This window comes from Leptonychotes weddellii, chromosome 1 (assembly GCF_054177405.1).
Source record: "Leptonychotes weddellii isolate Sample4059 chromosome 1, ASM5417740v2, whole genome shotgun sequence".
Classification (NCBI taxonomy): Eukaryota; Metazoa; Chordata; class Mammalia; order Carnivora; family Phocidae; genus Leptonychotes; species Leptonychotes weddellii.
Genome location: NC_138369.1, coordinates 128,434,165 through 128,506,253, shown reverse-complemented (window position 1 = coordinate 128,506,253; position 72,089 = coordinate 128,434,165). Strand labels below are relative to the sequence as shown.

Below are 72,089 nucleotides of genomic sequence, written 5' to 3'. Positions count from 1 at the left end.
TGAAATAATTTTATGCACCTATATGTATGTACCAGGGTCTTGCTGGGTCCTAGGGATGTACAGATGAGAAAAAAATATGGGCTGGTTTTTGTTTTTTTAAGATTTTATTTATTTTGAGAGAGAAAGAGTGAGCATGAAGAAGGGGGAGGGGCAGAGAGGGAGAAGCATGACCTGAGCCGAGCGCAGCTGCTTAACTGACTGAGCCACCGAGCCACCTTAAACATGGACTGTCTTAAAGTTGTTCACAATCGGGGCGCCTGGGTAGCTCAGTTGGTTAGGCATCTGACTCTTGCTTTCAGCTCAGGTCATGATCTCAGGGTCGTGAGATCAGGCCCCATGTCGTGCTCTGCACTCAGTGGGGAACCTGCTTGTGATTCTCTCCCTTTGCCTCTGCCCCTCTACCCCAACCCCCTGCTCGTGCTCTCCCTCTCCCTCTCGCTCTCTCTCTCTCAAAAGATAAAATAAACTTTACAGAAAAATAAAAATAAAGTTGTTCACCATCAAGTGAGAAAGCATGTAGAAATAGACTACCATGAAAGAGCGGAATAATTGTTTTCATGGACCAGTGAGGCATGGGAGAGAGGGAGTATTTGACTTAATCTGGAGTGATATTTAAACTGAGTCTTAGAAGACGAATACGAGTTAGTGAGGGTAGATCCACTGTTGCAGGCCCGTGGGATAGCATGTACATGAGACAGAGGCACAAGGGGAGACAGTACGTACCGGAAGAGTGGTGGGAGAGGATATGAAACGGGAGGACTGGGGCCAGATATAATTGCCATGCTAAGGAGTTTGGGTTTCATCCTATTTGTCATGGGGGAGCCCTTCAAAGGTTTTCAAATGGGGTCATGGCATGATCTGTGGTCTTGGACGATTACTCTAGCTGCAAAAGGCAGTGATAGAAAAATGAGAGATGAGTCAGGAGGCCTAGGCAGGAAATGACGAGGGCCTAAAAGTGACTGTAAAGATGTGAAGGAAGGATGTATTTAAGAGACCTTCGGGAAGAGAAATGGACACCATTTGTGTGTAGAGGATGAGGCACTCTTTTCGGTGTGGATATCTGGGAGAATTGTGGCATTCTATTAAGGAATTGAAAAGGAGGAATAGATTGGAGGAGAAGGTGATGAGTTCCATTTTGAACACACTGAATCTGAGATGGAAATACTGAAAAAGCGATGGGAGTTACGAAGTCTGGAGTTAGAGAGGCAGCCAACGGGGAGCGGGAGCTGCTGACACGTTGCTTTCCTCACTGGTTCTGCTATAGCCCCACAGAACCCCACAACCCCGTGGGCAGAGGGAGAAGACCCTGAAGAGACAGCGCACTTCCCCTCCAAATGGCGACTCTACCAGGTAAAGACTGGTGGGTTGTTTTCTGTCTTAGCTCTCGTGTGCCCTGCATCCCCGAGAAACGCTCCTAGCCCTTCAAAAATTTTGATGCATCTGACTCTTGCTTTCAGCTCAGGTCATGATCTCAGGGTCGTGAGATCAGGCCCCATGTCGTGCTCTGCACTCAGTGGGGAACCTGCAAAAGGCAGTGTTTTGAATCTGTAAATGTCCTATCATTTTGGTTTTCAGGCGAGAACACCGCTGCAGTAGTGCGGAGTCCTAGGTTCTAAGCGCTGGCAGGGCGGCCACGCCATGATGCCCAAGCCGACTTCTTCCCGTCTAGGGCCATCTCCTTATCTGCTCAACTGAGGAGGTTGTCCCAGCTCAATGGTGTTCATTTCAGGATGCCCACTAGAATCACCTGAGTGGCTTTTAATTTTTTAAACAGCTTTGTTGAGATGTAATTGACATACAATAAGCTATACATATTAAAGTGCACAGTCTGGTAAGTTCTTGTGTGTTTTTCAAGACTTTATTGATTTGGGACACCTAGGTGGCTCAGTCAGTTAAGCGTCTGCCTTCGACTCAGGTCATGATCCCAGGGTCCTGGGATCGAGTCCCGCGTCAGGCTCCCTGCTCAGTGGGAAGCCTGCTTCTCCTTCTCCCTCTCCCTCTGCCCCTCCCCTGCTTGTGCTCTCTCTCTCTCTGACAAATAAATAAAATCTGTAAAAAGATTAAAAATATTTAGAAATCTAAAAAAGATTTTATTTGTTTGTCAGAGAGAGAGAGAGCACAAGCAGGGGGCGTGGCAGGCAGAGGGAGAAACAGGCTCCCCGCTGAGCAAAGTGCCCAATTCGGGACTCGATCCCAGGACCCCGGGATCATGACCTGAGCCGAAGGCAGACCCTTAACCAACTGAGCCACCCAGGTGTCCCACTTTGATAATTTTGACATCTGTATGCATCCATCACAATCAAAAGACTATATACCTGGGCAGCTTTTAAAAAGTAGGATACCCAGGCAAATGAGATTTGATGGCATGGGGGATGCACTCAGGCATCAGTATCAGTTTGTTTTGTTTTGTTTTAAGTTCCCAGGTAATTCTCCCTTGAACTAGGAGATCACCAGTCGGGACTGATTTTTGAGGAGCCTGAGAGTAGAGGCAAAATCTCCGTTTTATGACCAGGAAAATACATACCGAAAAACAAAAACAAAAACAAAAACCAACTAACCATATGCTGAGAGCAAATCTCTGGCAGAGCCAGAACTAGTACTGAAGGCATCTAATATCTCTTCCTTTGTTCCTTCTATGACCCTTGGTGAGCTACATTTATGAGGTCAGTGTCCTTGGGGTGTCTGGGTGGTGCAGTCACTTGGGCATCCAACTCTTGGTTTTGGCTTGGGTCATGGTCTAGGGGTCGTGGGATGGAGACTGGTGATGGGCTCCATGCTTGGTGTGGAATCTGCTTGAGATTCTCTCTCTCTCTCCCTCTGCTCCTCCTGCCTGTGCTCGTGCGTGTGCACACACACACACACACACACTCTCTCTCTCTCTCTTTAAAATAAATAAATAAATCTAAAAAAAAGAGAGAGAGATCAGTGTCTTTTTTTTAAAATATTTATTTATTTATTTATTTATTTATTTATTTATTTATTTATTTATTAGAGAGAGAGAGAGAGAGAGCATGAGAGGGGGGAAGGTCAGAGGGAGAAGCAGACTCCCCACCGAGCAGGGAGCCCGATGTGGGACTCGATCCCAGGTCCCTGGGATCATGATCTGAGCCGAAGGCAGACGCTTAATGACTGAGCCACCCAGGTACCCCTCTACCCCCTACTTGTAACCAGCTTGTTACATAACATTACTTTCCTGTGTCATTAAATAATTACATCAACTAAAAAAAATTGCAACAGGAAAGAAATAATAAAACCTTGTTTTATGGGTTGAGTTGTGGCTCCCCCAAATTCATATGTTGAAGTCCTAACCCCCAGTACTTCCAAATATGACCTTATTTGGAAATAGAGTCATTGCAGGTGTAATGAGTTGAGGTCATACTGGAGTAGGGTGGGCCTCTAATCCAATGTGACTGGTGTCCTTATAAAAAGAGGATATTTGCACATAGACATGCACACGGGGAGAACACCATGTGAAGAGGAAGGCAGAGACTGGTATGATGCAGTAGGAGCCAAAGAATGCCAATGATTGTCAGCCAAGCCCCAGATGCTAGGAAAGAGGCATGGAACAGACTCCTCCCTCACGGCTCTCAGAAGGAACCAGTTCTGCCACACTTCGGTCTCGGACTTCTAGCCTCCAGAACAGTGAGATGGTACATTATCGTTGTCAAAGCCACCTTTTTGCCGTAGCAACCCTAGAAAACTAGTACACCTGGTAAGTTTTCTCTTTACTGATCCTGATATTTCTCTGTGGAGACAACTTTGATGGTGTGTCTGGTGGTTTGTTGGAACAAGGGCCAGGAACAATTTTAGGGGTGTGATAGATTTGTTGGGAGGTCTTTTGTCAGGTTGCATTGGTAATGTTTGGAAAGTGCGTAGTATAGTGACTAAGTCAACACTGCTTGGATTCAAACCCAATACTACCACTTACTAGTTGTGTTACTTTGAGGAGGACATTTGATTTCTCTGTGCCTCAGTTTCCTTATCTGTAAAATGTGTAGAATAGTACTACTTCCTTTAAAGGATGTTGTGAGGATGAAAGGAAAGGCACATTGAGTGGCTTAGAATAGTGCCAGGAACATAGTACACATTCAGTACATTTCTCAATATTGTTACTGAGCTGGTCTACAGTAGGTAAATATCGTTAGGAACCAACTATGAGAAAAAAAAGCAATTTTTTTTGTAGGTTTTGTGTGTGTGTGTGTGTGTGTGTGTAAAACAACTTCTAACTCATTTGGTCCTAAAATTGGGAATAGGAAACACTTAAAAAATATTTAAAGCAACAGAAACTTGAAGTAGTTTAAGCAAAAGGAGTTAATTATAGAGATACATGGCTATCTCACAGAGGTCAGTGGCAAGAATATAGTTGGACTTCACGAGAGACTTGGACAAGACAATGGAAAGTCATCAAGAGTCTGGGAGTATCACCTCTTCCTTGTCCCTGAGACAGCACTCTGCCTAAACTTTCTCTTCTACACAGTCCACATTGTGGAAAAATAGTTGCCAATACATCTCCTCCTTTTAAGAGATCAACCCAGGACAAGATTGGACTCTTCGTCCTACTATCAAATTCTGAAGACAGGGACGCCCCTTCCCACTGCTAGTCCCATCGGCTGTGGTCAAGGGGTGGAAGCGGGTTCACACAGCACCTGGGAAGCTGCTGGGATCCCCGTCTGAGCTCCTTTGGCTGGCGGAGGTGGTCGGTGGGAGGCAGTCACAGAGAAGAGAGGCTGGGTACTCCACAGACACTGACAAGCATGCTTTTATTTCAAAGTTTGGCCATGTAAAGAGTAGCATTCTTAAGGAATCCAAGAATACAAAAAGACAAAGGAGGCTGAAAGGGAGGGAGAGGACCCACTTCTTGGGGCCAGACTCAGCTCTGAGGAGGAACAGACACTGCTTGGGCAGCAGGGGCTGCATTTCGGCAGGAGCTGGTCTGCTACGCCAAAGGCAGGAATAAAAAGCTCAGGTCTGGGCGCCTGGGTGGCTCAGTCATTAAGCGTCTGCCTTCGGCTCAGGTCATGATCCTGGAGTCCCTGGATCGAGTCCCGCATCAGGCTCCCTGCTCCGCAGGAAGCCTGCTTCTCCCTCTCCCACTCCCCCTGCTCGTGTTCCCTCTCTCGCTGTGTCTCTCTCTGTCAAATAAATAAATAAAATCTTTAAAAAAAAAAAAAAAAACTCAGGTCTTTTGGACCTAGAAAAAAGAAACTGTGCTTCTTGCCTCAAGCTTCTGTTCCCTGTGTAAGAGAGAGAGTAAAGGAGGGTGAGGTTGGAAATTCAAAGGAAAGCCAGTTAGGTGATCTGCTCTTTGTTTGGCTCATCTTGGGTCATTACCATCCTGCTGCTCACAAGCTGCTCATTTTGAGCATTAAAAATGGGGGTGATGGCATTGTTAATAAGTTGCGCCCTCTCTTGCGGGCATGATGCTTAAATACTTCATTGGATTCTTTTCCGAAGACCCCAGAGTTTAATTTTAGTTGCTTTGGGGGCACTGCACTGAAGTGAGGGTCACAGTCTGGAGGGGAGTTTGGTGATGTGGTAAACTGAAGAAATATTTTAGGGAAAGGACAGGGTCTTAGTCAGAGGGGGCTATGATAACAAAATACCATGAACAGGGTAGCTTATGAATGACAGAAATGTATTTCTCACAGTTCTGGAGACTGGAAGTCTGAGATCAGGGCACCAGCCCGGTTGGCTTCTACTGAGGGCCCCTCTTCTGACGGCAGACTTCAGACCTATATCCCTCTGTCTGCCGCTCCCCCTGCTTGTGCTCTCTCTCTGACAAATAAATAAAAACTTAAAAAAAATTTTTTTAAATTTTATTTATTTGAGAGAGAGTACATGTGTGCACGTGAGAGAGATTGAGAGAGAGAACAAATGGGGTGAGGGGCAGGGAAGAAGCAGACTCCCCGCTGAGCAGGGAGCCCGATGCGGCTCGATCCCAGAATTCAGGGATCATGACCTGAGCCGAAGGCACACGCTTAACCAACTGAGCCAGCCAGGCGCCCCAGGCTACAGGTTTTGACATAGAAAAGGAGCTCTTATAGAAAGATGGAGCCAGACATCTGCCCAGAGGGGGCTCAAGAGGACCTGCTACATCCTCAGGACTCTCCTCCCTGCCCAAACCTGGATGTGTCCCCTGATTGCACAACCTGCTGTGGCCTGCCCTCCTTCCGGACCCCATGAGGAGTGCAGGGCTCTTCCCTGCAGGGGCCCCTCCTGAGAGGAAGCACAAGATCTGCTAGGTGACAAGAGGGCCCTGCCCACTGTGCCTCTCTCGTTCAGGGCCTTATCAGCAGCCACTGGTGGAAAATGATGACTGAGGCTTTCTTATCTCTTTCCATCAGATCATGACTAACAGTAAGAAAAAAATTTAAGAGCCTCTGGTGTAGATAATTAATCAAGAGCTCACCCTCCATTTGTGTCTCCAAATCTGTTATAGGAGAGAAAAACGGATGTTTTCAGCAGATAAGTGACCAGCTCAAGTCACACAGCTTTATGTTTCAGAATCCGGATTTGAACCCAGATCTCTGCCTCAAAAGCTTGGTCACTATCCATTCAAGGAGGAAGCAGACAAGCAGTCAACGGATCACCAGGGGGGTGCTCTTCAAGAGGCAGACGTGAGCAGGGGTGGTGGCTGGCTTGCCTGGAGGGACTGGACACACTGACAGATGTTTTATTCTTCAGGCTTGGGAGACATAGTCCCTATCCCGAAGGCCCGTTCAGGGTCTGGACTAGCTCCTCTCTGCTTCCCTCCTCACCTCTGCAAACTAATCCCTCTTAGTCTGCCTATTAATTATAATCAGCAATAACTACACAATCCCTGGCCTATGTCTGGCTTTCCAGAGAAAACACAAGATGCCCAGTGAAATTTGAATTTCAGATAAATCATTTTTTAGGTTTAAGCATGCCCCCCACCAAAGTTGCATGAGATAACAATTATGCTAAAGAATTATTTGGTGCTTATCTGAAATTCAAATTTCACCGGGTGTCCTGTATTTTTATTTGCTAAATCTGGTGACTCTAGAAGCCAGCCAGAGGCCTCTTGTCTGGTCCTGACTGTCAGCAGCCTTGGTGACCCGTGGCTTTTCTGTGTAGCATCCTGATAGCAGGCTGGCTGCGCTCCTGGTCCCCCCCGCCCAAGCACTCCTCATCTGCTGCTGTCCGTGCCCCGGCATGAAAAGTTCTCATCATATTTTCTGGCTTTGCTTCCTCTGAGAACACCTCACTGGCACCACAGGCTGAGCCTGAAGGTAGAAATTGGCAGAAGTTCATCTCAAAGGAAACGGCCCAAGAGGACAAAATGTTGAAACAGCAGAAATTTGTAGCCTAAACTCAAGGCATGGACTGTTATAAACATCCTTCACTTTGCGCACTGGAAAAAAGCAGACATTTTTGGTTACTTGATTCTTTCATCAGTTAGAGTTCTTGGTCTCTCTCCTCTCCTCTGTTCAGATACTTACTAAGGACCTACCATGGGCACCACATTATCAGGCAGGCAGAGACAATAAAACTTTGCCCTCAGGGATCTCATGGCCCTGCAAGGAAGCCAAGACCTGTCCAAATACCTGTAACAAACATGTGGTAGAAAATGATACTGGCCCGAGGGAAGTGCAGAGAGAATGCTGTGGAACTTCAAAGGAAGAAGAAGGCATTTTGGGGGAAGCAAGGGGTTCAATCCAGGCAGCCTCATGGAAGAAGTGTCATCTGAGCGAAGGATATTTATCAAAGGATGAATACTGTTTAAACATCTTTCAATTTGCTAAACATCAAATCATTGAACACTAAGTGATTAAGAGCATTTCATCAATTTGTCAAATGATCAGCTCACTAAAACCTTGTTTCTTTTAACTATTTGTAGAATCTATAGTAATTTGGGTGTTGTTTTTTTTTTTTTTACCAAGGCTTCCAAATAATTTTTTTTTTTTTAAATCTCTGGTGATATTCATGTCCCAAATGTCAGAAATATTATAAGGTTGATTTCTCTCTTCCATCCAATTTTAAGTCCATTTTGCTCGGGCACCTGGGTGGCTCAGTCGGTTAAGCGTCTGCCTTCAGCTCAGGTCATGATCCCGGAGTCCTGGGATCCAGCCCCGCATTGGGCTCCCCACTCAGCGGGAAGCCGCTTCTCCCTCTCCCTCTGCTGCTTCCCCTGCTTGTGTGCTCTCTCTCTCTCTGTCAAATAAATAAATAAAATCTTAAAAAAGAAATCCATTTCACTGCCTCCCTAGGCTTCTGTGACTGCACTGATTCCCCTTGTTATCCCCTGCTCCTGATACGTGCTTGAAGCTTTCTCTACCTTGTGACTATTCCTTTATAATTTTGACGTCTTTGAAATAAACAGAAGAGTAAAGAGAATAACAACAAACACCCTTGTGCCCGCTGTGCAGCTTTAACAAATCTTAACATTTTTTTTTAAAGATTTTATTTATTTATTTGAGAGAGAGAGAGAGCACGAGAGGGGGAGGGTCAGAGGGAGAAACAGACTCCCTGCCGAGCAGGGAGCCCGATGCGGGACTCGATCCAGGGACTCCAGGATCATGACCTGAGCCGAAGGCAGTCGCTTAACCAACCGAGCCACCCAGGCGCCCACAAATCTTAACATTTTTGCCATATTTGCTCCAGATAATTTTTTCCCAGAAACAAAAAGCTGATATAGTTGAAGCTCGTATATGCCTTTGCCTGTGATTTGATCCCTTTCCCTTCCCTTCCCCTCCAGATTCTGACAGTTCTCATTCCCATGTTTGTTTTCTACATATGCATGATTCCATAAAGAATGCTTATAGTTTGCATATTTACAAATTATACATATATAATACTGCTTATGTCCTTTTATAATGTTATATCCTGTGACTTATCCAAACTTGAACGTAGAACTGTTAATTCATTGTAAATTACTGTATAGTATTCCATTTTACAAATATATTCCAATATATTTATTCTTCCGTTGATGACCATGTAGGTTGTTTCCCACTTTTTATTAGTACAAACAAAGCTGGGATATATTCTATACAAATACTATCATCTCTCTAGAATATTTTACTAGAAATGGCACTCTTGGGTTATGGGTGATGTTCAGCTTCACCTTTGCTAGACATTGCCTAATTGTTTATCAAATATTTGGACCAATTACTCTCATGAGCATTATTTCTGTTTATCACAGGAATGAGGGCAAAACCCACAGATAATACCCGATATAAGCCCGTTTCAACCTGCAGGTGTAAGGGGATGTATGTGGTACCCCAGATTCTGACCACTTCATGGGCAAGTGCACTCAGGCCAGGCACAGCTGGACACACCATGCACTGTGTGCAGAAGGACTGCAGACTTCCTGTTGCCACACATGTTTATGAAGGAGTATGGAGGAATCAGGATCGTCTGACCAAGCTGGCTTTGTGATTAAGGGGTCGGCCTTCCTGGCATGAGAAATGTGTTAGAAACAGCCTAATAATTCAGAGAATTTATAGACCAGAGGCTTTGCAGCCCTCCCTGAAGAGTCAATTTATTGCTAGGCTGTCTGAGAGAGGCTCAGCATGGTTATTCAGGTGAAAAGCTGGTTTATCTCTCTGCTATACACCTTGGCCCTGGGAGCTTATTAAATATAGGTTTTCTAACCCAGAGCGTGTATTAGTTAACATTGTGATGAGTTTGCATCATGGGCTCTGAAAGGTATTTTGATAAAAAGTATTTTGAGCCTTTTTGTTCTTTCTGTAGTACAAAGGGAGAGGATTTAAACAATTTTAATGTAGGTCTTTAATCTACCTAGAACATATTTTTATTATGGAGAAAGTAGTTTCGTTATTTAAAATGATGTGATTAATATGTATTGCTGCTTATTGAAGGGTTTATGCTTTCTTCCATTGACTTGCAATGCCCCCTCTGCGCTTACCAATTTTCCATATATGCATGGGGCCCTGTTCTATTTCTTTGGTCTATTTATCTACACATAGGCTAAACCATCCACTCTTAGTTATTCTTACTTTATAATCAGTCTTACGATCATTTTTAAAAGAGCAACTCCATCAAACTTGTAATTTTTAAAAATTGTTTTGATTATTCTTAGCCCTTTTGCTCTTCCATATGAATGTTAGACCTCGCTTGCCAAGTTACCTGAAAGTTCTGTTGTGATTTGTATTAAAAGTAGAAAATAGAGAGATGCCTGGGTGGCTTAGTCAGTTAAGTGTCCAACTCTTGATCTCAGCTCAGGTCTTGATCTCAGGGTCAGTTCAAGTCCTGCATTGGGCTCCACTCTGGGCATGGAGCCTACTTAAAATAAATACATAAATGAATAAACAAATATAGAAAGTATAAATCAATATACATATTGAATTAGTAGCTTTGGGAAGAACTGTTATCTTTATGATAATTTGTATTCTCATCCATGATCATGGTATATCTCACCATCTTTTAGGAGTAGTACCTGGGAGGCCAGAATATTACCCTTACTGCTGATAGAGACCAGGTTGGAGGATGTGCCTTTAGGTTAGATAACCAAGTGCTTAGTAGATCAAGCCAACAAATATTAGTAGGCGCTCAAATGATGTATGCAAATAATCTAATAGATACAGCTATATATAGGACACTGTCAGCAGTTTGCTCCCCAAGAAGAAGAAAAACAGAACTGAGCCTGGCATGCCCAGATTATTCTTCCTAAATGTGCTATTTAATGTCACCCTGTCCTCCAAGGAGCAGAATGAGTAAAGGGGCAGGGTGACAGAGTGCCCCACCAGCAGAGTTCCTTTCAAATGGATAAAAATCTTACAAGTAGGAAAGAGGTATTCTTCCTTAGAGGTACCTAAGGTGTCTGGTTTCTTTAAGAATGAGATTTGTTTCCCATTACATTTTTCATTGGTTATTAACAGTATATAAGAATTCTACTGGTTTATCTATGATGACCTCATTTTCAGCAATGTTAGAACAATCTTATGGGATATACACTGTTATTATTCCTCTTCTAGATGGGGAAACTAAGGCAATGAAGAGTTTAAATAGCTTACTCAAGGTCACAAACCTAGAAAGTAGTAGAGCCTGGCTCTAGGCTAGGCAGTCTGATTCCAGAATCATCACACTAAATCCCCACACAAACTTTCACACTAATGCATGGTATCCATCGTATGGATGACCCATCACTTATTTACCCAGTCCCTATTGATGGTCATTTATCTTATTCCCTGTCTTTCCTTATTACGGATATGCTGTAGTAAATAACCTTGTATATGTGTCATTTTAAACACATATGGGATAAATTTTTGGCATAACAAGGTGTCCTAGGTTCATCTTGCACCTTTCCCGTTCCAGACCTGGAGCCTAATTGTTTTAGCAAGAAGCCCTGGTTTCTTTTAGTAGGGAACGGTATTTAGAAAATAAAATCTGGGCATTTCCCCCACACAGTAAACACTGTGCTTTAGGAAGGTTAATATGTTTCAGATAGGCCAGAGGGAGAAGATGGGTGGTTTAGACCTCATTAAAATCCTTCGGTCTCAGGGGGCGATCTCTCCTTGTTCTGCCTTGACCTCTTTTAACAGGCCTGTATGCTTATTATAAGCCAGACATTTCGACATTTTCCGCATTAGTGTGTTTCTGTATTTAAGATACTGTGTTTTATTGCCTACCCCTTGGAGTATTTTATTTTATTTATTTATTTTTTAAGATTTTATTTATTTTTTGACAGAGAGAGACAGCGAAAGAGGGAACACAAGCAGGGGGAGTGGGAGAGGGAGAAGCAGGCTTCCTGCGGAGCAGGGAGCCTGATGCGGGGCTCGATCCCAGGACCCCGGGACCATGACCTGAGCCGAAGGCAGACGCTTAACGACTGAGCCACCCAGGCGCCCCTTTTTTTTTTTTTAAAGATTTTATTTATTTATTTATTTGACAGAGAGAGAGAGAGACACAGCGAGAGAGGGAACACAAGCAGGGGCAGTGGGAGAGGGAGAAGCAGGCTTCCCGCCAAGCAGGGAGCCTGATGTGGGGCTCCATCCCAGGATCCCGGGATCATGACCTGAGCTGAAGGCAGACGCTTAACAACTGAGCCACCCAGGCGCCCCTACCCCTTGGAGTATTTTAAATGACCCTGGATGTGGAAAGGGGCCACCCTCCAAAGGCATCCCTCTTCCCATGTCCAGCAGGGTTCTCCCAGCAGGGGGCAGCAGTGACACACTTCAGGTGCTAGGGGGAGGGGGAGGTGTGAGGGGCCCTGTGGGGAGGAGCTTGTAGGAGGAAACCCCTAGAGTGGAAAAAGTTAACTAGTTCCTCAGTTCCACTTCAGAGCCAAACACACACCCTGTGGTGGGTTAAGCCACAAACACCATGTTTTCTGTAAAGCTGACGGGTTTTTTTTCTTCTGGAGGGAGGAGGATGCTCTCAATAGTTTTGAGGACCTGACTTTTTGTTATTTTCTTTTCCTAATTCTTTATCTTCTGCTTTTGCCCATGAAAGTTCTAGTTCCTCCAGCTTTCTTTCTCCTGTTCTTTCATTTCCTCCATTTTCCCGCTGCCATGATTATTAAGCAATCTACATAATCACCTTATTGACACCCAGTAACTCTGGGAGTAGAGATGCAGAGAGTGGGAGGGCAAAGCCCCCGGTTCCTCTAGCTCTTTGCCTCCCCCCAGAAGGATCACATTTCTCTTCAAGACTTTAATCACCTCTAATCGTAGGCCTCTGACACTCTCTTACACATCTTCACTCACTTGCTGGATCCTCTGCAGAGACAGGATGAGTGTGGGCACCCACTTGCAGTCTGGCCTGTCGTTCGGTCTGCTCCTACATGTCATGTGGGGAAGGCACCCTGGGGAACAGAACGTGTGGGGCTGGGGACCAAAGCACATTGGTGAGGGACAGTTTTGCAGGGATTCCCAAAGAATGTGACCCTAGAAACTTCTCCCCACTTCCCTCCCCACCCAAACCCACGGTGCTGATGCTTCTACAGTATCTCTACCCTGGCATGTTATAGTAGAGGCGGTGTGGGGAGTAGAAAGCACATGGGAGTTTATCACCTCAGGCCTGGTGGCACTTGGCCACAAACCACATGCTGATTTTCCTGCTGTGTGGTTTTGGCCAATCACTTACCTTCGAGCCTTAGTTCTCTCATCTGCGCATGAAGTTAACAGTGCCGTCCGTAACCGCCTCCCAGAACTGAGATAGTCACGTAAGATAATGATATGATGAGGTTTTATAAACAATAGAAATCTTTCAAAACATCATTTATCATGACTATTTCTTCCTCAAGAGTTCTTTGGCTCCTGTTTCATGGGCACAGAATGAGGTATTGGGACAAATTGGATTCTTGAAGTTTCCAGGGCTATCAAGAGGCAAGACAGGACAGAACAGAGTGGGACTATTTCTAGGGACTTGGTTTCTAGCCTTCTCTGAGAGGACGGGTTTCTTCCTCTCCCCCCCACCCCCCCCCACCCCGTGGCCAAGAGAGACTAATAAGGTTGTCTACCTCTAGAATTCTGGTCTAGACAAGACCACCAGAGAGTCATTAGTCTCGGACCATTTCCCTGCCCCTCACCTAAGCCTAAACTACACCAGATGGATAAGAGAAAATGTGGCAGATAGTCTGTTTGTTAGGTGTTTCCAGGGAAATTCCATATCCTCTCCTGGTAACTCAGAACTAAGTATGTTTTACGGTGAGTCTGCATATTTTATTTTTGCCCTTTGGCTGCAGTTGAAGGTTTTGAATGCTCTGAGGGAAGGAAAGCCTCTATTCATCTTCATATCCCATCTAAGCCCAGCACAAAATGGCCCTGGGGCCCACTTTGTTGACCTGATCTGTATTGTTCTGTCCTCACCAGAGCTAGAAAATATGCTGGTCCCCATTCTTTTTTTTTAAGATTTTATTTTTTTATGTGAGAGAGCCAGCGGGTGTGCACAAGTGGGGGGGGGAGGGGTAGAGGCAGAGGGGGAAGCAGGCTCCCCACTGAGCAGGGAGCCCGATGCACACATGACTCGATTCCAGGACCCTGGGATCATGACCTGAGCCGAAGGCAGAGGTTTAACTGACTGAGCCACCCAGGTGGTCCCCATTCTTGAAATACAGTATTTGCAAAGTTCAAAAGAAACCTTGCGCTAATTTGGCTTGCAACTTCTCCCCTAACTCTTCCTCCTTGGGGGGGCCCAGTGGGATGGGAGTAGGAACTGGAAAGACTGAACTCCCATTTCTGCTCAAGGACAGGGCCCATGATGGCTTAGCTTGGACTCCCCTCCCTTTCCTTATCAAATGAAATCAGCCACTGAGGAAATCGGCTTCTCCAGATTGTGAGAGACAGGAAGCAGCGCTATGAGGCAGGGTCCAGGAGGGAAACCAGAGAAATAGCTCAAGGCCCTGCTCAGGCAGTGCCTGGCCCTGCCCCGGCCCCTCCTTTCCTACAGCTCTGCTTGTTCTGACGCCTCTGGCCTCACACACCCCTTCCCTGGGTCCTGGCATGTGAGGCTGAAAGGGACTGTAGAAGTCAAGGCCAGTCCTCTCAAGTCTTCCAACCTGTGCTTGATCCTTCCAGAGATGGGAGTTTGGCTGCTTCCCCAAGAAATCAGCTTCGTTTGGCCTTTTATCGAGCTGAAATCTGCTTCTTGCCGTCCTTCCTGCCCTCTCTCCATGGGACAGCCCTTCAGATGCCTTGGGTCGTCTCCAGGCTGACCACCCCCACCCCGGGAAGATCCTGATAAGAGTATGAGTTTCTCAGAAACTCGCAAACCTAAAGGGAGTCAGGACAGGAACTTCAGTGGGAAGGAAATGTTGAGAACAATGCCCTTAGTGAGCTCTTTCCTTGCCAAGGAGCCTGGGGTTTACCCTGATGTTTACTACAACCTTGACATATTGCCTTTTCCTCCTCCTGTGTGCCTAGTGTCTTCTGGGAAGATTTTTCTCCCCATTCAGCTCACTTTATTAATTTTTGCTAACATATTTAAAAGTATATTTAAAGACATCATGACATTTTGCTCCTAAATACTTCAGTATATATCTTTAAAACATAAGAATATTTTCCAAGGGCGCCTGGGTGGCTCAGTCAGTTAAGTGTCTGCCTTCGGCTCAGGTCATGATCCCAGAGTCCTGGGATCGAGATCGGGATCCCTGCTCAGTGGGGAGTCTACTTCTCCCTCTCCCTCTCTCTCTGCCCCACCTCTGCATGTGCTCGCTCTCTCAAATAAATAAATAAAATCTTTAGGAAAAAAAAAAGACTGTTTTCCAGCAGAGCTGAAATCGAAATATAATACCTAGCAAAATTAATTATAATTATCCAATACTTAATCTATATTTAAAATCAGACCAATGTTCAGGCCTCTTCATCCTTGCCCTGCTCTTGTGAGGCTACACAGCCCTGAGCCAGCCTACTTGGCCAGTCAATGCTTTTTTCCTCAGCATATTATCCCTTCATGACCCAGACTAATGTCCCTGAGACTTTGGATCCCTCAGCTGGGTGCTCCCAGTCACGTGGCCCAGGGGCCAAAGCCTCTGCCAAGCTGAGCACCATGCCGTGCAGTTGTGCTGGGTTACTGCAGAGGGGACGAGTGAAGGCTAAACCCCCTGTTTTACCGGGGGGTTGTGTCTGGCTGGATGAGCATGCCTTCTAAGTCGCACAAAGACACTGTAGAGCAGAAGCCCTGGACTGGAGCTGCTGGGGTACTGTCAACGTAGTAGTTAATCCTTCCCCTGACAGTTCAGCGTGCAATTTAACCTTCGGAGAAGCATGGTTTCTTGGTTGGGGGGTTCTGAAGTCCCGAATACTTAGTCTATCCCCAACGTCAATAACAGGTCCAAATCCCCTCTGAATACGGCATGGTATTTTGAGTTCCCCAACCTCACCCTCCTTTCATGCATTTAGATTCTTTGTTTAAAAAATGTTTAATTTAAATTTAATTTAGTTAACACATATGCTGTATTATTAGTTTCAGGGGTAGAATTGAGTGATTCACCAATTGCACGTAACACCCAGTGCTCATTATATCAAGTGCCCTTCTTAATGCCCATCACCCAATTACCCCACCATCCCCCGACCCACCTCTCCTCCAGCAACCCTCTGTTCCCTAGAGTTAGGAGTCTTGTCGCTTGCCTCCCTCTCTGTTTTTATCTTCTTTTTCCTTTCCTTCTTCTATGTCCATCTGTTTCATTTCTTAAATTCCACATATGAGTGAAATCATATGGTATTTGTCTTTCTCTGAGTTATTTCACTTAGCATAATACCCTCTAGTTCCATCCACGTTGTTGCAAGTGGCAAGATTTCATTCTTTTTGATGGCTGAGTAATGTTCCATTGTATATTTAAACCACATCTTCTTTATCCATTCATCTGCCGATGGATATCTGGGCTCTTTCCATAGTTTGGCTATTGTGGACATTGCTGCTATAAACACTGGGTGTATGTGCCCCTTCGAATCACTATTTTTGTATCCTTTGGATAAATACCTAGTAGTGCAATTGTTGGGTCAATAGGGTAGTTCTATTTTTAGCTTCTGTTTTCCAGAGTGGCTGCACCAGCTTGCATTCCCAACAGTGTAAGAGGGTTCCCGTTTCTCTGCATCCTCGCCAACATCTATCATTTCCTGAGTTGTTCATTTCAGCCATTCTGACCGGTGCAAGGTGGTATCTCATTGTGGTTTTGATTTGGATTTCCCTGATGCTGAGTGATGTTGAGCACTTTTTCATGTGTCTGTTGGCCATTTGGATGTCTTCTTTGGAGAAATGTCTGTTCATGTCTGCTGCCCATTTCTTGACTGGATTTTTTGTTTTTTGACTGTTGAGTTTGATAAGTTCTTTATAGATTTTGGATACTAGCCCTTTATCTGATATGTCATTTGCGAATATCTTCTCCCATTCCGCAGGTTGCCTTTTAGTTTTGTTGATTGTTTTCTTTGCTGCATGCATTTAGATTCTTACATTATGCCTGCAGCAATCCCCTCCACCCGTTTCTCTCCCTCCTTTTTTCTGACTCACTGCTTGCAATAGCCTCATGAATTCGCCAAAAAATATAAACTACCTTTAATCTTTTATCCAATTCATAATGACTATCACTGACAGACACAATCAATAGAAAATAAAACTGACAATTGCTTATAATGAAACATAAAAATTTTTTTAACTAAACATTGAAAATAAAAATTTTAACAAAATTAAGGCCTGCAAAATTTGAGGCAGAAAATTTGGACTTTGTAGGGGCACCTGGCTGGCTCAGTCGGAAGAGCATGCAACCCTTGATCTTGGGGTTGTGAGTTCAAGCCCCACGCTGGGTGTAGAGGTTGCTAAAAATAAATAAACTTTAAACAAAGAAAAATTATATCCAAAATGTCCATTGAAACAACTCGTAAGAGTTGTTAAGGCAGTTTCAGTTGCAAGGAACAGAAAGCTCAACTAAACTTAGCTCAAAAAGGGGGGAGCAGAGAGGGGATTTAATGGCTCCTACAACTGTAAAGTCCATAATAGCTCCTTCAGATGTAGTTTGGTCAGTTTAGTTTCCATGCAGGCCTCTAGGTCCTGGCCTCCTCTGTGTGCTGGCTTAGCCCTCAGCCGAGGTTTCCTCATGGCAACAAAATGGCTGCAGTGCATCTAGCCTTCACATCTTCATACCACATTAGGCAAGGAAGAGAAGGGAACTGCTTCCCTAGAAGCCCCCACAAAAGGCTTTTTCAAACCTTATTGGCCTGAATTAAGTCATGTCCTACCTCCTGCCATAATAACACCTCACTGCTTCAGCCAGGCGTGGGGTTAGTTTCCCTCAAAGTTCCCATACTGCCTGTTGGAGATATGGTTCCTGGACAAAAGCTGGGGTAGTCACTTGGAATAAGGAAATAGATGTGATGGTGAGGGGCAGGGATGCAATCACAATGTCACCTAAAATGATAGAAACTTTAGTAAAATTTAATACAGATCGGACATAGATAAAGAAACCAAGCAATGAGACAAAATTTAAAAATTTAAATGAAGAAGAATTGATCCTGGTGAAAAAATGTTTCAGTTGACTAAACATAAAAACATAAAATGGAAATGTCTCCCTGTCATAGAAAGATGATCAAAGCATTAAAGTGACCTGGTGTTTGTTCCAGAAAACACATTCCTGATGAAAATTAATGTTGGCATAATTCATTTGAAGTGTTTGCATTGCAAACCTCCTTGGGGACAAGACGCAAAGATCAAAATGTTGTGTAGTTCCCTACACTACTCTTGGGACCACTGCCCCTTTGAGGTGCCCACAAACCATTCATTAATAATCCGTTTTGGTTCTGGAAATCAGAATAAACACAATGACTTGTGGTGTGTGGAATTGAATTCTCTCACTGTTTTGAACACTGTAATGAGTGCCTGCTTCCACAGGTCTGTCCCTTCGACAATGCTTCCAGGGTGATTCATTCACAAATCTTCCCACACTCTGGAAGGTAATTTGTTCTGGTCAGATTCCTGGAATTCGTATAGAGACACTGGGGTTGTCTCTTGCCCCTTTTTCTCCCACCTTGAGTTAACTTTTCCTCTGGGTGTTTCTGTTCTAAGAACATTCCCGCTGACAGAGAAAACAGAAGCAAAACACAAATTGAGGAGTTCTGCTTTCTCTTTGGCACCCACCAACATGACAGCATTGACCACAAATAGCATATCCCTTTTTTGCTTTGAATATGACTTTACGGGGCCCTTAATGGGCCTCTATTCATGTGAGGCTTTCACTTTCTCAGAAGTGTGTTGGGCATCCGTTCCATGTCCTTGTGCTCACCAGTGGTTATGCACCTCTCTGTTCATCTTAGGCTTCCTTTCTCGTACAAACATATATGTAACTATATGGCTTCTTTAAGCTCCTTTCCCTTTTTCACTGACTTGGGATCTTATGGGTAAAGTGACTGTTCTTAAGAAGTTACTAAATTCTTGAGCGTCTTTCTAAAGTCTTAAGCCCTGTATTTTCTTTCAGTTATTAAAATCAAGGGAACACATCTCCCTGTGCGTTGTCACTCACCATCACAAACTTCAAGACACAGTTGCTTTCTCGCAAGGTTCCTGTCACTTCCACTCTGCCAACCAATTCCTCCTTTTGGCCAAATTTAGGCCCAGAGTGGCAGTTCCCCTTCCTACTTCCTCTGCTCTCTGGAAGATGAAATTGTCAGCAAGCAATAATAATAGCTAAGGTCTATTGAGCACTTGCTGTGTGAGAGGCACCTTTCCTATGGGGAAGCCGAGGCCCAAAGAAGATAGGTCTCTGCTCAAGTTCCTCCTCCTGCCACGTGCTGAAGCATGAGTATTAGAGCCAGAGTGTGACTCTGGAGCCCAAGTTCTGCCTCTGGTTAAAAGAGCTTGTCACACAGTCTGGTTTTACCTGGACAGACATCCAGCCCGCCTGAGGATTTGAAGATCTTCCCCCCACCGGCTGCATCTCTCCACTTCAGGGTCGTTTTCGTGACATGGAGAGGCTGATGGTCTGATTTCTGGATCTCTCTTCTCCTTCCACATTCAGCCTTTGATCCCTGTGACCTACAATCTGACACCTTTTCCACTCCTAACTTCCCAGGATGCCTTCATCCCCTTCCAGGACAAGTCGAGTAGGGAGGCTTTTCTTAAACGTCTTTGCTTCCTCCTGCCAATGGATCATCTCGCACTCCTCATAGACACGGCTGGCAGAACGAAAACAGGGGCACACTTCTGGGGGCCACTTGAGGTTAGCAATGGATTCCAAGTAGAATGGTTATTCCTTGTGGCTCCTCCTCGAAACAGTTCTGCTCTTTTTGTTTGTTTTTCTTTTTCTTCTAAAGTTACATGAGTTTGGAGAGGTGCTACACCTTTTGGGTTTCTTTTTTTTTTTTTTTAAGATTTTATTTATTTATTTGACAGAGAGAGACAAAGCAAGAGAAGAAACACAAGCAGGGGGAGTGGGAGAGGGAGAAGCCGGCTTCCCGCAGAGCAGGGAGCCCGATGCGGGGCTCGATCCCAGGACCCTGGGATCATGACCCGAGCTGAAGGCAGACGCTTAACGACTGAGCCACCCAGGCACCCAGTAAACCCTGTTTCAATTAAGCTGCTGCCCAAACCTGCTCCCTTTTCCAGTCATTGGGAGTACATCTGAGTTACCCCAAGTAATAAAAAACCCAGTCATCACAATCTGTGTGATTGAAGGGATTCTAAGATTGAAAGAAGGATCATTTCATTAAAATGATCTTAAATTCAGTATTGCCAAATTTAACCTATAAACCACTACAAACTTAGAAAGTACTATTTTCTTGTCAATAATTCCAATTATAACAACTGTGATTATAATTATATAGAATTATTATTTCAGAATAGTTTAAATAGTAATTATAACCCAAACTGCAAGTATTTCTACCACATAATCATAAGCCAATTCTTTCAATTTTGAGCTGAGATGATTTCACCTATAAAAGTTTATTGTTTATTAATGTTTCCACTAATATTTTTGGTCTGTTTTAAATTATTCAGTTTTCCTGTTTTATTATCAAGTTTTGGCTAACATATAACTCTTGTTCTTTAATGTGTTTCCAGGCCTAACTTATCCTAAAGTATACCCACCAAAAACAATTTCAGAATATCAGATACAACTGTCTCTGAAAAGAATTCTATCACTCATGCAACTCATTTCCTTCTATGGTGGTGGACTCTAATTTTTGACTTGTGCCAATTGAATTGCAGTCCTGGTTTCCTTGAGAGTCCAACAGCTTTGCTCATAGCTGAATGTAATGTACTCTTATTCTTTTTTTTCTCTCTTTCTTTTTTTTAGAGAGGGAGAGAGAGGGGTGGGAGGAGCAGAGGGAGAGGGAGAGAGAGAATTTTTTTTTTTTTAAGATTTATGTATTTATTTGAGAGAATGTATTTATTTGAGAGAGAGAGAGCAGGGGCAGTGGGGGAGAGGCAGAGGGAGAGAGAGTCTTAAGCGGACTCCACATTAAGCATAGAGCCTGATGTGGGGCTCAATCTTACAACCCTGAAATCATGACCCGAGCCAAAGGCAGCGCAGAGCCCGACAAGGGGCTCCATCTCACGACCCTGAGATCATGACCTGAGCTGAAATCAAGAGTCGGTCGCCCAACCTACTAAGCCACCTGGGAGCCCCTAATGTGTTCTTATTCTTTTTTTTTTTTTTTAAGAATTTATTTATTTATTTGACAGAGAGAGAGAGCGAGAGAGGAACACAAGCAGAGGGAGTGGGAGAGGGAGAAGCAGGCTTCCCACCGAGCAGGGAGCCCGATGCGGGGCTCGATCCCAGGACCCTGGGATCATGACCTGAGCCGAAGGCAGATGGTCAATGACTGAGCCACCCAGGTGCCCGACTGCAAGGATCCTTGACTGCACCCAACAGAAACTGATTCTGGCTCCTTTGAGCAGGAGAGGGATTCCTGAAAGGATAGTGGGTAGGTGTCAGTGTGAAGGCTGAAGATCCTGATGAGCAAATGAGCAGCACCAAGGGGAAGTGGGCAGCTGCAACCACAGCCGCGGTCATGGCAGGGGACGGCCTGGTTGGAGAGCTGTGTCACTGTGCCTGCTGTCCCTGGCGTTGCTGCCACCAGGGCCTCAGACCGCAGAGCCTGCTGCCATGGCCTCTGGAGTGGTCAGCTTCTTTGCATTGCTTACTCCAGACGCATGGTTCTTAGCACAGATTCAGCTGGTTGAGGCTGGATCATGCAATCCTACCCTAATTTCCAAGGGATGGGGCTCGGTTTCCTGCCAAGACCAGGCAAAGAAAGACTCCCCTACATAGTTGAGGGGTTTGGATGCCGACCACTCCTCAGAAACAACCCAGCAAATACTAGTATAGATCCAAGTCTTGGGTGCATGGTCTTCTTTTCCCCAAACAGAAGGGAGTCATTTCTGCGCTCAGAGGAACGAGTGTCCCTTTCTCTTTAACAAGGAATACCAGCTGCCTGGAGTTTTTTGATAGATATATAATGATATATAATTAATTTTTACATTAAATTGTATAAATTTATAAATATTTGTGTATTTATTGTCTTTATAGTATACTTAAAATAAATGGATAATATATTAATATAGTTTAATTAATACACGTATTAATTAATTAATATAAATAAAATACACATATTTTTTGGTTTAACAAAATTCTTTAATAAAATTTATAAAAATGAATATTTAAGAATTTTCTCAGCTTACATTGTTTTCCTTTTCCACCCCCAAAGAAAATACGAAATTATCCGCACCCACACACATATACACTCAAAACTATAGTAACATTCTCTAAACAGGACTACATTAGAGTTTAAATTGCTGAAAAAATCAAGAGAATTCCAAGAAGTGATTGCAGGGATGATTTTTTTCCTTTGAAAAACAACTGACAGTAAAGTAATTTAGATAAAATTATTTTGCGCGGTTGTCAAAAGTTTCTTGAAGCTCTCATTTCAATTAATAATAATTATGCATGTATAATTTAATATACAACCATCTCCAACACAGGATTAATGATAATTGTATTTTATTTTATTTTTTTTAAAGCTTTTCTTAGTCAAGGCCAAAGGGCTCTTTATTTCACATGTAGAAAGAAATGTTTCTTTTTATATAATTTTTTAAGATTTTATTTATTTATTTAACAGAGAGCACAAGCAAGGGGAATGGCAGGCAGAGGGGGAGAGAGAGAGAGAAGCAGGCTTCCCGCTGAGCAGGGAGCCTGATGTGGGGCTCGATCCCAGGACCCTGGGATTATGACCTGAGCCGAAGGCAGATGCTTAATGACTGAGCCACCCAGGCACCCCCCGGATAATTGTATTTTAAATAAGAAATCTGTAGCACTCCCTGCAGCAGCACATATACTAAAATAGGAATGATAAATTTAAAAAATCTGTAACTTCAAACTCTCCAAAACATAACATTTAAAAACATTTAAATAGGTGTTAAAGGGAGAGGTCAATAGCAAGGAAATATTTTTACTTTGGAAAGCTGAATATATATACTCAAAATACTGCAGAGCTACAAAGAGAAACTCGGCGCACTTTCAAGGTCATGTGGTCAAATACTATGTCACTCTGTCACTTAGTATAATGTTTCGAGCATTAAGATGTTGACAGTTGGAAGAATTAGGTGGTATTTTACATAAGTAGAGATAATAAAGTGAATAGGATTAATTGCGGCAGGTTTTTGGGGAGGTGAGTAGTGAAATCACTAAGAGGGTAGTGACAATAACCTGGGAGAGGAGATTCCTGAAGGAGGGAATTTGCAAGATGTGTGTGGGACACGCATCGTGGCTGCAACAGATCTTGGTAACTATGGTGAGAAGCAGTGAAGAGGAAGAATGTCCTTCAGAGTGGCAAAAGGCCTAAATTCAGCCTTTGCGCTCAGGGTAGGCTAATAATAATTGGTTCTGATAGGTCAATCATCCTCTGGTGTGCTGATGTGAGGGGAAAAAAAAGATCTCTCCTCCCTGTTTCCGGCTCACCAGCTTCCCCTCCTCTGCGGACCCCACCCCGCCCCCAGCCTGTGGCTAAACTGCCCAACTGCCAATTACAACCCACACTTCCCAGCATGCCTTGCACACCCCAGAAGCCCCAGTCCCCACCATTCATTCTGTTCCCTAGCTGCAAGCAGCTGTAGCAAATCACCCTCCAGATTCAGGGTGCCCACCACCGGGCCTCTCGCTCTCTGGGCGCCTCTCCCCACTACCTCTCTTGGCTGTGGCTGAACCTGCTACCACTTGACAGCAAACCACACTTGACACAGGAACGGGGAGGAGAATGGGGCCCAGGGCTCTACTCCTCTATGAAATCAACAAGGTTGTGCTCCTTCTCCTTCCACAACAGGCTGCTTCTGAGCCTTCTGCCCTTCTTTCCTCTCTCCCAGGGTCTCAGGAGGCCTGGCAAGGGGACCCCTGGGGTAATCTTTTTAACATGTAGAGCTTCTAGGTGTGTGTGTGTGTGTATGTGTAGTGAATTTGGGAGCTTTTGACGTGTGTGTGTGTGTGTTTCTGTGTGTGTGTGTAGTGAATTTGGGAGCTTTTGACCAGTGCTCTGTGGCACTTTGCACTTTGTCTCCATAACCAGCACTTCCTTCTCTCCCAAGCACTCCCTCGCTTCTAAGGAACCTGCTCCTTGTCCTACAGCTGGCCTTCAGGCCTGCACCCCTCCCTGTTTGAAGAATCCTCCCACCATGTTTTTTTTTTTTATTCTTCTGTGTCCCTGAGCAGCCAGGACCTTGTTTCATGGTTATGCCTTTCCTTCTGCTGTCATTCTAGAATATGCCATAGCTATTGGGAAACCCCATCAGGCTGTGGGACAAGCCAGGCTTCGAATACTGATGGGAGTCCACCATTCTGAAATCCAAAAAACTCGGAAAACCATGATTGTTTTGGTGAGTTTGGCACAAACTTACTTGGTTGCAAAACCTGACCTGAGCTGACAAAAGCCTATTTTGTTCACTTTATCTTTTGCCCACTGAATGTGGATATGTGCGTTTGTTGGAAAATATTAATGTGGTGATTTGGGGGTGTGGTTCTAGACCCTGTTGAAAGAATTAGCTGGCATATGCACTGTGTTACCCTTGTAAATCATGAAAAATTATGATTTTTTTATAAAAGTATTTTTATTTTATTTTATTTATTTTAAAAGATTTTATTTATTTATTTGACACAGAGAGAGCACAAGCAGGAGGAACAGCAGAGGGAGAGGGAGAAGCGGGCTCCAGTGCGGGACTCGATCCCGGGACCCTGGGACCATGACCTGAGCCGAAGGCAGATAGATGCCCAACCATCTGAGCCACCCAGGTGCCCCGAAAAATTGGTTTTTGAAACACTTTTGGCCCCAGGATTTTGGGATAAGGACCAATTATTTCGGACGAGTACTATAATGCCACACGAAAGAGGACTGGATAATTAATTATAGACAAACGTGACAGAATACTATGGAGCTAATCAAAATCATATCCATGGAAACTTAAGGACATAGGAAAACAACTCCAGTGTATTGTTATAAATTATTTATGTAAGTTTTAAAAAGAGCACATGGAATCTGATCTTTATATTAAAAAATATTGCTTATGCATAGGAAAAGCTTGGGATGCAGCACACCATAATGTCAATAGGGAGATGTCTCTGTATTGTGCCGGTCTTTGATTTTCTTCTCTTTAGCTTTTCCAGTATCTATGTAATGCTTTTATACTCAGAATTTTTTTTAAAAAACCACTAACTGTTACTAAAAACAACTTGGTACTGACACTTTTTACTGTGTGGCCTCGGGCAAAACACGTGATCAACCTGAGCCTGATTTTCTCTTTTGTAAATTAAGTCTATGACTACCTACTTCACAGAGTTGTTGAGAGAAAATATATGTGGGCAGAAGATGGCTTGGTAGGTGGCAGTTTTAATAATAGCAAAGGGAACTTACATACCAGGCTTGTCTTGGGCGGCAGCAAGATGAATAGATCCCTGGACGCCCTCCAAACTTTTTTTTTTTTTTTAATATATATATTTTTTTATTCTTATGTTAATCCCCATACATTACATCATTAGTTTTAGATGTAGTGTTCCATGATTCCGCCCTCCAATCTTAAAAGTTTATAAAGAGGACCTAACGGGGCTCAGTCACATATACCCCGCAGGTGTTTTCAACATCGTGTCACCATCTCAAGGCTCTGTCCTTGGAGCAGCCTCTGGGAGTGGGAAAGGCAAGTGGAACCCACATTCCCAGGACAGGGGAGGGGGTGAGGAGCCTGCAAGCACCCAGGTCCAGCTCATGGGTCGATCAGTGGTCATGTCTTTTTTGATCACGTTCCCCAGCGGGACCAGATCATGCAAGGCCTTGAACCCTTGGTAAGGACTCGGATTTATTTTTTTTTTTAATTTTTAATTTTTTTTAAAGTGAATGTGTGTGTGTGTGTTGTTGTTTTTAAAGATTTTATTTATTTATTTGAGAGAGCGAGAATGAGAGAGAGTACATGAGAGGAGGGAGGGTCAGAGGGAGAAGCAGACTCCCTGCTCAGCGGGGAGCCAGATGTGGGACTCGATCCAGGGACTCCAGGATCATGACCTGAGCCGAAGGCAGTCGCTTAACCAACTGAGCCACCCAGGCGCCCTGTTTTTTTTTTTTTTTTAATATTTTATTTATTTATTTGACACAGAGAGAGCACAAGCAGGGGGAGTGGCAGGCAGAGGGAGAAGCAGACTCCCCGCTGAGCAGGGAGCCCAATGCGGGGCTGATCCCAGGAACCTGGGATCATGACCTGAGCCGAAGGCAGACGCTTAACCGACTGAGCCACCCAGGCGCCCAGGCCTCGGATTTATAGTCATCAATTATGAAAAAGGATTTCTCAATGACCAACAAGTGATTTTTCTCAAAACTTCAACCTCTCCAACCGCTCCGGAGCAAATGACACTTTAACCGTCATTCATTTAAGAAATTCTTGTTGCTAAAAAACGAAACAAACAGAAACAGATTCATACAGAAAACAATCTGGTGGTTCCCAGAGGGAAGGGGGTGGGAGGATGGGTAAGATAAGAGAAGGGGATTAAAAGGCACAAACTTCCAGGTATAAGATAAATAAATCAGGGAGATGACATATACAGCATAGGGAATACAGTTAACAATATTGTAACGACCCTGTATGGTGACAGATGGTAGCTAGGGCTTATCACAGTGATCACTTCTTAATGTATATAGATGATGTTGTACCCCTGAAATGAATACAATATTACCTGTATTGTATGCCAACTACACTTCAATAAAAAAAGAAAAAAGAAAAAAATTTGCTGGGCACCCACTAGGTGCTAGACCAGGTATTACTGGGGATGCACACCAAGGTGAACAAACCATAGTCTCCGCCTGCCAGGACCCCCGGCACCAGGACAGACAGAACTGGAAGAAGAATTGGCCATGGGCAGCACTGGACAGAACTCTACAGGATCAGAGTCCTGTAGAGACACGAAGAGATACCATCATCTCTCCTCCCAATCTCTCCTTGACATAGCTCTATCTCACACACCATCTTCCTTATCTCTTCTTCAGTCTTTGACCCCAAGCCTGGTCCCATCTCGGAAGGACACAGTTCACATGCTGCCTCTTCCACAAAGCTTCCTCTGGAGTCACCCACTAGTCGTTGGTGCTTCTCCCATGACTCCTCCAGCGCCTCATTCCTGTCCGTCCATGAGTCCCCCCAGCTCTGCCCTGAACCGAACCATGCCTACTGTGTGTGTCCCTCCCCCTCAACGTCCCAGGGCTCCCCGCGCCCGGGCACCGACAGGAGACTTCTGCCAGAATCTTGTCATCTTTGCACTACATGAAATCTCTGATCATATGCTGATACTGTCAGTGTTTCCAGAAAAGGAAGAGGCAGTGTCCACACAGAGGCCAGTCGCTGGAATTAGTGGCTGATGGGCTCATTCTCCAGGAGAGTTTTGTGAACTGTGTGAGTCCCCACCTGGTGGGCAACAAGGAGCAAGAGGAGCTGACCTGATGATTTGAGACCCACCAGCTCCCCAAGATGGTTGGAGCAGAGGAGTACACACACCAAGCAGGACCTTCAGCCAGGACAGCCTCACTTGCCCTCAGTCTTGGCATTGACCCCGAAGCTCTTCCAGGACTGGCATCATGAGGGGTTGAGTGGTTCCAATGTGGGTGGTGGCCTCTCCTCTTTCCGTTTTTGACTTTTTGTTCTTAAAAACCACATTCCAAACGAGGGAAATGAAACTACTGAAGACTCTCCCCCAGCAGCCACCTGACGAGGGGCAAGAGAATAATTCCCAGTTAAGGCCCCAAAGGAAATCCCCTCCCTGTCATGTGCTGGGGCCGGGAGAAGCGGGGGAGGCCCTAGCTCACTGCTTGGCCAGGCCCAGCCATCGAGGTAAAGGGCCAGATGGTCGGGCTGTCGCCTGGGCGGAGAACCCGAAGCAGAGTGGAAAACACCACAGGTGGAGATCTCGCTGGGGAGGCTTCCCAGAAGAGGGGTGCCCAAGCCTTGGGGATGGGGAGGGTTGGGGTAGGCAGAGGAGAGACCATTGCAAGTAAGGGAGGTCTTACTTGTACGACCCTACTGTACAGGGAGTATAGAGTGGGGAACATTTGTTCTGTGTTTAGGGAAATTGTGAGCAGATCGGACTGGATGAAACCCACTCTCTCCCAAGATGCAAAAAGGAAAGAAGGCGAAGAGGAAGAAGGTGGCCCCAGCCCCTGCTGTTGTAAAGAAGCGGGAGGCCAAGAAGATGGTCAGTCCCTTGTCTGAGAAAAGGCCCAAGAATCTTGGCATCAGACAGGAAGGACATCCAGCCCAAAAGGGACCTCATTTGACAAATGGCCCCGCTACATCTGGCTGCAGCAGTAAAGGGTTATTCCCTATAAACGTCTAGAAGTGCCTCCCGGGATTAACCAGTTCACCTAGGACTTGGACCACCAAACAGCTACTCAAATGCCTAAACTAGCCCAGAGACAGAGCAAGAGAAGAAGCCAAGATTGTTGGCCTGGGCTAAGAAGCTGCCTGTCTTTTGAGCTGGGGTTAATACTGTCACCACCTTGGTGGGAAAACAAGAAGACGCAGCTGGTAGTGATTGCACATGACGTGGATCCCACTGAGCTGGTTGTCTTCCTGCCCGCCCTGTGTCATGAGATGGGGGCTGCCTATTGCATTATCAAGGGGAAGGCCAGGCTGGGGCGTCTGGTCCACAGGAAGACCTGCACCACTGTTGCCTTCACACAGGTTAACTCGGAAGACAGGGGAGCTCTGGCTAAGCTGGTGGAAGGTATCAGGACCAATTACAATGGCGGATATTATGAGATCCACCATTACTGGGGAGACAACGTCCTGGGTCCAAAGTCGGTGGCTCACATTGGCAAGTTGGAAAAGACAAAGGCTAAAGAATTGGCCACCAAACTGGGCTGAGTGTACATGTTGAATTTTCTGGACATAAAATTAATAAAAGTTCTCTTTCAAAAAAAAAAAAAAAGACTGGATGAAACCCACTTGTAGACACATGTTGAACTATGGAAGGTAACAATGAAGAGAGGCGGTAGGCACTGCTGGAGTTTTCTCTCCCTCTCCCTCTGCCCCCTGAGCTCCCCCCCACCCTGCTCACCTGCACACACACACCTCTCTCTAAAATAAATAAATAAAAATCTTTTTAAAAAAAGAAAAGAAATATTTCTGAGTTAGAGTCAGCAGAAATGGGTGACCAGTTGGATGTGAGTGGTGGTCTTCAGGGGCTGGACTGCCTGGATGCAGATGCATGAGGCACCTGGACTTTCTTCTCCAGTTGAGAAGTGCCCAGCTCCTTGCTTTCACCTCAGGTCTCCTCGGAAATGCTGGTGTCCTGCTTGACACTAAACTTGGCTTTGTTATACAGTTGAGCAGGAGATGGGTACAGACTCCACAACACATGGAACAGGCTCAAAGAAAAAGCACATAGTCCCCCAAATTCTCAGCATCCCAAGGAGGGATGTGCTTGGCTAGGGCAGGGCTGGATGCATCATCGGTTGCGTTCCAGAGGAAGTACCCTGATGCCCTCTGCCTCAAGCAGCCTGCATGGGAGGGGGTCCGATCCTGAGCTATGCAGTCAGGGTACAGTCTTGCTGGCATGAAAAAGTGCTGTTTTCAGGGGCAGAGCAGCATTGATTTGACCTGGAAGTCTTAGGTCCTTTCAGCTTGCTCAAGACGAGAGGGAGAGCTGCTGGTGCTATTTGCCAACAAACTGGCTTGTCTCCACATAGCCATCAAAACCCTTGGTTTTCTAAGGATTTTTTCGAGGGGTAGCAGCTGCCTTCCTCAAAATAAATTCTGTGAAGATCCTTAATGTATAAAACATTTACAAGTGGAATCGCTTGGGATAAGGAGGGGATGGAGTGCCTGGAGGCCCACCAAGCTGTCCTTAGGGACCTCTGAGGACCCCACAAACCTGTTGAATCTGATTTTAAGGTAAGAAAGGCAACAGCAAGCCATGAAAGGGCTTTAAGCAGGGGATGAGACCATCCAATATATATTTTAGAAAGATGCCCATGGCTGCTGGGTGGACTCAACATCAGAGACAGCCCTGTTTAAGGTGGCTACTGAAAAGGTCCAGACGTGAGTGGATGAATCTAGACCCAGGGCAGTCGCAGAAAGGATAAAGAGTAGGTTTGGATTCAAGAAACATTTCCAAGTTCGGGTGCCTGGGTGGCTCAGTCCATTAAGCGTCCGACTCTTGATTTCAGCTCAGCGTGTGATCTCAGGGTCGTGAGATCGAGCCCCGTGTCAGGCTCCACACTCAGTGGGAAGTCTGCTGGAGTTTTCTCTCCCTCTCCCTCTGCCCCCTGAGCTCCCCCCCCGCCCCCATGCTGCTCACCTGCACACACACCCTCTCTCTAAAATAAATAAATAAAAATCTTTTTTTAAAAAAGAAAGTAAATATTTCTGAGTTAGAGTCAGCAGAAATGGCCATTAACAGTGATAGCCGAACAAGGGGAGAAACCGGCTGGGACAAAGGATAAGAATTCAGTTTAGGCTACATGGTGTTGCAGCCACTCTGGGAGGAGTTGACTGACCAGCAGACAATGAAAAATATAAGTCTGGATCTTCTTGGGAAGATCTTGAGAGAGAATGTTGGCGCTAGAGATTATAATCCAGGAGTTATCAGCATATAGGTAGACACAAAGGTGGGTACACACAGGTGAATAGAAAATGCATACCGCGAGAAGAAAAAGGCCTGGAAGTGAGCCTTTGTTCTCTTTCATTTGATTTTTGTTTAGTTTTATCATTAACATCATCATTATTACCACTATGAATGAATATTTTAGGGAGCAAAGAATTTGCTTGGTGTTTGGAGCAGGAAGGACTTGCTCTTGTTTTTTTGTTTTTTAAAGATTTTATTTATTTATTTGAGAGAAAGAGAGAGAGAGAGCAAGTGCGTAAGTGGGGTGAGGGTCAGAGGGAGAAACAGGCTCCCCGCTGAGCAGGACACCTGACACGGGACTCGATCCCGAGACGCTGGGATCATGACCTGAGCTGAAGGCAGACATTTAACCGACTGAGCCACCCAGGCGTCCCTCTTGTTTTCTTAGGATGGACGTTCCAAGTATAATAATGCCACACAGAATCACAAATCAACAGGCTACAAGAGATGCTAGCCAACCCTCCAGGACACTTCAACCCTCTAGCTCTGATGGGAAAGAACAGAACTGAAGATCCCTTCTCTGACTCTCCTAGTGTGGTTGCCTGCATTTCTCACTCGGGATGTGGCAGACACTGTAAATATTTTGCCTTCTCCACTAGATTAAAGCTCCTTAAGAATAGGAGCTATGCGATAATGCACATAAAGCTCTTAGCATAGTGCCTGGCACCCCTCTGATGGTGGCTATTATTAATTCCATTATTCTTTTGACCTCTTGGCAAGAACTAGCAGAGAATGTTATACATATCAGGTACAAAAAAAAAATTCATCCATGAACCTATGATCAAGAAGTTCATGGCACTCTGAAAGTCCATCACAAAGCAATTTCTGTGTCTTTTTCTTTTTTCTAATGTGCGGGACACATAAAAGGGGATTATTAATAAAGATTACCTGAGTGGATGACTCTTCCAAAGGTGGACTCTCTCCTGATTGGAAAAATGCATGTTCTACCCATTCCCTAAGTCTGCTCCAACTTGACCCTTGGATGTAACCTTGGAGAAGAGTTTCTGGGTCAGCAGAGCTCATAGGCAATGGTTTGCCACCCCTCAAAATCTCTAAGACAAGAAATTCAAAATGGATTAAAGACTTAAATATGAGACCTGAGACCATAAAAATCCTAGAAGGGAGCACAGGCAGTAACTTCTCTGACATCGGCCTTAGCAACATTTTTCTAGGTAGGTCCCATGATGCAAGGGAAACAAAAGTAAAATGAACTTTTGGGACTTCATCAAGATAAAAAGCTTCTGCACAGCAAAGGAAACAATCAATAAAACTAAAAGACAACCTAATGAATTGGAGAAGATATTTGCAAATGACATTTCTGATAAAAGGTTAGTATCCAAAATATATAAAGAACTTACACAACTCAACACCAAAAAAACAAATAATCCAATTAAAAACGGGCAGAAGACATGAACAGATATTTCTTCAAAGAAGACATACAGATATGGGGGGCACCTGTGGGGCTCCGTCCAACTCTTGGTTTTGACTCAGGTCATGATCTCAGAGTCATGAGATAGAGCCCTGTGTCACGCTCCATGCTCAGCATGGAGCCTGCTAGAGATATTCCCTCTCCCTCTGTCCTGCCCCTGCTTGTGCTCTCTAAATAAATAAATAAAATCTTAAAAAAAAGAAGATGTACAAATGGTCAAGAGAAACATGAAAAGATGTTCATCATTACTTATCATCAGGGAAATGCAAATCAAAACTACAGTGAGATATCACCTTACACCTGGTGTAATGGCTGAAATAAAAAACATAAGAAACAAGTGTTGGTGAGGATGTGGAGAAAAAGGAATTCTCATGCACTGTTGGTGGGAATGCAAACTGGTGTAGCCACTGTGGAAAACAGGATGGAGATTCCTCAAAAAGCTAAAAAAATAGAACTACCCTATGATCCAGCAATCATACTACAAAGAATACAAAAACACTAATTCAAAGGGATACACGCATCCCAATGTTTATAGCAGCATTATTAACCAAGATATGGAAGCAGCCCAACTGTCCATCGATTGATGAATGGATAAAGAAGATGTGACTATATATACATACATATATATGTACATATGCGTATGTATGTGTGTGTGTGTGCACGCGCGCGTGATGGAATGTTAGCCATAAAAAAGAATGAAATCTTGCTATTTGCAACCACATGGATTGAGCTAGAGAGTATAATGCTCAGCAAGTCAGTCAGGGAAAGACAAATACCAAATGATTTCATTCATATATGGAATTTAAGAAACAAAACAAGTGGGCAAAGGGAAAGAGAGAGAGGCAAACCAGAAAACAGACCCCCCCCTTTTTTTTTTAAGATCTTATTTATTTATTTGACAGAGACATAGTGAGAGAGGTAACACAAGCAGGGGGAGTGAGAGAGGGAGAAGCAGGCTTCCCCCCGCCCCCAGCAGGGAGCTGAGCAGGAAGCCCAGCAGGGAGCCCCATCCCAGGACCCTGGGATCATGACCTGAGCCGAAGGCAGATGCTTAACGACTGAGCCCCCCAGGCGCCCCCCAGAAAACAGACTCTTCACTGTAGAGAACAAACTGATGGTTACCAGAAGGGAGGGGGGTGTGGGGATGGGTCAAATAGGCGATGGGGATTAAGGAGTGCACTTGTTGTGATGAACACCGGTGATTAAAATAAAACTTAAAACAAAACAAAACCAAACACAAAACTCTAAAGCAAGAAAGCCTGGGGAGCCTCGGTTAGGACTGCTGGGAGACCCTGCAAGTCACCGGCCTCCTGGCTCACCCGTAGGTAGGCGGCGGGCACTGCGCCCCGCCGGCCGCCCTCTCCCATCCCCCTGCCACCGCCCGCGCGCAGCAGTTCCCTGTAAGATGCCTGCTCTCTGCTGAGTGCTGAGTCGCTGAGCGGCTCGCTCTCCATGTGACTTCAGTTTCCGTCCGTTCCTTCCGCAAGTGCTAAAATAATCTGATGCCCCAGGGAGAAGAGGCAGCCCAGCCCCGCGTTCGGCTGCTCTCGAGGAGGCCGGAGCCCCGGGAGAGGATGCGCCCCGCGGAGCCGCCTGGGCCTGCGGGAGCCGTGAGTATTTCCTGCGGGGCGGCCCTGCCGGGGTGGGTGCGCTCGGGCGCCGCTGGGTGTAGGAGGTCGGTGTCCGTGGCCCACGGCCCGGGCCTGACGGGGAAGTTGTGGCTTGCTGCCTCCAAACGCCACCGCTTTGGTGCTCAGTTTGGGGGCCACAGCTCCGGGTAAGTGGAAAAACCTCCCTCTGGGAGCACTTAGAGCTGAAAAAGGTGGTGTGGTGTAGTGAAAACAGTGGAGGCTTCAGATTCCTCTTTTGAGGCTTTGAGTCCTGGCTCTCTGGGGAGAATTTCTGAGCCTCAGTTTCTTCATCTGTGAAATGGGCACGATAATGCTCCCTCCCTGGGCTGGGTGACTGGAGGTAATGAGGCTATTCTGTGAACACTCAGCGTGCTGAGTGCTTGGATCTCCCTTCCTCCCCCACAACGTGGTTTGAGAATCACCATTTCATAGATGAAGGCACCGAGACTCATTAACAGCAACACATATTTATGGCCGTCTTAACGTGTGTAGGTGTGTTCAAGGTGTTGGGGATAGAACTTGAACAAGACAGGCAAAGCCCCTTCCCCAAAGTGTTTGTCCTTGGGAAATTCTGTAGGGTTCTGTTACTTCGACTCTCAGCTAGTAAGTATCAGAGAGAAACTAAACCTCAGGCCTCTGACCCACCCCTTGTCCAGTGCTCTTCCCAGCCCTGGTGGCCTCTCCATGTGGGGCAGATTATAGAGGGTTCGGCTGTATCCCCATGCACTCAGGAACTGACATAAGTAAGGAGCCACTGACCAGGCTCTTCTGTATGGCCCTCAGAACGGGCTGCTAGCTCACGTTGCTCCAGAGAGAAGGTGGCCACGTGTCCAAAAGTGCCTGGGACTATAGGAGGCTGAGCAGGATCCTAAGAATGGAGCCCCTGATAGGACTGGTCCTAAGTGGTGCACTTCCAGGGGAACGGAGGGGACCCCACTGGAGGTTTCTTCGCTGCTGGGCACAGCCTATAGGAATCCGGATGGTAGAAACATTCACTCCATGGAGCCGGCCTTGCGAGACCGTGTGTGCCCCCTTCTCCTACCTTCTCCTACTGGCTGCACTGCTCAGACTGCTTCTGTGGATGCTGATGGTTTGCTGGTCTCATAGCCCTGAGACTTACTTCTTTTCCTCACACAACCATAGGTGTGTACATGTATGTCTGAGAGTTCCTAGAGGTGATTTAGGGAATCATGGGCAAAAAAAAAAAAAAAATAGAACAAAACAAAACCTTGATTCTTGCCTTTAGGTTAAAAAAACAAAACAAAACAAAACAGCCAGTTTCACAAAGAAGGTGCTTTCATCTAGTGGGTCCCCTCATAGGAACTTCATGAAAACCCATATAAACCTGATCCCACATAGTGCTTACACCTGTCATCCAAGAGCAGGAACCTCCCAGAGAGCAGGGCCTGGTGGCTTTGGCCTGGGGCCTGTGTTAGGAATGCATTGACCTCTCTCTGTCCCTGACTTCTTTCTTCATCACAGAAGAGTGAGGCCAGTACCAATTATAATTTTTGTTCTGGCTGCAGTGTGCATCCACACCACAAAGTGTAAACTAGACTCTTGGATGGACAACTAGATGTGCCTCCCACTATCTTCAGACCCGCATTATAGCCACATAAGTCAGAGGACAGTGGGCTTTCAACCATGACTGAAAAACATTATCTTTCTCAGGACATGCTGTATGCTCAATGATGCTTAGGACGTGTCTGCATATTAGTGACAAATATTTTTGCCCTTGATAGAACTTCTTTATTATACTCATTTCCCACCCCTCAAACTATTCTTCTCAACATCATTGAACAAATGTTATGTGTTCATTGTGTGGGGGCTTCTGGGCTAAGTTAGGTGATGATCTCTGAATGCTCACAGAGGTGCGGAGAGGGATAAAGGACACTGGTACTTGGATCTTATCAAGCTTCACAAGCAACTGTAAACATGAGTTCAGGGGTCTTTTAATTGCAAATGACAAAAACCCAACTCAGCCTGGCCTCAGAGAAAAAAAAAAAAGATTTATTATTTTAAATAACCAAAAAGCCTATGTGGAATAGCTTCAGGCATGGCTGGATCCAGGTGCTCAAACATTGCCAGCTTTGCTTTTTTCTGTTATTAGGCAGGTCCTAAAACTGGTGGCAAAGATACTCCCATTGCTCCATGAATTCAAAGAACTGCAGCTTCAAGCTTAGTTTCCACCAGTTTGGCGTGAGCAGCAACAGAAAGCCTCTTTCCCAATAGTTCTAACAACAATCCTTCTGTTGAGTCTCATGGGCTTGTTGTCAGTGATGTACCCATTATAAGCCAATCACTGTGGTTAGGGAAATAGAGGGCTCTGATGGACCCAGCCTGGTGCTTAGGCCCCTCCTTGGAACCAGGGATTGAGGTCAAACCCAAATAAACACGGACTTCTTAAGAAAGGAAGGGGGTTGGTTGCCTGACAATGTAAATGTACTTAACACTACTGAGCTTTACACTTAAAAATGGTTAAGACGGTAAATTCTATGTTACGTGTATTTTACAATTAAAAAAAAAAAAAAACAAGGGCACCAGAGTGGGGCACTCGCTTAATTGTCCGACTCTTGGTTTTGGCTTGGGTCATGATCTCAGCGTGGTGAGATGGAGCTCTGCACCCTGCACAGAGCCTGCTTGGGACTCTCTTTCCCTCTCCCTCTGCAACCCCCCTTGCTCGCTTGCACACTCTCTCTCTCTCTCAAATAATTTTTTAAAAAAATCAAACAAAGAAATAAAGAAAGAAAAAGGAAGGTGTGGTTTCCTCAAAGGGGAATTGAGGAGTTGTTACCAGAAGGAGAAATGATTGTGGGTAGGAAAAACCAACTGATTTCCAGAGTAAATGGAGTCAGGTGCTGAGACCAAACCACATGTGCCTTCTCACTTTAATGCATGAGTGATTTCAGACTGAACAAAGGGAATAAAGGAGGAAGTAGAACGCTGTCGTGTTCTCAGCAGCAAGGTGGGCATGAGGAGCAGGGCTAGTACCTGTGATGGGCTGAATGTGACCACGAAGCCCTGTGAGGACACAGGGACGCCCCAGGTCCAGCCCCAACCCAGAACATCGCTGTGGTCAGGTGCTAGCTATGTTCGCAAGAGCCTCTCTGCTGTGCCTCCTGGAAAGAAAAGAACCGGGAGGGGATTTCTCCACAGAAGTTAGCACTTGGGCTCTGTCTTTTTACCTTGACTCTTGTCAAGCAGGACCAGAATGTCTGAGGCAGCCCAGTACTCACAGTGCCAGCAGGGCTCCTCTTGGGGTACACATCATGTTCTCCAATAACCTCATGTCATTCCCTTTTAGATGTCAGGCTGGATACTGGTTCCTCCTGGTCCTCCCTGTTACTCCTCGTCTGGTCCAGCCATTGTCCCTTGGGTCTCTCCTGCCTTTCCAGTGTTTCCTTGGGGGCCCGACCAGATGCCAAGGCTGGGTTCTCCCGCTCGGGTCATTCCACGCTTGGCCCTGGGTCACCTCCTTCAGCTTCAGACACGTTAATGGTCTCCCTATCGCTGCCCAGACTGACACCCTGAGACCTCCTCATGGGACTCTCCTCATAGCCTTTCTCTTGTTTTAGGTTCTCGAGCCCTTTCTCCAATCCCTAAACTGAAGTTTCCATTATATTTAGTAATACTGGCTTCTTATTTCCTTCTAAATGCCCAGGTTTTTTCTAGGCTTTCTAGCTCCTTTTGCAGAACTGTAAAGGCCCTCATCTTTGTCACAGGTACACTCCATGGCATTCACAGGTTACCTCAGCCCAAAAAAGCCCCGTGGCCCCTTGAACACTCAGGGGTGCTATTCAGAACATTCAAACACTGCACGGTACAGGCAGGCACTGTTCAGTCGGAATGGACATTGTCATTAGAAGCAGGGTTCTGGGGCCCCTGACGGGGCAGGTGTTACCTCCTTGGTTGTTGGATCATTGTGGGGTCCTGGCAGTTCCAAGAGAGGGCCCGGCTCATGGGGTGTCTATTTACCAACAAGTACAAACCTGTGCCCCAGCTGAACATTCACTCAACATGTATTCCTCCCAGGCAGGTGCATATCCAGCACCTCCTACCTGGGCCTGAACTCAGCTCTGGTTTTGGCTTTGCCGAACAATTACCTTTGCCCTTTCTGAGCCTTGAATTTCCTATCTGTAAAATGGAGATAATGAATTTGAACCTAGATGTTTGCGCACCAGTGTTCACAGCAGCATTACCCACCGTAGCCAAAAGGTGGAAACAACCCAAGTGTTCACTGATGGGTGAATGGACAAATAAAATGTGATCTATACGTACAATGGAATGTTATTCAGCCACAAACAGGAATGAAGTTCTGATACCTGCTATCACATGGAAGGACCTTGGAAACATTATGCTAAATGAAATAAGCCAGGCACAGAAGAACTCATATATGGCACCATTCCACTTACAGGAGCTGCCTAGAATAAGGGAATGTTTAGAGAAAGAAAGAACAGTGGCCACCAGGAACTGAGGGGAGGGAGGATGGAGAATTACTATTTAGTGGGCAGAGTTTCGGTTTGGGATGCTGCAAAAGTTCTGGAGAAGGATAATGGTGAGATTGCATGGCAATGTGAATGTGTTTAATTCTACTGAGTTGTACACTCAAAATGGATTAAAATGGTAGATTCTATGTGTATTTTACCCCAGTAAAGACGGGAGGTAATAATGCCTAGTCTGTAGAAATGTTGCAGAGTGCCAAGTGAGATCAAAGGTCTATAAGAAACCTTTGCAACCTCAAGTGCTATTATTGCCATTATTATCCAATAGCAGTAAGTTATAATCCACTTGTTTTGGCTTTATCCAAGAATTCCCTAAAAACCATTGTTATTTTGGGGGGAAGGTTTTGTTTTTAAATCACATTGCTCCCATTCCTCTGTGAATTCAAATAGGTTTTAGAGAAGAAAAAAACAACAACCTTAGAACAGATACCTACCTTGCCAGTACAATTTGAGGGATTTTGAAAAAGACAGAATGATCTCCCCTGCCATCCTGAAACTACACCATGAAAACTTTATTACTTTTCACCATTACCTATCTAAATACCCATTAGAGAGCAGTGCATTAAAGAGGGTATCAGTCACTCACACTGCAATGTCAGCTGCTTCCTAATTTTGGCTGAGGACACTAAGACAGTGATTATCAAATCTTATTTTTTTTAAAAGATTTTATTTATTTATTTGAGAGAGAGAGAGCACAAGAGGGGGAAGGGTCAGAGGAAGAAGCAGACTCCCTGCTAAGCAGGGAGCCCAATGTGGGACTCGATCCCGGGACTCCAGGACCATGACCTGAGCTGAAGGCAGTCGCTTAACCAACTGAGCCACCTAGGCGCCCCCAATCTTATTTTTTTTTTAACAAGACAAACTTTCCCCAAATAGCCTTTGCAATCTCAATCGAGATTAAATTAATTAAACTGATCCAGAAGATTGAACGAGGAGTAACTTTATTTTTAGTTACATCACTTGATATGCATTCTAAAGTATTTAGGGGGAAGTATGCTGATGACTGCAATCTATTTCTAAATGCATCAAAAACTAAGATGGATTGAAGGCTGGATAGAGGGATAGGTAGAGGTTGTGTGAAAAAAGCAAGTGTAGTGAAATGTTCAGAGTAGAAGCTAGGTGGTGGGTATACCAGCAATCCCTGTCAAATTCTTTCAACTTTGCTGTATGTTTAAAATGTTCATAATAAAATATTGGGGGGAAAGTTAAATTACTAACAATACCTAGTAACTGCTCATTTTCCTTTTCATGACCATAAAAATCAAATAATAAAAAAAAATTCTGTAAGAGCTACAACTTTCTATACTATATTATATTATATTATATCATATGGATCATTGCTCAACTGAACTCTTAGGATGTGATGAGAAGATGACACATGCACTGGGCCTTGTAGGATGAATAGGAGTTTGGCAGCTGGAGAAGACCAGAAAAGGGCATTTCCCACAGAGGAACCAGTGTGTGAAAATACATGATTTAGTCATGGATAGCAAATATCCGGGGGTGGCTGGTGCTTGTGGTATTGAGGTTGAGTTTTGCTGGATTCAGACTAGGTTTCAGTTGCAGCTCTGACATTCTCTGGCTCCACAGCCTACACCTTTGTGAGCCTCAATTTACCATGTATGAAATGGAGATAACATTCACCTGCTAGGATGTTGTGAGGATCGTTATATGCAAAGCCCCTGGCACAGCATTTATCCCAAGGTGAGCACTCAATAAACATTAGCTGTTGCAACTGAGAGCCTGAGAAGCAAGTTGGGAGCTTGATTCCTACCCCCCTGAGCTGGGCAGTCCTCCGGAATCTGTATCGTGTCATTCCTCAGTCGGGCTCTTTCTCAAGGGAACCAAGGTTGGAGGGGCGGCGGTAATGTATTTCCACTCTGGGCCATAAGCCTTGGTTCTCACCTATAACCGCTTTCCTGCCCATAGTCTCCCACAGACTCTGGGTGGTCTTTCCTCCTCCGAACGTCCCCAGGTCCACACTCCGCGGCTCAGACGGATGGGAGAAGGTAATGCCGCTCCTGTCTTATTTATTTCAATGCCAGCTCCCTGTTTACACGGAGGAAATCTGCCTTCCCTTTAATTCTGACACTACCTTGTCTTACTAATCAAGTCCACATGTTTCGTTATCTTGACAGCGTTTTTCACACACATTCTCTCATTCGGTCTTGACACGACCCTGTGAGATCAGCAAGGCACTGACGGCCTTATTGTCACCCACGGCCACTCTGGAGTGTGAGAGAGAGCCAACTTGTGATATTGAAAGGAAATGACAGGTTTGAAACTAATGCATCGTTGCTTGGGTGCCTGTCCACAGAGATTATGTGGGTCTCTCATAAACAAAGGTGACAACACGTTCCCACCACCAGCCCGGTAAGAGCAAGGTGTTGTCACCCCACTGGGAGCACATTTGCGTTTTTAAACCTGTGGCCGTGGAACAGGACAGAGTGAACTGACCTCCGTTCACTCTAAAGGGCTGACCCTGACCACGTAGGGAAGCCGGCTGACTCCTTTGTAGCCCTGAGGACACAAAGTCCGGCAGGGTAGTGTTTAAGCAGCACGCCACACACTGGCTGCCCGGAGTTGTCGTAGGAAGAGCCCAAGAGAAGAAAATCTGCTGTGGCCTTCAGCCTCCCTCCAGGCGCGCGCAGAACCTCGGCCATTCCCAGATGAAGCCTCTTCTCCCAAGCTCAGGTGGCATCGGGCTGATCAGGTGTGCGAGGCTGGGGTGGGAACCAGACATCTGTATTTTAAACCAGTGCTTGGGAACCATGGCCCCACCTTCCCTGTGGCACTTTGTCCATATCATCTCATCTCTCTGACCTGAGTGGTCTCACCTCCAAAATACTGGGGGGTAGTCCCTTCAGAAATGCTACAGTTCTCCAGAAAAAAATGGTCAGGTACTAAATTTGAGTGAACCTGCATGTGCCAGAAGAGTCATGTGCAACCCATGTGTCCTTTCTCACATACCTACTTAGGGCCACACGTCCAAGGAGCATTCCAGTAAATTCAAATGGTACAACTCCTCGCTTATTTGTGCAAGCTGAGAGTAGGATCCAAGTCCTAGAAGCAAATAGGAAGGGTGAGCTCCCACCCAGGGTATGGTTAAGCACAGGCAAGTCGATAACCTGCCAAGGATGATGCTGTAAATATGACAAAGACTATTTTTTGAACTCTCTTTGAAAACTTGCCTTACAACACAGGCATTATGATTCCTGTTTTCCTGGGGAGGAGATGGAGGCCAAGAAGTTGAATGACGTACTCAAGGTCAAGCCAGGCTTTGAACCTGTTCCATCTGTCCCCTTAGCCTGCGCCGTTCCTTCACCCTTCCCACCACCTTCCCAGAAGCTGGACTGAGAACATGCATCTAAATCTAAATCCCCTGGACCCTGAAAATGAAAAATAATGTCTATAAAACAACTTACTTTAGTTATTAGTCAATGATATTTTTTTCTTCCATTAACTCCAAATATGATAGTTTTAAGCACACTCACAATAATTTCAATTCTAAGTACCTATAAGAAATTCTCTATTTTAGTGATATTTATTAGGCTCTGATTATAACATATTTTAGTAATAGATTGATTCCATTCTTTTAAAACTTGTCTTTTTTTAAATTTTATTTATTTATTTGAGAGAGAGAGAGAGCACAAGCAAGGAGAGGGGCAGAGGGAGAAGGAGAAGCTGAGCAGGGAGCCTGAAATGGGGCTCAATCCCAGGACCCCAGGATCATGACCTGAGACATGTAATGGACTGAGACACGCAGGTGCCCCAAACTTGTCTTAATATAGTAATTGAAGTTGATTATTGGAAAATTAGAAAACACAAAGAAGCAAAAATACAGATAGGAAAAAGCAAATTATCAGGTGCAATTCTCCCCACTGTTGAGATTCAGATGTGTGCCTTTTCAACTATTTTCCCATACACATGCAGGTGAATGCATATTCCTTTAGCAAACTTGGGATTATACTATACATTCTATTTTACATCTTCCTTTTTTCTTAATATTTTATTATGAACATCTTTCCATATCGCTAAATATGTTGCCACTGAAGAATTTTTAATTGCAGCACAGTATTTCCATCATATGGTTGTAGCATAACATATGTAGCCAATTCTTTCTTTGTTGGACTTGTAGATGGTTTCCACTTTTAAAAATTAGTATTACTAATATTGCACTGAATATCTCTGTAAAAATATTTTTACATACATTATAATTCCTTTGGATAAACCCCTAGGAGTGGAATTATTGAATCAAAAATAATCTACAGGGGCGCCTGGGTGGCTCAGTCGTTAAGCGTCTGCCTTCAGCTCAGGTCATGATCCCAGGGTCCTGGGATCGAGCCCCATATTGGGCTTCCTGATCAGCAGAGAGTCTGCTTCTCCCTCTGCCTGCCGCTCTCACTGCTCGTGTGCTCTCTCTCTCTATCAAATAAATAAATAAAATCTAAAAAAAAAAAGTAATCTACATTTTCAATGTCTTTGATAAATTTTGTAAAATTGTCCTTCAGAAAAAGTGTGCCAATTTTCTCTCCCATCTTCAGGGTATAAGAGAGTTCTGGAGGCAAAGGGTCCTCAAAAGCCATTGTGTTGCCTATGTTTTAACAAGTTCATTAGTAAGAGAGAAAGCCAGGGCGCCTGGGTAGCTCAGCCGGTTAAGCAGCTGCTGTCAGCTCAGGTCATGATCCCAGTCCTGGGATAGAGTCCCGCATCGGGCTCCTTGCTTAGTGGGGAGACTGCTTCTCCCTCTGCCCCTCCACCTGCTTGCTCTCTCTCTCTCTCAAATAAATAAATAAAATCTTTTAAAATTTTAAAAAAAAGAGAGAGAGAAAGCCAGAGAAGCAAATTATGAGGTCTGAATTCACACATCAAAATTCTAAATACCGTTAACCCAATCCTCGGTATGCAAGTTCCCTTTATTTTTTTTTAATTTTTAAATTTTTAAAATTTATTTATTTGAGAGAGAGAGTGCAAGTAGGGAGGAGCGGCAGAGGGAGAGGGAGAAGCAGACTCCCCACTGAGCAGGGAAGCCAGACCGAAGCTGAGGTTGATCCCAGGACCCCAGGAACACGACCTGAGCCAAAGGAAAACGCTCAATCGACTGAGGCACCCAGGCATCCCTTCAAGTTCTTTTTAGACGTTTTTGCGGTGTGAACATTGATCCTTTACAAAATATAGGAATGTACTAATTCAACCAAAGATTACAACTGGTTCTTTTTTTTTTTTTTAAAGATTTTATTCATCTATTTGAGAGAGAGAGTGAGCGAGCGAGAGAGAGCACAAGCAGGGGGGTGGAGGAGAAGAGGGAGAGGGAGAAGCAGGCTTCCCACTGAGCAGGGAGCCCGATGCGGGGCTCGATCCCAGGACCCTGAGATCATGACCTGAGCCGAAGGCAGACGCTCAACCATCTAAGCCACCAAGGCGCCCCTATGTCTCCGTTTTTAAAGTATACCTTGTAGCTTATTTGTAGGAAAAGAGAGCACAAAGTGTTTTTAAATTTTTTTAGACATTTTTCTTAGATTTCATAGCTACTTATCAAAGTAATCCTAAACTCACTATTCAAAAGTTGAATAGTTTTTATCTTGAATCTATCTTTCTTTCTTTCTTTCTTTCTTTCTGGCCTCGATCAGAAGGACTTGGGCCCCCCTCATCTTGAATTTAAAGTTTGAGCTAAAATGTTATTCTTGCTTTCCTTTTTCTCCCTTCTTTCCTTTTCCAGACTACATGTTAGGCAATAAATATATCTTGCTAAACCATTTGCTTGGTGTCAGTACAATTTCTCCAAGCAAAAATCTTGCAAATCAAGTTAGTTTTATGTGCAGATTCTCATAAAACAGAGATGATGTCTACAATTATCTAACATGATGATTTGTCAGTACCCAAAATAAGTCAATTTTCCTGCTACAAGAATCTAATTAGTTTTAGAGTACACTTTTTTTTTTTTTTAAGGGAGGGAGTGGGGGGGTTGGGCAGGGCAGTGAGAATCTTAAGCAGGCTCCACATCCAGCACAGAGCACCATGTGGGGCTCGATCTCACAACCCTGAGATCATGACCTGAGCCAAAATCAAGAGTTGAACATTTAACCGACTGAGCCACCCAGGCACCCCTAAAAAGTGTTAATTTTTTGTAACTTTTAATTTTGAGACCATTTTGAACTTACAGAAAAATTGCAAAAATAACAAAGAATTCTCATAAATTCTTCACCTCCATTCACCATTTTGTCATGTTTCCTCTTTCTCTATTTATTTATTTAAAAAAAATATATATGGGGGTGCCTGGCTGACTCCGTCAGTAGAGCCCATGACCCCTAATCTCAGGGTCATGAGTTCAAGCCCCACACTGGGTATGGAGCCTACTTAAAACACACATACACACACACACACACACACACAGGTATTTTTTTCCTGAATGATTTGAGAATAATGTTGCAGGGCGCCTGGGTGGCTCAGTTGGTTAAGCGACTACCTTCAGCTCGGGTCATGATCCCGGAGTCTGGGGATCGAGTCCCGCATCGGGCTCCCAGCTCAGCGGGGAGTCTGCTCCTCCCTCTGACCCTACCCCCTCTTGTGCTCTCTCTCTCACTCTCTCTGTCAAATTAAAAAAAAAAAATGAGAATAATGTTGCAGACATGCCCCTTTACCTCCAAATAATTCATATATTTTCTAAGAACAAGGATAGTCTCTTACATAGATGTAGTACAATGATCAAAATCTAGACGTTTAACATTGATATAATATTGTTTTTTGTGGTGGTGGTTGTTTTTAAGTAGGCTCCACGCCAGGCATGGAGCCAAATTCGGGGCTTGAACTCATGACCCTGAGATCAAAACCTGAGTTGAGATCAAGAGTCAGACACTTGACCAAGCCACCCAAGCACCCCTATATAATACTGTTATTTTATCCATGGTTTGTATTCAGATTTTGCCAAGTACCCCAGTAAGGCCCAGTAGTAACTTGACCATTTAGTTAAGGAGGTGTCTGCCAGTTTCTCCACCATAAAACTGCTATTTTGCCTTTATAAGTAATCTGTAGAGAGGTACTTTAAGACTAGATTAATATCTTGTTTCCCAATAAATTTTTGCTCTTTTGTTTTCCCATCCCTCGATCATTCTTGCCTGTAGGTTACACTTTGAAAAATACATTGCTAGATTCAGATTTCAGTCACTTTCTCTAATTTTCATAAACCTTGCATGCACTTTGTTGTCAGTTTTGTCCTTTGTGTTTAAGCTTTTTTTTTTAAAGATTTTATTTATTTATTTGACAGAGAGAGACACAGCGAGAGAGGGAACACAAGCGGGGGGAGTGGGAGAGGGAGAAGCAGGCTTCCGGCAGAGCAGGGAGCCCGATGCGGGGCTCAATCCCAGGACCCTGGGATCATGACCTGAGCTGAAAGCAGACGCTTAACGACTGAGCCACCCCCGCACCCCTGAGTTTAAGCTTATTAAAGAGCAAGTCTTATTTTAGTTAGCTCCTTTTCGTTACCAACATGCAATAGTTGGGCCAGCCCTTGGAGGGTCGGGGGTGGAGATGCTATCATGAGAAAACATGGAGCTTGGAAATGGATCTGACCCTGCAGAGAACCATCAGGAACCCCAAAGGCAGCCTCAGAGCCCATTCTTGCCACCCAGCCTGCAGGACCCACCATCTTGTCACTCTTCCTATTCTACCTTCTCTGATCTCTGCCCTCTGTTGACTGTTTTCATTCTTTTCTGTTCATATGTCTTGTAATCTCACTCCTAGCTCCTGCTTCCTCATGGCAAGATCCCTCAAAAATTCAGTTCTACCTTCTCTCTGTGCCTCTTAGCTCCAATTTCCACTGCTCATTACCTAATTTCGGGCACCTGATTGGCTCAGTCAGTTAAGCGTCCAACTCTTGTTTTTAGCTCAGGTCTTGATCTCAGGGTCATGAGTTCAAGCCCCATGTTGGGCTCAACACTGGGCATGGAGCCTACTTAAAAAAAAATTACCTAATTCTCTCCCTTGTCTCTGCATTGGGATCATTCAGAGGGTGCTGGCTGCATGTAAGGATTGACCTCCTCTGGCCAGGTACTCCCCCAAGATTCTATCAGCTTGATGGAGGTGGAGGTAGAGGTGGAGGTGGTGGGAAGGTCATATGTTTCCCCTGAGGGCTGCCTCTTAGAGGGACTGCAGGTGTGGTGGACAGAGCTATTGACCAACCTGGACAGTGGAAGTTATATTAGTGCATCAAGTCAGAACACATGATCTAACACTCTGGTGCTCCTTTCAGATAGGAGAGAAGCTATCTGGAAGCTCTAGTTTGAATGTCAGATGCTAGAATTCTCAGGATATCTTTAAGGTTTATGTTAAAATGCATTTTTAAAAAAGATTTTATTTATCCATTTAACAGAGAGAGACACAGCGAGAGCAGGAACACAAGCAGGGGGAGTGGGAGAGGGAGAAGCAGGCTTCCCACCAAGCAGGGAGCCTGATGCAGGGCTCGATCCCAGGACCCTGGGATCATGACCCGAGCCAAAGGCAGATGCTTAACAACTGAGCCACCCAGGCACCCTGTGTATATGCATTTTTAACAAATGTTTACTGAGTATCCTTCTAAGGAGAATATTTGAAAAATGTTATGTTCCAAGAAATACTGGGACAACAGATTACCATTATTACCCCTCTTCTTTTAGGAACTCCAACATTTATCTCATGTTCCTTGTTTATTTTTATTTTGAAAAATTTCAAAATTTACAGAAAAGTTAAAAGAAAGTATCATGCTAAATTTATCTTTTGGTAATATTTTGCTTTAATTTTCTCTCTCTCCCGCACCTAGGCCATGTGAAAGTAGGTTACATAGGGGCGCCTGGGTGGCTCAGTCATTGGGCGTCTGCCTTCGGCTCAGGTCATGGTCCCAGGGTCCTGGGATCGAGCCGCACATCGGGCTCCCTGCTCGGCGGGAAGCCTGCTTCTTCCTCTCCCACTCCCTCTGCTTGTGTTCCCTCTCTTGCTGTGTCTCTCTCTGTCAAATAAATAAATAAAATCTTAAAGAAAAAAAAATAGGTTACATAAATTGTAGATATCGTGAAACTTCACCCCTAGATACTTTAGCATGCATTTCCCAAGAATAAAGGCACTTTCCTACAGAGCCAAAAAAAATCATTTTCATACCTAAGAAAATCAGCAATAATCTGATAATATCATTTGTACATAATACTATCTAAAAACACATCATTCGGTACACATGTAAATTTACCCCAGTTGTCCCAAATTTTTCTGACATTTTTAAAACTCCAAAATCTACTTGAGGTACATGCATTGCACTTGGTTATTATGCTTCTTCTTCACCTGTAATCAGACCTCCCCTTTTCCCCTCCACTGCCTTTCTTTGTGTTTCAAAACTTTGACTTCTTTGAAGAGCCCAAGCCAGTTGTCTCGTAGGACAATATACAGCCTGGATCCGTCTGATTGTTTCCTCATGACTGGGTCCAGGGCAAACATTCTTGGCAAGGGTACTGCTCTGTGTTTCCCAAGGCGCCCCACCTGGAAGCTCAGAGTGTCAGGTGGTCTCACCACAGGAGATGCTAAGTTTGAACATTTGGTGAGGGCTAAAGTCATTCTAATTTTTTTGCTACGATCAAAGAGATCAAAGCTGTTTGCCCGAGGCTTTCAAATACTTCTTGGTAGTAGGAATTATTTGAAATGGTCACAGACTGGGGTTTCTGTCCTTTATTATCTGTTCTCTGTGGTGTGTGACCAGCTGCCCTTTGCCTTTCTCCCAGGATCCCAGGTGGGATTTGCTCTTTTATTTTTAAACAAAGGCAGATTCCCTTTCTGTGGAGACCTCTAGCTAGCACCTGTGCCTTTCGTGTTCACGGGTGTCAACCTCACACATTCACACCCTGCACTTACGCATTCTCTGCTTCTAGAGATTTCTTCCCCTCACACCAGTCCATAAATATTTTTTTTTACAATTTTAATTAATTAATTAATTATTCATCAGAGAGAGAGGGAGAGAGAAAGCACAAGTAGGGGGAGCGGCAGGCAGACGGAGAAGCAAGCTCCCGCCGAGCAGGGAGCCCAATGCGGGGCTCGATCTCAGGACCCTGGGATCATGACCTGAGCGGAAGGCAGCCGCTAGCCACGCAGGCGCCCCTGTGAATATTTGTTTCTGACACCAGTACCTCTGAGCTACCATCTTTCTCCAAAGACCCCTTTGTTCAAAGCTTTTCAGCTTCTCTGATTATTTTGAGGAGAAAATTCTCAATTACATGCTAATGTATGTATAACACTCTTAACACTTACTGATAGCACCTTTAGCAAAGAGGGTGCAGTCCCCACTCTGTAGTAGCAGTGGTGAGACGGGCTGGGGAGGTGAGAGTGTGGGAGTGAGGTGATATTCAGGGTGCCCCTGGATATTAGAAGTCCAGCATCCTTTCCTGAAAATGAATCAAAACCCTCCCACACAACAAAACCAAAACTCAAGTCAGAGTTATTCCTTAGTATTCCCAGACTTTCAGTATGAGATCTTTTAATGTATAAAAAATACCCCTAGATTGGCCTTTACATGTGGTTGTGTTTTACTACCCGCTGATTAAGACATCATGACAGAAAACTATTTAGAATTAATCACCCTTAAAAAAAGAAGTTTTATTTTATTAATACAGGAAAATCTACATGCATTTGGGAAAAAAATTAGCATACATATATGTTTAAGTGTTAGATGATCTAACAAAACTAGGGATGCTGCTGCACACCTGAACGATTTTGATTTTTGTGACGACAGGGACATGGAAATGTCAGGACTTCAAGAAGGAGAGACCAGTCGAAAGATTTCACTCACCTTCTCTTCCCCGCCCATTGCAAAAGCAAGCAACACCCGCACAACCCCTCACTGAGGCCATTCCTTGGCCTGCATGTTGCCATCTTCCATTCAAGCGGTCCTAAGCCCAGAACTGGGGTGGGCATGGGGATGGGGATGGAAAGTGCTCCCCAGGATCGGGACACCCTGTCCAAAAGGAGTAAATGTTCCCAACCCTTTCAGCCCGCAGGACCATCCACTTGGTCTTCTTTCACCTTACTTGGCTCAATGAAGCCGGAGGTTCTCCGTACTATTTTGTGGAAACAGAAAAAGCAGCAAGCATACTTTCTAAAACAAAGAGGAATTTTTACAGCTGATATGCATTCTCCTTCCTCACTGTTAGTGTTCTCTTGTTCTAGAATACAGTCTTGATTCATGTTGCTTTTATGAAATGAATCTGTTTTCACCACTTATTTATTATAACTAGGTATGCACAGAGAAAAACCAGACAAAAAGCTATATCGTATTTCTGCCTAAAAAGGAACAGTGTATAGGGGTGCCTGGCTGGCTCTGTTGGTCGAACATGCGACTCTTGATCTTGGGGTCAAAAGTTCGAGCCCCACGTTGGGCATAAAGATTACTTAAAATGGGCGCCTGGGTGGCTCAGTTGGTTAAGCGACTGCCTTCGGCTCAGGTCATGATCCTGGAGTCCCGGGATCGAGTCCCGCATCGGGCTCCCTGCTCAGCAGGGAGTCTGCTTCTCCCTCTGACCCTCCTCCCTCTCATGCTCTCTGTCTCTCATTCTCTCTCTCGCAAATAAATAAAATCTTAAAAAAAAATTGCTTTAAAAAAAAGATTACTTAAAATAAATAAGTTAGTTTTTAAAAAAGGAAAACTGGGATTGATATGGTTGAATCCCAGGTTTCCATGATAGCCAATTAGAATCTCAAGACAAATGATTGCACAGGGATGCCATGAAGAACTGGAGGTCCTAATATTTCAAGGACTTCTTAGAGAAGAACCAGCAAGGACATTTTGTGATGACTGAACACAAACAGAATAGTTAGAAGATGAAGAAGAAATATAAATGCAATACTAAGAGGACTTCACTGTAACAGAAGGTAGGCTTTAGAGTCTTCATATCTCCAGGTGAGATGTGTTACGACATGATACAGGACTCATGTCCTGCTCACACCTGGGTCACTAGTGTCTTGTCTTTCAAAGCTTTTTAATAATTAGAAGCTCACAATCTCTGGCATTAGCCATGATCATGAAAGCCATGACTGGATAAACTATAGAGAGACCTTATAGAAATTGTTAACTGAATAAAAGAATATAGAACTGTAGACTCTGATTAAAAGAGAAGAGGACTTACCATTTTTTGCCTCCACACTTAGAAGGAACTCTTCAATTTTGTTATCTGGCTTAAGAAGATGCAAACGGAGTCTGTTGATGCCATCTGCTTCTCGTGTCAGGACCTCAGCTCTTATAGAGGGGACTTTCCCAGTGGTCACCCAGACCCGGAGGAGACGTGATACTTATTCAAACCCTATTTGGGTTGATTCGCAGTTCCTCTGTGGCTCCTGCAAGTGGTTCACAGTCCATGAAATGGGAACCATGGATCCAGGCCCTGTTAATTATAGTGAGGGGAGGTTCCAGGTTACCTCATTTAAATTATTAATGTCATACTGCCGTGATTGCCCTCCATGATAATTATTTTCTTTTCGCTTCTCTTTCTTGGAGATTACACATAACAACCACTCAACCAGCTCAATAGTGTTTGAAACTCATAAATAATTATGTTATTAACTATCCTCATAGTTAATGAAGCATTTTCACATATATTGCCTGATCTCATAAAGACTCTGAATAGTTATTATTATCCCCATTTTATAGAGGGATTATCTGAGTCTTAGAGACTTTATATGAATTGCCCAAGGACGAAGAACAAATACTGGAGCCAGAATTCAAACCCTGGTCTGTCTGGTTCTAAATCCCATAATTTTCCTGTGCTGCCTCATGAGAGGAGTTGCCCAGAGGGAATGGCAATAATTTTTTTTTTCCTGGTTGGCTGGGTTTAGGAGGAAGGAGTAAATATATTTTAAATTTGCAAAAATTTTCTCGTCGACCCAGAAATTAAAATTATACTCTGGGCATGACATCAGGCCCATCTAGCATTCCAGTCTAAAGAGTTACATTCTCCCTGAAGAAATCGTAATCTTGCCCTGTACACATCTAGATTTGGCATTTCGGTATAAATTGAAACGGCTTTTCTGGAAGGGTCATTGTCACAGCAGCATGTACCATCCCAAGCCTGACAGAGGGGGTGAGGGAGGAAGGGGGGGGCAAGGCCATGATTGCCATTTCCCTGTTTGTCTTCGATAAAATATAGGACGCCCAGTGAAACTTGAATGTCAGATAAACAATGAATTTCTTTAGTATAAGTATGACGCAAATATTGCAAGGGACATATTTACATTAAAAAGTTATTTGTTGTTTATCTTACATTCAAATGGCAACCTGTAATTCGCTAAGTCTGGCAACCTTATCTCAAGGTGGGCAGTGATCCCAAGGTTGTTTCCTGTGTGTGTGTGTGTGTGTGTGTGTGTGTGTGTGTGTGTGTGAGGATCCTAAGGACAAAGCCCATATGGCTCTGCTTTTGCCATCTGTGCCCTGTACATGCCATGAGGTAGTAGTTCCTTACAGGTGCAGAAGCGGAAGGAGGGCTAGGACGGGGATTCCCAGTGTCCAGCAAAGACTGATGAATTCTGAGTGAGAGGTTCCCTCTGTGGTAAGGAGAGCTGACCTGACCTGAAGTGAAGATTAAAGTTAATTTACCTGGTTTCACTTTGCTTTTCTGCTAGTCTGTTTTCACTGGTGAGTATTCAGATCTGACCAGGAAGTTAAAGTTAGCCTCAGAGATGTGTAAACTCATTCAAAGAAAGAGAAAGAGGAAGGGGCCCAAGGTGGCCTGGATGTGTGAGGCAGAAAGGTCTGTGGGTCTTCTGGAATAGGTGAAGAGGTTCATATTAGGGAGCAGGCCCTGTGGTCCCTCCCGGGGGCGTGTCAAGGAGAGGATGGTGCAGATGAAATGCTGGTGCCAGGCACTTGCCTCTGATTGTGAGGAACAATGCCAGTGGGCTGTCAGCCCTCCCAACAAGAGGGCAGTCAGTTCAACAGCACCTTCAGGGAGAGAAATTATGCTGCTTACTCATCCTGGAGCTCAGGGAGGGGAGCCTGGGGGCTGCTCTCAGCCCTATTCCTAAGTTGATCTGGAGCCTGGAATAAGCCCTTATTATCTCTGGGCCTTTGAATGTTCTCCTGTAAAACTGTGATGGCAGAGGATATACCAGATTTCCATTATGGTTTCTCTTAGTTCTAAAATTCTGTTGGTATATGTATAATGTTAAGCCTTCTCATGGTTCCTGTTCTGTGTTCACTGGCCAGATAAGAGGGCTGGCGACCACACTTCATCAATAATCCTTATTATATCTGAAGATGACTTTTCATTTGCCCCTCAGTTTTTTTCTCTTATCCAGGCAAAACATCAAAGTCCTTTTTTTCAAAGGGCTATATTCAAATGAGTTAACCAATGAGATCTACCCTCCTAAAAGCCTCATGTCAACCCAGTAATTAGTAACTCTATGGGACCAGAAGCTACAATTAATATTTCAATCCCAGTTCACCATTCTTTCATTCATTCATTTGTGCAGCAAATATTTATCGAGCTCAGGCGAGGCATCAGGCAGATTTGAGCTTTGGGAGGAAAACTTCAACAGAACGACAAAACATGGCAAACTCCAGGTGACCTGAGACCTGCTTCCTCAAGTCCTTTGGCTCTCTTCTGCTGGTGGGCTCTTCAAAGTTTCAGTGTTCGGCCACCTGTCCATCAAATGGTAGAAGCAAAACAAAAATAAGTTCTAGCCTCCAGTTGCAGGGAAAGGTTGAAAGTGTTGGCTAACCTGAGGTATTTGAAGAATCTGTGGGTTTCCACCTTCTTCTAGCTGTGGGTCTCCAAGACCAGACATAGCGGGGAACCGGCTCCTTCTACTAAGAGTGCAGAGCAGCCCTTGGGGATGTCCTTCTCTGACCCACTTTTTCTCTGCCCTCTGTCCACAGTGCTGCACTTGAGATGGAGTTACTGCCCCTCTGGCTCTGCCTGGGTTTTCAGTTCTTGACACTGGGATGGAGAAATCGAAATGGAATGGCCACAGCTTCCCAAGGGGGCTGCCTGTTGGTGAGTTTTCCAGGGAACTCTGAGCTGTCGGTTGCTTCTGTCCTGACAAGGATCGGTCCATTGGGAAATCTGGTGGATTGTCCATCAAAGAGGGCAGGGAATGAAGGAGTCTGGATCACCTTGCAGCTGCCTACGTGCTGCCGTGTGCAAGCTGCTCCTTAACCAAAGGTTAGGATGATGCCTGGGGAAGGCCGGGCAGTCCCTGCCCCATCTTTTTCATACCTGCTGAAGACAGGAGGCCCCTGAGGTCAGTCACCCAGAACAAGAAGACCTTGTTAAAAATCTGGATGATCGAGCTCCACTCATGGTATCAGAATCCCTGAGTAGGGCGTAGTACAGTTGGAGAAGCCCTGACTCAGAGCTTGCGTATGAGCCAATAGCAAGTGCTCAACAACTGTGCTGCAGAGTGACATCCTAGATCACGTTCAGGCTGAAGAAGGTCCAGGGAGTGGAGAGCTGAGCTTTTACGGTTTGCCCTCCCCGGGGCTTTCAGCCTGTATGTGGAGACAGACTTGGCTCATAACAACTGAGCACATTTCTGGAAATTTTCTCCCTTGCCTATAAGTCTATGAGATCAAAAGTCTGCTTAGGAAACATACATTTAATAAACATTCCTTGAGTCCTATTATATGGTAGGCACTGGGAAGACAAATTGAATGTTGGGGTAATACCTACATTCATCGCTGATAAATCTCAAAAACCCAGCTGGTCATGGTTCTTAACCACTTTTAGTAACCTCTAACCACTATGCTGTAATATACTCCAGTAGGGAGTGGGGGTTATGAGCCAGAGCAGGTTTAACACCCCCCCTTACTGGCTGGTGACATTGGTGGGAGAAGGGGCACTCTGTGTCTCAGTTTCCTCCTCTGTAAGATACCGAATAGTGGTACCAGCCAATAATACCATAACACTGCATTGTTACGATGATTAAATGAGTTAGTGTATATAAAGCTCTCAGAACAGTGCCTTGTGTGTAGTAAGAGCTCTATGTTTTATCTAGTATTACTGTTGTTGGTCTCTGCTACAACTTCAGGCTTCCATTATCCCCTTACAGAGACAATCCAAGATTAACTTCACAGTAGCTAATTCAGGAGGGAATCAGGCATAGAAGGAGGAAGGAAGAAAGTGTGAGTTCTTTGATAGCCTTTCAGGGTTCAGGCTAGACACTTGCCTGACCCTCTCCAGCCTGGTGGGCAGGAGCAGGGGTGGGCTGCCAGGGAGCTCAAAGAGTGGATTCCCTGTGGCTCTTTAAAGCCTGAGAGTTTGCGAGTCCAGCTATCTGCAGTGCCCCTCCTTGCCTAAGCCACGTGTTATCATAAAGTGGACATGATGAGGTTTCCTTGGGCTCTAACAGCCATGTGGTCCTTTTGTAGCCCTTCAGTGGGGCTGCAGGGAATTGCAGAGGTGGGACCCCAGAGCTGCAGCTGCTGTGCTGAAACAGGGTCCCACAGCTTGAAGAAAGCCCCTAACCACAACATTCTCCAGAGAGTCCCTGTTAGGGGGAGACCAACACTTATTCAAATAAGGAAATACATTATTTCTGCATGGGGAGACGGAGTTTTGTAAAGACTCAGTTATCCCCCCAGTTAACCCGTAATTGTAATGCAATCCCAATCAAAATTCCAAAGACTTTCGAGGGGAGGGGAAGAGTGAAAAGAACTTGACAAAGTCATTCTGATGTTCATCTGGAAATTAGAAACAACTCCAATGCTCAGCAATAGATTAATTAATCAAATCATGCTAATCATCATAGCTAACATTTGTCAAGCACTTACGTCCCAGGTTCTGTTTTGTTTTACATAAACAATCACATTGAGTTCTCAAGAAAAAAAAAAACCATATGAGAAAATTATAATTTCCATTTTACAGGGGGAATAATGAAGGTCCCGACCGGTTAGGTGACAGCCCAAAGTCACCCATTTGTTGAAAAGCAGAACCAAAATGGACTGACCCTAGAACTCTTGCTCTTTAGCACTGTGCTATTCATGCAATGAACTAATACACAGTTGCTTAACAGAATGTGGTCAGATTTATTTTTCTTGCCACAGCGATATGTCTGTACACATTATCGAGGGTGGTAAAAGTAGATTACTGGACAGTTTGCAGAGTGTGGTCTCATTAAAAAAATTTTTTTTTCCATAATCACTGGCCTTATCCTACTGACCAATCCTTGAAAAGGAAGGCCATTATTCTTCTATCTTATCCCTTAAAACTTTTTTTCCTGGACACCTGACATCCTGGTGACTGATTTTTTTTTTGCCAATCTTGTAAAACACTGGGCTGCGCTAAAGCATCCTGAGGCTTGTGTGATTTCTGCAATAAGAACAGGGTCCTCCCATCCATCCTACCTCCTTATGCTGCACCGTCATGGTGGAACAGCACCCGGGAAGGGCACTGAATTGGGCATTAGGAGCTCCGGGCTCCCGTCCCTGCAATGCCATTGGCTCTTCACTTCTGTCCAGACCCCACTTCTCTGTACCATTCAGAGTGGTGATGAGCTCTAAAGTCCTTTTAAGCTGTAATACTGATCAATCCACAATGTAGAGGAGCATCCCAGGCAAAATTACTTCAGGTGAATTGAAGATGCCACAGCATCTCGGTTGTCTGGCGTTGACCCCGTTGGACGCACAGGCGTTCCGGGAATAGCGATAAGGATGCGACAGTGGCCGTTTGCGTGAGTGGTGCTCACCGTGTCAGGCGCTGGGCGGCCTCCCATCTAACCCCACTGCAGTCCCCCGAGGTGGGCGCTCTCTATTTTTCTCCGTCTCCATTTTTCAGAGGAAGGAACAGACTTAGGCTAAGTTATCTGCCCACGGTCACATGGGAAATAAATGGCAGAGGTGGGCTTCAGACCCGGGTACAGCCTTGGTCCTCAGTCCCTCTCACCGCTGAAACCGAACTGCGAGCACAGTTGTCACTGCTCAGAAGCCAGCGGACAGGAGCTCAGATCTCCTCTGACACGCAGTGTGTTGTGGGGGAGGCCTGGGACTCAGCTCCCAGTGACTGTTTCCACGTGACGGTAAAGAACAAAGAGAAGCTTCCTTCTGTTCTACATTTTCCTATCCTTCTTTTTCTTAAAAAAAAAAAAAAAAAAAGATCTCCAGAGCCACTCCCCGCACTTGCAGGAATCGTCCGGTGACCGGGCCGGGTTTCTGCACATAAGCGGCCGCCTCGGAAGCCCCCTCCCTGCTGACCGGTGTGTTTCTGGACCTAGGTTGAGGGAGTGGCCGACTGCCGAGGGCAGAACCTGGCGTCGGTGCCCAGCCATCTCCCGCCCCACTCGCAGAGGCTCATCCTGGACGCCAACCCGCTGAAGGCCCTGTGGAACCATTCCCTGCAGCCCTACCCTCGCCTGGAGAGCCTCAGCCTGCACAGCTGCCAGCTGGGGCGCATCGGCCGCGGCGCCTTCCGGGGCCAGGCCCGTCTGCGCAGCCTGGCGCTGCCCGACAACTCCCTCTCCGAGAGCTATAGGGACACGGCGGCTGCCTTCCGCCGCCTGCAGGCTCTGCGCAGGCTGGACCTGTCGGGGAACTCCCTGACAGAAGACATGGCGGCCCTCATGCTCCGGAACCTGTCTTCGCTGGAGTCCGTGTCCCTAGCGAGGAACACCATCATGAGGCTCGACGACTCCGTCTTCGAGGGCCTGGGGCGCCTCCGGGAGCTGGATCTGCAGAGAAACTACATCTTTGAGATTGAGGGTGGCGCTTTCGACGGCTTGCCCGAGCTGAGACGCCTCAACCTGGCCTATAACAACCTCCCTTGCATCGTGGACTTCAGCCTCCGCCAGCTGCGGTTCCTCAACGTCAGCTACAACGCCCTGGAATGGTTCCTGGCGTCGGGCGCCGAGGCTGCCTTCGAGCTGGAGACGCTGGACCTCTCTCACAACCAGCTGCTCTTCTTCCCGCTCCTGCCCCAGTGCGGCAAGCTGCACACCCTCCTGCTGCAGGACAACAACATGGGCTTCTACAGGGACCTGTACAACGCCTCTTCGCCTCGGGAGATGGTGGCCCAGTTCCTCCTGGTGGACGGCAACGTGACCAACATCACCACCGTCAACCTCTGGGAAGAGTTTGCTTCCAGCGAGCTCGCCGATCTGCGCTTCCTGGATATGAGCCAGAACCAGTTCCAGTACCTGCCCGCCGGCTTCCTGAGGAACATGCCTTCCCTCTCCCACCTGAACCTCAAGCAGAATTGCCTGATGACGCTTCACATCCGAGAGCACGAGCCCCCCGGGGCGCTCACGGAGCTGGACCTGAGCCACAACCAGCTGTCGGAGCTGCACCTGGCCCCGGGCCTCCCCGGCTGCCTGAGGAGCCTCCGCTCGCTCAACCTGAGCTCCAACCAGCTCAGGGGCGTCCCCGCTGGCCTTTTCGCTGACGCCGGTAACATCACTACAGTTGACATGAGCCACAACGAGATCTCCCTGTGCCCCCAGCCAGCTGCCTTGGCCCGCCCGGGCCCCCCACGCTGTGTGGACTTCCGGAACGTGGCATCCTTGAGGAGCCTGTCTCTGGAGGGCTGCGGGCTGCGGGCCTTACACGACTGTGCGTTCCGGGGGACCGCCCTCACCCACTTAGACCTGTCCGGCAACTGGGGCGTGCTGAACGGCACTGTCGCCCCTCTCCGGGATATTGCCCGCACGTTACAGGTCCTGTCTCTCAGGGACGTGGGCCTCAGGTCCGGCTTCATGGAGCTGGACTTCTCTGGGTTTGGGAACCTGAGGGACTTGGATCTGTCGGGGAATTCTTTGAGCAGTTTCCCACGGTTCAGGGGCAGCCTGGCCCTGCAGACCCTGGATCTCCGCAGAAACTCTCTCACAGCCCTTCCCCAGAGCGCGCTGTCCGAGCAGCTCAGCAGAAGTCTGCGGACCATCTACCTCAGTCAGAATCCTTACGACTGCTGCGGGGTGGAGGGCTGGGGGTCCCTGCAGCGCCTGCACACCATTGCCGACCTGCACATGCTCACTTGCAACCTCTCCTCCAAGGTCATTCGCCTGCTGGAGCTGCCCGGAGGCACGCCTCGGGACTGCAAATGGGAGCGGGTGGACATGGGCCTGCTGTACCTCGTGCTCATCCTTCCCAGCTGCCTCACCCTGCTGGTGGCCTGCACCGTCATCTTCCTCACTTTCCGGAAGCCTCTGCTTCAGGTCATCAAGAGTCGCTGCCACTGGTCTTCCATATACTGACCTGGCTACGTGCCAAGGTGAGAAGCTGGGCCTGTGCATGCAAGAACACGTTCTCCGCCAGATCTCCAGATCTGATGCGGAGGACAAAGCTGGTGAATTGAGGTTTAAGTTAAAAGTTTCAAATGTTTCCATCCCTCGTTGTCCCCAAGCCCTTCCTCCATCATTGTGATTCACCCTCATCATCCTGGTAAAATATTTATTAAGCGATGTTCTGTGACAATAAAACGCATGTCTCTTAAATATTTTTTAAATCAAACTCGGCTTGTGTTTTCTCTTTCTTTAACGTTTTTCGGGAATTTCACCCAGATTACTTTACAGCATCCTCCCCCCGGGGTGACAACATGGAGCTGACTAGAGAGGGTAGCAGTTCAGAGCTCCCTGATGGCAAAGACAACTCCAAGAGCTTGTCCTGTGGGTGTGAGGGTCCGTGCCCTGGGGGGCTGGGGGTGGGGGTTCACCAAGGACAGGAGTTTCCGAGCCGGGGGTCTGAGATAAGAGTTCTCAACTCCTGGGGCGCCTGGGTGGCTCAGTCGTTGAGCGTCTGCCTTCGGCTCAGGTCATGATCCCAGGGTCCTGGGCTCGAGCCCTGCGTCGGGCTCCCTGCTCGGCGGGAAGCGCGCTTCTCCCTCTCCCACCCCCCACTCCTATGCTTCCGCATAGGCTACCGCTACTCTACTCTTCGCAAAAACCACAGACAACTCAGCAGAGGTTGAGCATCTGCACTCACGACATCCCTGGTTTTCTTCTCCTTCCCTCAGTGAATAGAGAACAGCTTCTGTGCTCCTCTGTGAGGAAAAGACGACGAAGACACAGGCCTTGCCCTTTTGGTAGTTTAGAATTGACGCTGTCCTTGCACTTTTTATCCCTGTTTATTGAATCATAAAGGGGCTAAAGGCAGGCGTGGGGCTGGGGGTGAGGGGGTGGGGAGAGGACAGAAAGCCCACAGGCTGATTCCTATTACCACGGAGACTAAATGTCAGCAGAAGTGTTTAGGCCACTAAGCAGAGAGAGAAAAGCAGTGGTCTTAATTTGACAAAGCAGAAACTTCCCTCGGCTCTCTACAAGGGCATAAAAGGCCTTTTGGTAAGGCTCCACACTCCAGCACCTGTGCCAGCTAGCTCTTGCCTATCCCGCCCCTCCCCCCCCCCCGCCAGTGTGGCTCTCTCCAGCCTGAGCCCCAGCTCAGAGCCTTGCACACCCCTCAGATCGCCTTGGAGCCTCTGTCCAGGGTTGTTCTGGGCAAGCCCTGGCAGCCCATGTCCCTAAGACCAGACTCCCCCGATTTCCTCCCCCCATCCACACAAACGCTTTTTCCTGGGGTCCTGCTGTTTCCCAAGGTAACAACTAGCTAACGAGACAAACGAATCTTTTTTTTATTATGTTCAGTTAGCCACTGTATCATTAGTTTTTGATGTAGTGTTCCGTGATTCATTAATTGCGTATAACACCCAGTGCTCATCACAACACGTGCCCTCCTTAATGCCCATCACCCTGTTACCCCATCCACCCAACCCCCTCCCCTCTGAAACCCTCAGTTTGTTTCCCGGGGTCCATAGTCTCTCATGGTTCATCTCCCTTTATGATTTCTCCCCCTTCAGTTTTCCCTTCCTTCCTCTACGGTCCTCCGTGCTATTGCTTATGTTCCACGAATGAGTGAAACCATATGATAATTTTCTTTGTCTGCTTGACTTATTTCAGTTAGCATAATCCCCTCCAGTTCCATCCATGTTGATGCAAATGGTGGGTATTCATCCTTTCCAATGGCTGAGTAATATTCCACTGTATATATGGGCCACATCTTCTTTATCCATTCATCTGTTGAAGGACATCTCAGCTCCTTCCACGGTTTGGCTATTGTGGAAATTGCTGCTATGAACACTGGGGTGCAGGTGCCCCTTCTTTTCACTACGTCTGTATCTTTGGGGTAAATATCTAGTAGTGCAATTGCTGGGTCGTAGGGTGGTCCTATTTTTAACATCTTGAGGAACCTCCATACTGTTTTCCAGAGTGACTGTACCAGCTTGCATTCCCACCAACAGCATAAGAAGGTTCCCCTTGAATCTATCTGCGGCTTGTACATTTATGGCTTCTCTTGAGTTAATGTGTCACCCCTCGCATCAGTTACTGTTCTTAGTTTCTTGCAACCGAGGATGCCTCTGTCTGATTTAAGCAGCATGCGGGTTTAGTAAAAGGATATTGGGAAGCCCAGACTCTCTGGAAAGTCTGAGGCACAGAGTTGGGAAATGGGCAGGAACCGGGAGACTACACGGCTGTTGGGACCACAGCCCAAATCATGCCATAAACAATCACTGTGAGGACAGGACAGCAGCCACCCCCTTAGTGCCAGACAGCACAGTTTGCCCTGCATCGTTGACAGCTCTGGACAGGGCCACCACCACAATGGTCACCCACTGCCCAAATGAACAGCCTCCCAAATTCTGCCATCTTGTGTCCCTAGCTCCTGAGGCACAGTCCGGAGCAAGTGGAGCTGGTCGGTTGACCTTAGGTCATGTGCCCCTGCCCAGGCAGCAGAAAATGGGTTCTGCTTCCTATAAATACTTACAAGGGGTGGAGTTCTCAAAACAGGAAGGGAAGTTCAATGTTAAGAAGACAGAAAGAAAGACAAATGTGTACCACACCCTTTCAGGCAGCATGTGCACTTAGCAGAGGACTTCGTGAAGCAAATTCTTAGCATGAAGGAATGACTCGAGGGGTCGGGCGAGGCTTTCAAAGCCACTCGAATCACACCATGTAGCTCACCACCCACTCTACCTGTTCTTAGGGCCTAGCCTCGCGGAATGGCAAATTGCAAAGACGTTAGGACAGAGCCCTCCTCTTGTCTGTGGTAGTGACTTCAGAAGGCTGTGGCCTTTTCTAAGTTGATTAGTCCATCACTAGGGTCTAAAGGTGATTTCCCAGGTTATTTCAGTATGGTGAGAAGAATGGGAAGAGCAGGTGGATTTCTGCATCTGATCCTGAGCTATGGTTCACCAGCAAATTCTGTACCTTTGTCCTCCTTGGCCCACCCCTCCCTCCACCTGCAGGAGAAGAGTACACTCTACTATCCACTCTGAGCAGGTTAGAGGCATGAGGACCCACAGAGCCTATTTCGAGTTCCATGGCAGGACCAGATGGTGTCTGCCTAAGACCTCCCAGACAACCAGATTGAGCACCAAGTGGTTCTTCCTCAGTGGGTGGGAAGTGGGGGCCACCTCCAGTTGCCACATGCCAGATTATTCAGAATCAAAGATAAATAATGTCAGAGATTGAACTGTTAACCTGGAAGATAATAATTCAGTTTTTTAAAATCCAGTCATAAAACAAGAGCTTAAGTTTTTCCTGGAGGCACAAAATAAGTTGCTAGGGGTCAACTGATTTTTTGAAGGCCCCTTGCAAAAAATTGGCTAAACTATAATCCTTGTTTCCTATCACTGGTCATCTTTTGTCATGGATCCATCCAGGGCCCGCTTTTGTTTCATGTGCCAGATAGCTTCCAGGTGCCCCTCCAGATCCTCTCTCCACCCTTCCCTGTCCTGCCCCAGGAGCCTCAGTGGGCTCCTTGCTCTCTGGTTTCCGATTGTAATTGGCTAAGAAGGAGCCTTGGCAGATCAGAGAGGAGGAGGATGGTGAGGTCAGGATGTTTATTCTCCCCACTGCTCCCTATGGATTTGTCTCAAAGTGGCTGCACTCACAACCAAAGTTCACACTCCTCTTAAGGTGGCCCTTTCTACACAAACCTCTGCGTCGAGGTGCTAGGAGCCACTAGAGGTGGGTAACAGCTCTGTTATTACCAGCCCCGTGTGATTGCATTAGGCCTGTGGTTTGCCTTTCCCTGCCCTTCCCTTTGTAAACAGTCTCCTTCTAAATCCTCCTCGACTTATCCTTGTTTGAATATGATTCCCACATTTACCCATCTGGTTCCAGTGGGACACTGAGGAATGCAGTTGGCTATTTATTAATACTGAACCAGAGAAGTCTCAGTACTGGGGTCAGAAAGCCATAGAAGGCTAAGGATCCAGGCAGAGGTATAGAGGCAAATCCCCTGCAGATGGTTGTCTCTCTCCAGATTGGAGAGGGAGAAGTTTCCAGGCTTGGAGACCTTCTTTTAAAAAGTGTGGGTATTGTGGGGCACCTGCGTGGCTCAGTTGGCTAAGTGTCCTGACTCTTGATTTCAGAAGGTTGTGAGATTGAGCCCCGTATCGGCTCTGCGCTGAATTGGGAGTCTGCTTGAGATTCTCTCTCTCCCTCTCCCTCTGCACCCCGCACTCTCCCCGCTGACGCTCTCTCTAAAATAAATAAATAAATAAAATATTTTAAAAGTACGGGTATTGTGATGGCACGGTGCCAAAGAAAACAGGCAATGGGGCTAGGAAAAAAGTGTCATAAAGCAAAGAAAAGGAAAATACTCCTCACTAAAACTGGGTTGTCTTCTCCATCCTAATCATTAATTACTAAGTGCTTATTTGGGGCTAAGCTTTTATATGGAGGATTTCACTTAACTTGGGGAAATCTCAGGCTGAGAGCAGTTTAGTTTTGCCCAAGGTCATACTGAGCTGGGGGAAAGACGTCAGCATTAAGCTGAAGAAGAGAAAAGAGCTTTGGCAGCTTGACTATCAAGTCCACCCAACCGTCCGTGGACAGCACCCCCCAGCCGGCTGGCAGCCGCTGACCAACACACATGGGCTGCCTAAAGGCCCTGTGGGGAGGTTCACGTGGGGCACAGGTGAGCAAGTCCACGGTATTGAAGACCTGCGAGAGTTCAGGCAGCTCTTGGTCTCAGCGTCACCATGCATGGTGGACAAGGCCCCTAAGCCCCAGAAAAGACTAACGGAGGAGAACACAGGCCTCCACATTCCACATAGAGTCTCTTTCACATTGTACTTCTCAGGGCTCCTAAAACACTCTTTAGTGACTGTTCCCAAGAGCTGCTTGTGTCTTTCACACTTTCGTTTTCGTTGTCCCATCTTTATGCCTGTGCAATGGGGATCCTCAGCAGCCTTTTGGCTGTTCTTGGTCCCGTGGACATTCCTCAGGCACTCAGTCATGCACTCCTGCCACCTTCAGATCCCTTAGTATGGAAAATATGGAAAACTAGATTCCTAACTTCTGTCATATTTAAAACTCTTATCCCTGGACACGATAGTCCCTCCCTTTGCTTATTTCAAGAGTGTTTAGCTTATAAAGGGCAACACGAACCATTTTATGTATAAGCCCATGCACAGTGGTACTGATACCAACTGAGTCTGTGTCACAATGATTAACCCCTACTTTCTTCAGGCAACCCCTCATGTTGCTGAGACTGAGAGAAGTTTCTCGCATCATCTCAAAGTCTTAGGGGAGGTGGCATTAGCAGATCACAGTTTGAAAACAGCCTTTCCCACAAATCTCCAAAACACATTATCTAAGAAGAGGGCTTGGGGAAGGTATATGGCCAAACCCAATTTGAATGGGGATAAAATTGGCTTGAACACTGGACTGGCCTAAAAAGTACAACCCCAAAGGGGCCTCTGGGCCTCCCAGGGAGAAGTGGGGCCAACATGGGGAGGGCACAGAGAGTAAGCAGGAGGGTCATGCTTTCTGGAGGGTGGGTGTGTTTCTTTCTTTTCCGGCTACTGTTATCGATGTGATGCGGTAAGCACATCCCTTCAGCTGAATGCCCTGGAGAGGAAGCCCCGAGCTTCCTGTTGTCTTACCAATGCCGCAAAATGCAAGCTAGAAATAAAGAAAAATGGGGAAAAGAGGAAGAAATGGGAAGCTCCTCTGACTAGGTCAGGGATACCAGCCTCCAGGAGGAAACACAGCTCACGTTTTCATGGAGAGGTAGAGGAAAAGGCACATCCCAGATGTCAGCTGCTTCTCACATCAGTCAGGATCCAGAAAATCATCTCTCTCTATAAAAAGGACCTTTTTTTTTTTTTTTTAAGATTTTATTTACTTATTTGCCAGAGAGAGAGAGAGAGAGAGAGTACAAGCAGGGGGAGAAGCAGGCAGAGGGAGAAGCAGGCTCCCTGCTGAGCAAGGAGCCCAACATTGGACTCCCTCCCAGGCTCCTGGGATCATGACCTGGGCAGAAGGCAGATGCTTAACCAACTGAGCCACCCAGGCGTCCCTAAAAAGGATCTTTTTGAAAAACAACAGAATAGACAACAAAGTTGAAGATCTTAAAAGGAAGAATAAAGAAATGTGTATAGGGAGATACTGCCAAAGAAACACACCTACCCCCCTGCGTCAATGCCGTTAAAATCCTTCTGTTTGTGAGACTTCACCCCCAACGTTTTACAGTGTTGGAAAGAATCACATTCAGTTTTGTTTTGCTGCTGCTAGAATCTTAGCCATCTACGAGATACTTCATGAGTTTAGCTGAAATAATATCCTGGCCCCTGGGGTGGAGTAAACAGGTGGTGCCAACAGGTCCCCATACATACATATTTATTTATTCATATCATCAGGAAACTTATCACTTAGCAAAATAGCCTATCCTTGCCTTGCATTCCACTGGCCAGCTTTTTTCTTCAGTTCTTCAAAAAGCCAGTTTTATCCCCATTAAAATCTGCTTTGACCACGTACCTTCCCCAAGCCCTGCTCTTAGGTCATGTGTTTTGGAGATCTGTGGTCTGTTTTCAAACTGTGGTCTGCTAAAGCCACCTCCCCTAAGACTTTGAGACGATGCGAGAAACTTCTTTTAAGCCAACCCTGACTTTCCTGAACTCGATTTCTTTAACAATATTATCTTCCTCTACTGCCTGTGTTTCACATCACAGAACATCCTTCCTCCGAAAGAGATAAAAACAACAAAAATTCCACTGTGATCATAACGGTCGATTAGAAAAGGAAACTCCCTCCAACTTTCTAACTTTTCAAAAATGTCATACTTTCCCCTTGAAATATGACGAAGTTTGGCATCCCCCAACTGCGTGTCCTATGGTTTTCCTAACTGGCCAACTATTGGCTGCCTGGGACGTGGTGACAGAAGCAAAGAGACACAGACATCCCGGGTGCTAGCATCACCTTGCTTTCTTTTTTGTTACATCCAAATTCGTTTCTAAAGATAATGTTTTCCGGGGCGCCTGGGTGGCTCAGTTGGTTGGGCGACTGCCTTCGGCTCAGGTCATGATCCTGGAGTCCCGGGATCGAGTCCCGCATCGGGCTCCCTGCTCGGCGGGGAGTCTGCTTCTCCCTCTGACCCTCCTCCCTCTCATGCTCTCTGTCTCTCATTCTCTCTCTCTCAAATAAATAAATAAAAAATCTTTAAAAAAAAAAAAGATAATGTTTTCCTACCTCATTCTACTCTTCTTTATCAGAAGCTCCAATGGTATTTAAATTATCTTCTGGACTGACGGCTCTGGAAGGTTATCATATATTCTGCAATATATATCATATCCCAGAGAAAAGACCTAATGTTCGTGTCAAGGGACAACCTGAAGTGCAGAAGGTCTGCAGAGGGAGGTGCCCGGCTCTCTCAGCTGTTTCTCCTCGGGAGTGGGGAGCACTGTGACAAAGACCGAGTTAAGTTTTCTTTACCTTTTCACTGTTGAAACAGAAAACTGTCATTAATTGCAAAAATGGCTACAAATTCTACTAAAGCATTAATTGAAACCAATACAATGCAAGTGGTTCATTAAGAAAGGAAAAACTGGGGGCATTTGAGTGGCTCAGTCTGTTAAGTGTCCGACTCTTGATCTTAGCTCAGGTCTTGATCTTAGGGTTATTAGTTCAAGCCCCATGTTGGGCTCCATGTTGGGCATGGATCCTACGAAAGGAAGGAAGGAAGGAAAGAAGAAAAAAAGAAAGAAAGAAAGAACTGTACAGACCACCAGGGACACCTGGGTGGCTCAGTCCTTAAGGGTCTGCCTTTGGCTCGGATCGTGGTCCTGGGGTCCTGGGAACGAGTTCCGCATTGGGCTCCTTGCTTGGAGGGGAGCCTGCTTCTCCCTCTGCCTCTACCTGCCTCTCTCTCTCTGACAAATAAATAAATAAAATCTTTAAAAAAAAAGAAAGAAAGAAAGTTTAAATGATCATGATGTAAAAAAAAAGAGGGGGTTAACATTATGTGGATTGGGTAGAAATGAAAACACAGTACAGCTCATGAGTGTGACAAATTGTTGAGCAAGATCAATCTATTTAATGGATCTAGAGAAAGTAGTTGCCCAAGTTAAGGCAAAGACACAGAGGCCTTTACCTAAGTTCCAGTTTCACACGGATTTTAGTGCCATCTGGATATTGTATGAGGATCGACGGATGAAGAAATTATACACGAAGAAAAAAAAAAGAGGATCTAAAAATGGAAAAAGAATGCAATATCACCATTTTATAAATATTAAAGGATAAAAGCTTAACAGAACAGTAGAAATTCAAAGTGTGTGAAAATAATGAAACAGTTCAGTGGAGATATTATCAATAGGACAAATTAGTAACAAAAAAGACTTAAAAGGGAAAGAAAGTAAAGATAATTTCATAAACACGGTTGCATTCAGAAATGAAAATGACTGTTTGCATAAAGAGTGTGTTCACAAACAAGAAACTGGTATTTGTGAAGTCACTCTTGGGAATAGAGTCCTGTGCATGAAAGGAATGAAGGCACAGATTCTTTAAAATATACTTTGTCCACTTTTGGCTGCTGGGACTTGTATTCAGGTTCTCAAGGGGAGAGGAGTTCTTGCAACTATTCAGATTTCTCTGGGTTTTGGGGGTCCCACACCCCATCCTCCTCCCCAGGGAGGTAGAACAACTTTGTAGTTTTTAAGTTAATTCAAACAAATGGTGGAACATTTTAACGACTGGATTTTATCTTCTTCTGATAGCTATTAACTTGAGTACTCTCCCCTTTTTGGCATTTAAGACCTCATAAATAGGCACAATTTGTTTCTCAGGCCTCAAAGGAAGAATATTGCTGATACTTTAATTACTTAAGAAGCTCAGTCTCTGGTGGCTGGCCCTGAAATCTGTTGGGTCGTCACCGAATTGATCATCCTTTCCCTTCCTGATTTATTTAATCTTTCCCCACCAGTTTGCACCCACTCAACCCCCTTTTCTTTCATTTTTAGGTACTCTTTTTGGGTGTATTTTTGTGAGTTCATGACCAAATTTTACTTCTTTGGGGGGTCCAACGTTGATGTATTTGCCCCATAGTAAGTCTCTGTACCCTTGCAAAATGTTGGACTTACCGTTTATTTTTGTATTTTGTTTGTAGTTTTAATCACTGACTCATTTAGGGAGATGTAGCTCTGTTGCACGGTAACCAAGATGGTGACTGTCATGGCTCGTTTGTTAAGACTTCACTGATGCCTGAACTTTCATGTCCGTAAGGTTTGTTCATTTTTAGAGGACAATTTAAGTTTGAGTTGGTAGCTGAAACTACTAGGTTCTCATATTACTGGGTTTCAATATTAAATTCTAGATCCTGCTTAATTTCTGGCAGGGTATGACAATGCTTGTTCTTCACCTCCTGTGAGATAACTGAGTATATAGTCTCTTCCGGGGGCTTGTATCAAATGAGGGAAGGTTGCTGTTTGAATGATCCTGCTCCTTTGAGTCCTCGATGACTAACAATTTCTACCTTCCATGGGACATAGTCTTCTTCCCAAGCCCAAGCTATTCTTTTCTACATAAGTGATTTTTTTTTAACTAAAAAAAAATTTTTTTTAACTAAAATTAGACAGAGTGGGGGGTCAGCTTAGGTAAGAAATGGAGTGATATAAAGGTGCCTGGTGTGCTGATAAGCCCAAAGATGATATTGAAGCAGCCTTAGCCTCTGCTACACACTTTATCTTATTGTGTATAACTATGAGCTTCCAGATTTTTTAGAACACTTGTATGGATTTTTGTTTGTTGTCTGTGTGGCTTTTAGCCAATGTTGGTCCAGTAAACCTCTGAGACTGGTGTGTCTGAGCTCTACCTTTCTCTTCAGGGTCCCAGGATCCACCTAAGGGACACTGACCAGAAACCTCCCTCTTAATGCCCCCCAAATGGGCTGGAATTCCCCTCTGCCACAAACCAACTGACAGCAACTGAGGAGAACAGGGCAAGAGGAAGGTTAGAAGTTACCAAGCATGACAAGGGGTGCTCTGCTGCAGAACTGGCCACAGGTTTCTTGGTATCAGTCAACTGGAGCTTAAAAAAAAAAAGAAACAGCTTCATCACCCCACTGCCACATCCTCAAATCTGATGTCCTTATCAGGGAATTACAGCTGAGTGTCTTCCCTATGATTTCAACATCATAGACCTTTTAGTTTTGTTTAGCCTTTAAGAAGAGTCATTCATTTGCTTGGGGCTTATATCAAGTCAAAATGCCCAGAAATACCTTACTCCTTGTTCCATGCCCTTCAGCGCTCTACAATGAGGAAATGGGCACAGATCCCTAAGACATTTATCTATTCAGCAAATATTTAGTGAGCCTCTGCTATGTGTCAGGCATTACTTAACGCTGGGGATTCTTACAAAGCTATGTTTCTTCTCATTGGTTGTCACTTATGGTTACTTTTCTTCACTTCCCTCTCTTGCTCCTCTTCCACTGCTCTTGACTCTCCTCAGTCTCCTTGAGACCTGAGTCCTGAACTACTACTCTGGCGAGTACACGACTGAGGTACTCCTTGCTATATTTGGGGGTTACAAAAAGAGTGTGTCACAAGTATAACATATGCTCTTTTCTGTGTCTTCAGTTTTCATAATTTAATGTGCTCCTGAAAGACGAAAGAGTTTCTGTTGCTGTGTCAAACATGCATTTGCCACATAATACAAATCTGCACAGGGGCCCCTTTCTATTCTTGATTCTAAAGCTGGTGGCACAGACATAAATCCATCACAGATCCAGTCATCCAAAAAATACTTTAGTCCCAGCTCTGAGCCTCAGAATCTCAAAGAAACTAGGAAACAAGTAATATTGTCTTGAGCCCTGGAGCCAGTCAATGGCCTAGTTATACTACTTTCAAATCCATTCCTGACCCTTACTTGCTTTGCTCTGGATCCATCCACACTAATATAGAGAAATGATTGAAGAAAGAAGAAGAAAGAAGGAAAGAAAGAAGGAAAGAAAGAAAGAAAGAAAGAAAGAAAGAAAGAAAGAAAGAAAGAAAGAAAGAAAGAAAAAAGAAGAAAGAAAGAAAAAATATTCCCTACAGAAGAATTCCAAATAATGCATGTAGATATCCTCCACTCTAAAAGGCAAAACAACCTCCCCCATCCCCTTTGGTTTTGAGTGTGGGCTGGAGTTAGTGACTGGCTTCCAAAGAATATGGAGAAGGAAAAATAGCAACTTTACAGTGGAGGGATGTGGCAGGCATCACTTTAACCAAGTGATCAAGATTAACATCACCAGGCATGTCATGTGGATATTATGCACTCTCTGATATGATGTGATGAGATGGGCACTTCATCTCTGTGGTATTCTTTCCAAAAATCCATAACCTTAGTCTAATCATGAGAAAAACAGAAGACAAACCCAATTTGAGGGACATTCTAGAAATACCTAACCAGTATTCCTCAAAACCTCCAGGTCATGAAAAACAAGGAATGACTAAGAAACTAATAACACAACGTATTATCCTGGGTTAGATCCTGGAAGAGACAAAGGTCATTAATGAGAGAATCTGGTGAAATATGAGTCTAGAGTTTAGCTAATAGTAAAGTACAAATGTTGGTTTCTTAGTTTTAACAAGGGGAAACAAATTGGGAGGGGTATGACAACTTTTCTGTAAATCTAAAATTATTCCAAAACAACAAGTTTATGTAAAAAGCTTTCTAGCAACACCAACTAAAAGGAAAAAGCACAAATTTTCAATATCAGGAAAGTAAATAAGAATATTGCTACAGATCCTACAACACTCAAAAGATTATAAGATTACATAACTATCTTCGTGCAATAAATTTAATGATTTAGGTAAAATTAACAAAGTCCCTGAAAAATATAAGTAAACTGATACAGAAGAAAGAAAAAGTCTGAATAGTCCTATAAATTAAATCTGTAATTAAAATCGTCCCAAAAAGAAAATTCCATGTCTAGATGGCTTCACTAGTGAGTTCCTCAAAATAGTTAGGAAAGACAGAATATAAATACTGTTCAAATACTTTCAAAGAGTAAAAGAAAAGGAAATTCTTTCCAATCTGTTTTATGATGCTAAGATAATCCTGATATCAAAAAAAAATTACATTACATTACACAAAATTATTTATTTTTTATTTATTTATTTTTTTTAAAGATTTTATTTATTTATTCATGAGAGATAGAGAGAGAGAGGCAGAGGCAGAGGGAGAAGCAGGCTCCCCGCGGAGCAGGGAACCCGATGCGGGACTCGATCCCAGGACCCTGGGATCATGACCTGAGCTGAAGGCAGACGCTTAACCGACTGAGCCACCCAGGCGTCCCCAAAATTATTTTTTTAAAGATTTATTTAGTTGAGAGAGAGAGTGTGCACATGCAAGGGAGTGGGGGGAGGGGCAGAGGGAGAGGATCTTCAAGCAGACTCCCTGCTGAGCACAGAGCCCAATGGGAGAATGGGGGGCTCAATCTCATGACCCATGAGATCATGACCCGAGCTGAAACCAAGGGTTGGACACTCAACCCACCGAGCCACCCAGGCACCCTCACAAAAGAAAATTATTAACCAATAAATATCTTTCATGAACCTAGATATAAATATCCAAATCAAAATCAAATCCACCAATATGCCAAAAAATTATATTATATCACATCTTGATCAGTAATGCCACGTTTATTTCAGGAATTCAAGATTAGTATAACAGTTGAAGTCAATCAATGTAAATTTTACATTAAAGATTAAAGGAGAGGGGCGGCCTGGGTGGCTCAGTTGGTTGAGCATCTGCCGTCAGCTCAGGTCCTGATCCCGGAGTCCTGGGATCAAGTCCTGGGATCAAGCCCCACATTGGGCTCTCTGCTTGGTCGGGAGTCTGCTTCTCCCTCTACCCCTCACCCTGCTCAAGCTCTCTCTCACAAATAAATAAATGGAATCTTTAAAATAAATAAGTAAGTAAATAAGCATTAAAGGAGAATAACCATGTAATCATCTCAATATGCAAAAAAGTATTTGACAGAATTCAATACCTGTTAATGACAAAATACTCAGCAAACCATTAATTGAAAGAAACCCTTTTATTTATTTATTTATTTATTTATTTATTTTTAAAAAGATTTTATTTATTTATTTGAGAGAGAGAGAATGAGAGAGAGCACATGAGAGGGGGGAGGGTCAGAGGGAGAAGCAGACTCCCCGCCGAGCAGGGAGCCCGATGCGGGACTCGATCCAGGGACTCCAGGATCATGACCTGAGCAGAAGGCAGTCACCCAACCAACTGAGCCACCCAGGCGCCCGAAAGAAACCCTTTTAATCTAATTATCCACACAAAGCCTGTAGGTGTCATCACACTTAATGCTTAAATATTGAACACTTTCCTCCTGACATCAGAAACATGATTGACTGGTGGTGCTGTCACCACCAATATTCAATGATGTACCAGAGGTTGTAGCAATTATTATACAGCAAAAGAACAGAGGCATAAAAATGAGAAATAAAGAAATAAAACTGTCATTATTCACAGATGATATGACAATATACACAGAAAATCTAAAAGAATCTTCAAATAAACTCTTAGAATTCTTAAATGAATTAACTAAAATTGCTAGATAGAAAATCAATATGCAAAAACCAACTGCATTTTTATATGCTCTACAATCAGTTAGAAAATGAAAATCTTAAAAATGGAACTTATAATAACATAAAAACGCCAAATACTTAGAAATAAATATAATGAGGGCGCCTGGGTGGCTCAGTTGGTTAAGCGAC

At 45.1% G+C, this 72,089-nt stretch overlaps 1 protein-coding gene across 1 annotated transcript; it reads left to right on the top strand.

Annotated features, from left to right (window-relative positions):
* The first annotated feature begins 33,369 nt into the window (after positions 1 to 33,369).
* NRROS (negative regulator of reactive oxygen species) lies at positions 33,370 to 58,549 on the top strand. Its single transcript, XM_006741658.3, has 3 exons — positions 33,370 to 33,589; positions 52,991 to 53,108; positions 56,323 to 58,549. The coding sequence occupies exons 2-3, from the start codon at positions 53,004 to 53,006 to the stop codon at positions 58,291 to 58,293; spliced, it is 2,076 nt and encodes a 691-aa protein (XP_006741721.1). The 5' UTR covers positions 33,370 to 33,589; positions 52,991 to 53,003; the 3' UTR covers positions 58,294 to 58,549.
* Positions 58,550 to 72,089: the final 13,540 nt, after the last annotated feature.

Coding starts and splice junctions, on each gene's coding strand:
- NRROS (XM_006741658.3), top strand. CDS start 53,004: ATGGAGTTACTGCCCCTCTGGCTCTGCCTGGGTTTTCAGTTCTTGACA. Junction 53,109..56,322: donor CCCAAGGGGGCTGCCTGTTG/GTGAGTTTTCCA, acceptor TTCTGGACCTAG/GTTGAGGGAGTGGCCGACTG.